The sequence below is a fragment of the Bactrocera oleae genome, chromosome X (genome assembly GCF_042242935.1).
Source record: "Bactrocera oleae isolate idBacOlea1 chromosome X, idBacOlea1, whole genome shotgun sequence".
NCBI lineage: Eukaryota > Metazoa > Arthropoda > Insecta > Diptera > Tephritidae > Bactrocera > Bactrocera oleae.
In genome coordinates this window covers 17,681,057-17,753,145 of record NC_091541.1, presented here as the reverse complement: position 1 = coordinate 17,753,145, position 72,089 = coordinate 17,681,057, and positions in this window count along the sequence as shown.

The window sequence follows — 72,089 nt, the reverse complement described above, 5'->3', positions numbered from 1 at the left end:
TTCGATTTAGACCCAAAGTCGGTTTTTTTTGTGCAAATTGTCTATTAACGACTTCAATAAGGTACCGCTTATTCTGAAAACTAAAAATTATTACTGAACTGCTCTTCCAAGGAAAAACTTGTATGTTATTACAATATTAACAGATTCATATAATCAATGCATTTCGAAAAAATTGCACTTTCCTAGATTTAGACTCAAAGTCGATTTTCTTGCAAATTGTATATTAACAACTTCAATAAGGTACCGCTTATTCTAAAAATCATAAATATTGCTGATCTGCTCTTCTAAGGAAAAATTTATATGTTATTACAATATTAACAAATTCATGTAATCAATGCATTTCGAAAAAATTGCACCTTCCTAGATTTAGACTTAAAGTCGATTTTCTTGCAAATTGTATATTAGCGACTTCAATAAGAGACCGCTTATTCTGAAAAACATAAATATTGCTGATCTGCTCTTCTAAGGAAAAATTTGTATGTTATTACAATATTAACAAATTCATGTAATCAATGCATTTCGAAAAAATTTCACTTTCCTAGATTTAGACTCAAAGTCGATTTTCTTCCAAATTGTATATTAACGACTTCGATAAGGTACCGCTTATTCTGAAAAACATAAATATTGCTGATCTGCTCTTCTAAGGAAAAATTTGTATGTTATTACAATATTAACAAATTCATGTAATCAATGCATTTCGAAAAAATTTCACTTTCCTAGATTTAGACTCAAAGTCGATTTTCTTCCAAATTGTATATTAACGACTTCAATAAGGTACCGCTTATTCTGAAAACTAAAAACTTTTACTGAACTGCTCTTCTAAGGAAAAATTTTCATGTTATTACAATATTAACGAGTTTATATAATCAATGCATTTCGAAAAAATTGCACCTTCTTAGGTTTAGACTCAAAGCCGATTTTCTTCCAAATTGTCTATTAACGACTTCAATAAGGTACCGCTTATTCTGAAAACTAAAAATTATTACTGAACTGCTCTTCCAAGGAAAAATTTGTACGTTATTACAATATTAACAAATTCATATAATCAATGCATTTCGAAAAAATTGAAATATCTTAGATTTAGACCCAAAGTCGATTTTCTTGCAAATTGTATATTAGCGACTTCAATAAGGTACCTCTAATTCTGAAAACTAAAAACTTTTACTGAACTGCTCTTCTAAGGAAAAATTTTCATGTTATTACAATATTAACGAATTTATATAATCAATGCATTTCGAAAAAATTGCAACTTCTTAGGTTTTGACTCAAAGTCGATTTTCTTCCAAATTGTCTATTAACGACTTCAATAAGGTACCGCTTATTCTGAAAACTAAAAATTATTACTGAACTGCTCTTCCAAGGAAAAATTTGTATGTTATTACAATATTAACAAATTCATATAATCAATGCATTTCGAAAAAATTGCAATTTCTTCGATTTAGACCCAAAGTCGGTTTTTTTTGTGCAAATTGTCTATTAACGACTTCAATAAGGTACCGCTTATTCTGAAAACTAAAAATTATTACTGAACTGCTCTTCCAAGGAAAAACTTGTATGTTATTACAATATTAACAGATTCATATAATCAATGCATTTCGAAAAAATTGCACTTTCCTAGATTTAGACTCAAAGTCGATTTTCTTGCAAATTGTATATTAACAACTTCAATAAGGTACCGCTTATTCTAAAAATCATAAATATTGCTGATCTGCTCTTCTAAGGAAAAATTTATATGTTATTACAATATTAACAAATTCATGTAATCAATGCATTTCGAAAAAATTGCACTTTCCTAGATTTAGAGTTAAAGTCGATTTTCTTGCAAATTGTATATTAGCGACTTCAATAAGGGACCCCTTATTCTGAAAAACATAACTATTGCTGATCTGCTCTTCTAAGGAAAAATTTGTATGTTATTACAATATTAACAAATTCATGTAATCAATGCATTTCGAAAAAATTTCACTTTCCTAGATTTAGACTCAAAGTCGATTTTCTTCCAAATTGTATATTAACGACTTCGATAAGGTACCGCTTATTCTGAAAACTAAATTGTATATTAACGACTTCAATAAGGTACCGCTTATTCTGAAAACTAAAAAATTTTACTGAACTGCTCTTCTAAGGAAAAATTTGTATGTTATTACAATATTAACAAATTCATATACTCAATGCATTTAGAAAAAATTTCACTTTCCTAGATTTAGACTCAAAGTCGATTTTCTTGCAAATTGTATATTAACAACTTCAATAAGGTACCGCTTATTCTGAAAAACATAATTTTTACTGATCTGCTCTTCTAAGGAAAAATTTGCATGTTATTACCATATTAACAAATTCATATAATTAATGCATTTCGGATAAATTGCAATTTCTTAGATTTAGACCCAAAGTCGGTTTTTTTTTTGCAAATTGGATATTAACGACTTCAATAAGGTACCGCTTATACTGCTGAAAAATATAAAATTTTACAGGTCTGCGCTAAAAAAAAATTTGCATGTTATAAAAATATTAACAAATTCATACAATCGAAGCATTTCGAAAAAATTGCACCTTCTTAGATTTAGACTCAAAGTCGATTTTCTTGCAAATTGTCTATTAACGACTTCAATAAGGTACCGCTTATTCTGAAAAACATAAATTTTACTGAACTGCGCTAACAAAAAATTTGCATGTTATAAAAATATTAACAAATTCATACAATCTAAGCATTTCGAAAAAATTGCACCTTCTTAGATTTAGACTCAAAGTCGATTTTCTTCCAAATTGTATATTAACGACTTCAATAAGGTACCGCTTTTTCTGAAAACTAAAAACTTTTACTGAACTGCTCTTCTAAGGAAAAATTTTCATGTTATTACAATATTAACGAGTTTATATAATCACTGCATTTCGAAAAAATTGCACCTTCTTAGGTTAAGACTCAAAGCCGATTTTCTTCTAAATTGTCTATTAACGACTTCAATAAGGTACCGCTTATTCTGAAAACTAAAAATTATTACTGAACTGCTCTTCCAAGGAAAAATTTGTATGTTATTACAATATTAACAAATTCATATAATCAATGGATTTCGAAAAAATTGAAATATCTTAGATTTAGACCCAAAGTCGATTTTCTTCTAAATTGTCTATTAACGACTTCAATAAGGTACCGCTTATTCTGAAAACTAAAAATTATTACTGAACTGCTCTTCCAAGGAAAAATTTGTATGTTATTACAATATTAACAAATTCATGTAATCAATGCATTTCGAAAAAATTGCACTTTCCTAGATTTAGACTCAAAGTCGATTTTCTTCCAAATTGTATATTAACGACTTCGATAAGGTACCGCTTATTCTGAAAACTAAATTGTATATTAACGACTTCAATAAGGTACCGCTTATTCTGAAAACTAAAAAATTTTACTAAACTGCTCTTCTAAGGAAAAATTTTCATGTTATTACAATATTAACGAGTTTATATAATCAATGCATTTCGAAAAAATTGCACCTTCTTAGGTTTAGACTCAAAGCCGATTTTCTTCCAAATTGTCTATAAACGACTTCAATAAGGTACCGCTTATTCTGAAAACTAAAAATTATTACTGAACTGCTCTTCCAAGGAAAAATTTTCATGTTATTACAATATTAACGAATTTATATAATCAATGCATTTCGAAAAAATTGCAATTTCTTCGATTTAGACCCAAAGTCGGTTTTTTTTGTGCAAATTGTCTATTAACGACTTCAATAAGGTACCGCTTATTCTGAAAACTAAAAATTATTACTGAACTGCTCTTCCAAGGAAAAACTTGTATGTTATTACAATATTAACAGATTCATATAATCAATGCATTTCGAAAAAATTGCACTTTCCTAGATTTAGACTCAAAGTCGATTTTCTTGCAAATTGTATATTAACAACTTCAATAAGTTACCGCTTTTTCTGAAAATCATAAATATTGCTGATCTGCTCTTCTAAGGAAAAATTTGTATGTTATTACAATATTAACAAATTCATGTAATCAATGCATTTCGAAAAAATTGCACTTTCCTAGATTTAGACTTTAAGTCGATTTTCTTGCAAACTGTCTATTAACGACTTAAATAAGGTACCGCTTATTCTGAAAAACATAAATTTTACTGAACTGCTCTTCCAAGGAAAAATTTGTATGTTATTACAATATTAACAAATTCATATAATCAATGCATTTCGAAAAAATTTCAATTTCTTAGATTTAGACCCAAAGTCGGTTTTCTTTTTTTGCAAATTGTATATTAACGACTTCAATAAGGTACCGCTTATTCTGAAAAACATAAATTTTACTGAACTGCTCTTCTAAGGAAAAAGGTGTATGTTATTTCCATATTAACAAATTCATATAATCAAAGCATTTCGGAAAAATTGCAATTTCTTAGATTTAGACCCAAAGTCGATTTTCTTCCAAATTGTCTATTAACGACTTCAATAAGGTACCGCTTATTCTGAAAACTAAAAATTATTACTGAACTGCTCTTCCAAGGAAAAATTTGTATGTTATTACAATATTAACAAATTCATGTAATCAATGCATTTCGAAAAAATTGCACTTTCCTAGATTTAGACTCAAAGCCGATTTTCTTCCAAATTGTCTATTAACGACTTCAATAAGGTACCGCTTATTCTGAAAACTAAAAATTATTACTGAACTGCTCTTCCAAGGAAAAATTTGTACGTTATTACAATATTAACAAATTCATATAATCAATGCATTTCGAAAAAATTGAAATATCTTAGATTTAGACCCAAAGTCGATTTTCTTGCAAATTGTATATTACCGACTTCAATAAGGTACCTCTAATTCTGAAAACTAAAAACTTTTACTGAACTGCTCTTCTAAGGAAAAATTTTCATGTTATTATTAACGAATTTGTATAATCAATGCATTTCGAAAAAATTGCAACTTCTTAGGTTTTGACTCAAAGTCGATTTTCTTCCAAATTGTCTATTAACGACTTCAATAAGGTACCGCTTATTCTGAAAACTAAAAATTATTACTGAACTGCTCTTCCAAGGAAAAATTTGTATGTTATTACAATATTAACAAATTCATATAATCAATGCATTTCGAAAAAATTGCAATTTCTTCGATTTAGACCCAAAGTCGGTTTTTTTTGTGCAAATTGTCTATTAACGACTTCAATAAGGTACCGCTTATTCTGAAAACTAAAAATTATTACTGAACTGCTCTTCCAAGGAAAAACTTGTATGTTATTACAATATTAACAGATTCATATAATCAATGCATTTCGAAAAAATTGCACTTTCCTAGATTTAGACTCAAAGTCGATTTTCTTGCAAATTGTATATTAACAACTTCAATAAGTTACCGCTTTTTCTGAAAATCATAAATATTGCTGATCTGCTCTTCTAAGGAAAAATTTGTATGTTATTACAATATTAACAAATTCATGTAATCAATGCATTTCGAAAAAATTGCACTTTCCTAGATTTAGACTTTAAGTCGATTTTCTTGCAAACTGTCTATTAACGACTTAAATAAGGTACCGCTTATTCTGAAAAACATAAATTTTACTGAACTGCTCTTCCAAGGAAAAATTTGTATGTTATTACAATATTAACAAATTCATATAATCAATGCATTTCGAAAAAATTTCAATTTCTTAGATTTAGACCCAAAGTCGGTTTTTTTTTTTTGCAAATTGTATATTAACGACTTCAATAAGGTACCGCTTATTCTGAAAAACATAAATTTTACTGAACTGCTCTTCTAAGGAAAAAGGTGTATGTTATTTCCATATTAACAAATTCATATAATCAAAGCATTTCGGAAAAATTGCAATTTCTTAGATTTAGACCCAAAGTCGATTTTCTTCCAAATTGTCTATTAACGACTTCAATAAGGTACCGCTTATTCTGAAAACTAAAAATTATTACTGAACTGCTCTTCCAAGGAAAAATTTGTATGTTATTACAATATTAACAAATTCATGTAATCAATGCATTTCGAAAAAATTGCACTTTCCTAGATTTAGACTCAAAGCCGATTTTCTTCCAAATTGTCTATTAACGACTTCAATAAGGTACCGCTTATTCTGAAAACTAAAAATTATTACTGAACTGCTCTTCCAAGGAAAAATTTGTACGTTATTACAATATTAACAAATTCATATAATCAATGCATTTCGAAAAAATTGAAATATCTTAGATTTAGACCCAAAGTCGATTTTCTTGCAAATTGTATATTACCGACTTCAATAAGGTACCTCTAATTCTGAAAACTAAAAACTTTTACTGAACTGCTCTTCTAAGGAAAAATTTTCATGTTATTACAATATTAACGAATTTGTATAATCAATGCATTTCGAAAAAATTGCAACTTCTTAGGTTTTGACTCAAAGTCGATTTTCTTCCAAATTGTCTATTAACGACTTCAATAAGGTACCGCTTATTCTGAAAACTAAAAATTATTACTGAACTGCTCTTCCAAGGAAAAATTTGTATGTTATTACAATATTAACAAATTCATATAATCAATGCATTTCGAAAAAATTGCAATTTCTTCGATTTAGACCCAAAGTCGGTTTTTTTTGTGCAAATTGTCTATTAACGACTTCAATAAGGTACCGCTTATTCTGAAAACTAAAAATTATTACTGAACTGCTCTTCCAAGGAAAAACTTGTATGTTATTACAATATTAACAGATTCATATAATCAATGCATTTCGAAAAAATTGCACTTTTCTAGATTTAGACTCAAAGTCGATTTTCTTGCAAATTGTATATTAACAACTTCAATAAGGTACCGCTTATTCTAAAAATCATAAATATTGCTGATCTGCTCTTCTAAGGAAAAATTTATATGTTATTACAATATTAACAAATTCATGTAATCAATGCATTTCGAAAAAATTGCACCTTCCTAGATTTAGACTTAAAGTCGATTTTCTTGCAAATTGTATATTAGCGACTTCAATAAGAGACCGCTTATTCTGAAAAACATAAATATTGCTGATCTGCTCTTCTAAGGAAAAATTTGTATGTTATTACAATATTAACAAATTCATGTAATCAATGCATTTCGAAAAAATTTCACTTTCCTAGATTTAGACTCAAAATCGATTTTCTTCCAAATTGTATATTAACGACTTCGATAAGGTACCGCTTATTCTGAAAAACATAAATATTGCTGATCTGCTCTTCTAAGGAAAAATTTGTATGTTATTACAATATTAACAAATTCATGTAATCAATGCATTTCGAAAAAATTTCACTTTCCTAGATTTAGACTCAAAGTCGATTTTCTTCCAAATTGTATATTAACGACTTCAATAAGGTACCGCTTATTCTGAAAACTAAAAATTATTACTGAACTGCTCTTCCAAGGAAAAATTTGTACGTTATTACAATATTAACAAATTCATATAATCAATGCATTTCGAAAAAATTGAAATATCTTAGATTTAGACCCAAAGTCGATTTTCTTGCAAATTGTATATTAGCGACTTCAATAAGGTACCGCTTATTCTGAAAACTAAAAATTATTACTGAACTGCTCTTCCAAGGAAAAATTTGTATGTTATTACAATATTAACAAATTCATATAATCAATGCATTTCGAAAAAATTGCAATTTCTTCGATTTAGACCCAAAGTCGGTTTTTTTTGTGCAAATTGTCTATTAACGACTTCAATAAGGTACCGCTTATTCTGAAAACTAAAAATTATTACTGAACTGCTCTTCCAAGGAAAAACTTGTATGTTATTACAATATTAACAGATTCATATAATCAATGCATTTCGAGAAAATTGCACTTTCCTAGATTTAGACTCAAAGTCGATTTTCTTGCAAATTGTATATTAACAACTTCAATAAGGTACCGCTTATTCTAAAAATCATAAATATTGCTGATCTGCTCTTCTAAGGAAAAATTTGTATGTTATTACAATATTAACAAATTCATGTAATCAATGCATTTCGAAAAAATTTCACTTTCCTAGATTTAGACTCAAAGTCGATTTTCTTCCAAATTGTATATTAACGACTTCAATAAGAGACCGCTTATTCTGAAAACTAAAAACTTTTACTGAACTGCTCTTCTAAGGAAAAATTTTCATGTTATTACAATATTAACGAGTTTATATAATCAATGCATTTCGAAAAAATTGCACCTTCTTAGGTTTAGACTCAAAGTCGATTTTCTTCCAAATTGTCTATTAACGACTTCAATAAGGTACCGCTTATTCTGAAAACTAAAAATTATTACTGAACTGCTCTTCCAAGGAAAAATTTGTATGTTATTACAATATTAACAAATTCATATAATCAATGCATTTCGAAAAAATTGCAATTTCTTCGATTTAGACCCAAAGTCGGTTTTTTTTGTGCAAATTGTCTATTAACGACTTCAATAAGGTACCGCTTATTCTGAAAACTAAAAATTATTACTGAACTGCTCTTCCAAGGAAAAACTTGTATGTTATTACAATATTAACAGATTCATATAATCAATGCATTTCGAAAAAATTGAAATATCTTAGATTTAGACCCAAAGTCGATTTTCTTGCAAATTGTATATTAGCGACTTCAATAAGTTACCTCTAATTCTGAAAACTAAAAACTTTTACTGAACTGCTCTTCTAAGGAAAAATTTTCATGTTATTACAATATTAACGAATTTATATAATCAATGCATTTCGAAAAAATTGCAACTTCTTAGGTTTTGACTCAAAGTCGATTTTCTTCCAAATTGTCTATTAACGACTTCAATAAGGTACCGCTTATTCTGAAAACTAAAAATTATTACTGAACTGCTCTTCCAAGGAAAAATTTGTATGTTATTACAATATTAACAAATTCATATAATCAATGCATTTCGAAAAAATTGCAATTTCTTCGATTTAGACCCAAAGTCGATTTTCTTGCAAATTGTATATTAGCGACTTCAATAAGGTACCTCTAATTCTGAAAACTAAAAACTTTTACTGAACTGCTCTTCTAAGGAAAAATTTTCATGTTATTACAATATTAACGAATTTATATAATCAATGCATTTCGAAAAAATTGCAACTTCTTAATTTTTGACTCAAAGTCGATTTTCTTCCAAATTGTCTATTAACGACTTCAATAAGGTACCGCTTATTCTGAAAACTAAAAATTATTACTGAACTGCTCTTCCAAGGAAAAATTTGTATGTTATTACAATATTAACAAATTCATATAATCAATGGATTTCGAAAAAATTGAAATATCTTAGATTTAGACCCAAAGTCGATTTTCTTCTAAATTGTCTATTAACGACTTCAATAAGGTACCGCTTATTCTGAAAACTAAAAATTATTACTGAACTGCTCTTCCAAGGAAAAATTTGTATGTTATTACAATATTAACAAATTCATGTAATCAATGCATTTCGAAAAAATTGCACTTTCCTAGATTTAGACTCAAAGTCGATTTTCTTCCAAATTGTATATTAACGACTTCGATAAGGTACCGCTTATTCTGAAAACTAAATTGTATATTAACGACTTCAATAAGGTACCGCTTATTCTGAAAACTAAAAAATTTTACTGAACTGCTCTTCTAAGGAAAAATTTTCATGTTATTACAATATTAACGAGTTTATATAATCAATGCATTTCGAAAAAATTGCACCTTCTTAGGTTTAGACTCAAAGCCGATTTTCTTCCAAATTGTCTATAAACGACTTCAATAAGGTACCGCTTATTCTGAAAACTAAAAATTATTACTGAACTGCTCTTCCAAGGAAAAATTTTCATGTTATTACAATATTAACGAATTTATATAATCAATGCATTTCGAAAAAATTGCAATTTCTTCGATTTAGACCCAAAGTCGGTTTTTTTTTGTGCAAATTGTCTATTAACGACTTCAATAAGGTACCGCTTATTCTGAAAACTAAAAATTATTACTGAACTGCTCTTCCAAGGAAAAACTTGTATGTTATTACAATATTAACAGATTCATATAATCAATGCATTTCGAAAAAATTGCACTTTCCTAGATTTAGACTCAAAGTCGATTTTCTTGCAAATTGTATATTAACAACTTCAATAAGTTACCGCTTTTTCTGAAAATCATAAATATTGCTGATCTGCTCTTCTAAGGAAAAATTTGTATGTTATTACAATATTAACAAATTCATGTAATCAATGCATTTCGAAAAAATTGCACTTTCCTAGATTTAGACTTTAAGTCGATTTTCTTGCAAACTGTCTATTAACGACTTAAATAAGGTACCGCTTATTCTGAAAAACATAAATTTTACTGAACTGCTCTTCCAAGGAAAAATTTGTATGTTATTACAATATTAACAAATTCATATAATCAATGCATTTCGAAAAAATTTCAATTTCTTAGATTTAGACGCAAAGTCGGTTTTTTTTTTTTGCAAATTGTATATTAACGACTTCAATAAGGTACCGCTTATTCTGAAAAACATAAATTTTACTGAACTGCTCTTCTAAGGAAAAAGGTGTATGTTATTTCCATATTAACAAATTCATATAATCAAAGCATTTCGGAAAAATTGCAATTTCTTAGATTTAGACCCAAAGTCGATTTTCTTCCAAATTGTATATTAACGACTTCAATAAGGTACCTCTAATTCTGAAAACTAAAATTTATTACTGAACTGCTCTTCCAAGGAAAAATTTTCATGTTATTACAATATTAACGAATTTATATAATCAATGCATTTCGAAAAAATTGCAACTTCTTTGGTTTTGACTCAAAGTCGATTTTCTTCCAAATTGTCTATTAACGACTTCAATAAGGTAACGCTTATTCTGAAAACTAAAAATTATTACTGAACTGCTCTTCCAAGGAAAAATTTGTATGTTATTACAATATTAACAAATTCATATAATCAATGCATTTCGAAAAAATTGCACTTGCCTAGATTTAGACTCAAAGTCGATTTTCTTGCAAATTGTATATTAACAACTTCAATAAAATACCGCTTATTCTGAAAATCATAAATATTGCTGATCTGCTCTTCTAAGGAAAAATTTGTATGTTATTACAATATTAACAAATTCATGTAATCAATGCATTTCGAAAAAATTGCACTTTCCTAGATTTAGACTCAAAGTCGATTTTCTTCCAAATTGTATTTTAACGACTTCGATAAGGTACCGCTTATTCTGAAAACTAAATTGTATATTAACGACTTCAAAAAGGTATTCTTGAAACTAAAAAATTTTACTGAACTGCTCTTCTAAGGATAAATTTGTATGTTTTTACAATATTAACAAATTCATATAATTAATGCATTTCGGATAAATTGCAATTTCTTAGATTTAGACCCAAAGTCGGTTTTTTTTTTGCAAATTGGATATTAACGACTTCAATAAGGTACCGCTTATACCGCTGAAAAATATAAAATTTTACAGGTCTGCGCTAACAAAAAATTTGCATGTTATAAAACTATTAACAAATTCATACAATCTAAGCATTTCGAAAAAATTGCACCTTCTTAGATTTAGACTCAAAGCCGATTTTCTTCCAAAATGTATATTAACGACTTCAATAAGGTACCGCTTATTCTGAAAACTAAAAACTTTTACTGAACTGCTCTTCTAATAAAAAAATTTCATGTTATTACAATATTAACGAGTTTATATAATCAATGCATTTCGAAAAAATTGCACCTTCTTAGGTTTAGACTCAAAGCCGATTTTCTTCTAAATTGTCTATTAACGACTTCAATAAGGTACCGCTTATTCTGAAAACTAAAAATTATTACTAAACTGCTCTTCCAAGGAAAAATTTGTATGTTATTACAATATTAACAAATTCATATAATCAATGCATTTCGAAAAAATTGAAATATCTTAGATTTAGACCCAAAGTCGATTTTGTTCCAAATTGTATATAACCGACTTCAATAAGGTACCTCTAATTCTGAAAACTAAAAACTTTTACTGAACTGCTCTTCTAAGGAAAAATTTTCATGTTATTACAATATTAACGAATTTATATATTCAATGCATTTCGAAAAAATTGCAACTTCTTAGGTTTAGACTCAAAGTCGATTTTCTTCCAAATTGTCTATTAACGACTTCAATAAGGTACCGCTTATTTTGAAAACTAAAAACTTTAACTGAACTGCTCTTCTAAGGAAAAATTTGTATGTTATTACAATATTAACAAATTCATATAATCAATGCATTTCGAAAAAATTGCAATTTCTTCGATTTAGACCCAAAGTCGGTTTTTTTTGTGCAAATTGTCTATTAACGACTTCAATAAGGTACCGCTTATTCTGAAAACTAAAAACTTTTACTGAACTGCTCTTCTAAGGAAAAATTTGTATCTTATTACAATATTAACAAATTCATATAATCAATGCATTTCGAAAAAATTGCAATTTCTTCGATTTAGACCCAAAGTCGGTTTTTTTTGTGCAAATTGTTTATTAACGACTTCAATAAGGTACCGCTTATTCTGAAAACTAAAAATTATTACTGAACTGCTCTTCCAAGGAAAAACTTGCATGTTATTACAATATTAACAGATTCATATAATCAATGCATTTCGAAAAAATTCCACTTTCCTAGATTTAGACTCAAAGTCGATTTTCTTGCAAATTGTATATTAACAACTTCAATAAGGTACCGCTTATTCTGAAAATCATAAATATTGCTGATCTGCTCTTCTAAGGAAAAATTTGTATGTTATTACAATATTAACAGATTCATATAATCAATGCATTTCGAAAAAATTGCACTTTCCTAGATTTAGACTCAAAGTCGATTTTCTTGCAAATTGTATATTAACAACTTCAATAAGGTACCGCTTATTCTGAAAAACATAAATATTGCTGATCTGCTCTTCTAAGGAAAAATTTTCATGTTATTACAATATTAACGAGTTTATATAATCAATGCATTTCGAAAAAATTGCACCTTCTTAGGTTTAGACTCAAAGCCGATTTTCTTCCAAATTGTCTATTAACGACTTCAATAAGGTACCGCTTATTCTGAAAACTAAAAATTATTACTGAACTGCTCTTCCAAGGAAAAATTTGTATGTTATTACAATATTAACAAATTCATATAATCAATGCATTTCGAAATAATTGAAATATCTTAGATTTAGACCAAAAGTCGATTTTCTTCCAAATTGTATATTACCTGAAGTCGGTACCGCTTATTTTGAAAACTAAAAACTTTTACTGAACTGCTCTTCTAAGGAAAAATTTTCATGTTATTACAATATTAACGAATTTATATAATCAATGCATTTCGAAAATATTGCAACTTCTTAGGTTTAGACTCAAAGTCGATTTTCTTCCAAATTGTCTATTAACGACTTCAATAAGGTACCGCTTATTCTGAAAACTAAAAATTATTACTGAACTGCTCTTCCAAGGAAAAATTTGTATGTTATTACAGTATTAACAAATTCATATAATCAATGCATTTCGAAAAAATTGCAATTTCTTCGATTTAGACCCAAAGTCGGTTTTTTTTGTGCAAATTGTCTATTAACGACTTCAATAAGGTACCGCTTATTCTGAAAACTAAAAATTATTACTGAACTGCTCTTCCAAGGAAAAACTTGTATGTTATTACAATATTAACAGATTCATATAATCAATGCATTTCGAAAAAATTCCACTTTCCTAGATTTAGACTCAAAGTCGATTTTCTTGCAAATTGTATATTAACAACTTCAATAAGGTACCGCTTATTCTGAAAATCATAAATATTGCTGATCTGCTCTTCTCAGGAAAAAATTGTATGTTATTACAATATTAACAAATTCATGTAATTAATGCATTTCGAAAAAATTGCACTTTCCTAGATTCAGACTTAAAGTCGATTTTCTTGCAAATTGTATATTAGCGACTTCAATAAGGGACCGCTTATTCTGAAAAACATAATGTTTACTGATTTGCTCTTCTGAGGAAATATTTGTATGTTGTTACCGTATTAACAAATTCATATAATCAATGCGTTTCGAAAAAATTGCAATTTCTTAGATTTAGATCCAAATTCGGTTTTTTTTTTTGCAAATTGTATATTAACGACTTCAATAAGGTACCGCTGATACCGCTGAAAAATATAAATTTTACTGATCTGCGCTAAGGAAAAATTTGCATGTTATAACAATATTAACGAATTCATACAATCTAAGCATTTCGTAAAAATTGCACTTTCTCACATAAGACTCAACTCGATTTTCTTGCTAATTGGATATTAAGGACTTTAATAAGGTACCCCTTATTCTGAAAATCATAAATTTTACTGATCTGCTCTTCTATAAAAATTTTGCTTGTTATTACAATATTAACAAATTCATATAATCAATGCATTTCGAAAAAATTGCACTTCCTTATATTTAGAACTCAAAATCGATTTTCTTGCAATTTGTTTATTAACGACTTCAATAAGGTATCGCTTATAATGAAAAACATAAATATTACTGTTCTGTGCTAAAGAAAAATCCGCACGATATAACAATATTAACAAATTCATGTAATCAATGGATTTCGAAAAAATTGCACCTTTTTAGATTTAGACTCAAAGTCGATTTTCTTCCAAATTGTATATTAACGACTTCAATAAAGTACCGCTTATTCTGAAAATTTTACTGAAATGCTCTTCTAAGGAAAAATTTGTATGTTTTTACAATATTAACAAATTCATATAATCAATGCATTTCGAAAAAATTGAAATATCTTAGATTTAGACCCAAAGTCGATTTTCTTCCAAATTGTATATTAACGACTTCAATAAGGTACCGCTTATTTTGAAAACTAAACAATTTTACTGAACTGCTCTTCTAAGGAAAAATTTTCATGTTATTACAATATTAACAAATTCATATAATCAATGCATTTCGAAAAAATTGCAATTTCTGCGATTTAGACCCAAAGTCGGTTTTTTTTGTGCAAATTGTCTATTAACGATTTCAATAAGGTACCGCTTATCCTGAAAACTAAAAATTATTACTGAACTGCTCTTCCAAGGAAAAACTTGCATGTTATTACAATATTAACAGATTCATATAATCAATGCATTTCGAAAAAATTGCACTTTCCTAAATTTAGACTCAAAGTCGATTTTCTTGCAAATTGTATATTAACAACTTCAATAAGGTACCGCTTATTCTGAAAATCATAAATATTGCTGATCTGCTCTTCTAAGGAAAAATTTGTATGTTATTACAATATTAACAAATTCATGTAATCAATGCATTTCGAAAATATTGCACTTTCCTAGATTTAGACTCAAAGTCGATTTTCTTGCAAATTGTATATTAACAACCTCAATAAGGTACCGCTTATTTTGAAAAACATAATTTTTACTGATCTGCTCTTCTAAGGAAAAATTTTCTTGTTATTACAATATTAACGAGTTTATATAATCAATGCATTTCGAAAAAATTGCACCTTCTTAGGTTTAGACTCAAAGACGATTTTCTTCCAAATTGTCTATTAACGACTTCAATAAGGTGCCGCTTATTCTGAAAACTAAAAATTATTACTGAACTGCTCTTCCAAGGAAAAATTTGTATGTTATTACAATATTAACAAATTCATATAATCAATGCATTTCGAAAAAATTTAAATATCTTAGATTTAGACCCAAAGTCGATTTTCTTCCAAATTGTATATTAAAGACTTCAATAAGGTACCTCTTATTTTGAAAACTAAAAACTTTTACTGAACTGCTCTTCTAAGGAAAAATTTTCATGTTATTACAATATTAACGAATTTATATAATCAAAGCATTTCGAAAATATTGCAACTTCTTAGGTTTAGACTCAAAGTCGATTTTCTTCCAAATTGTCTATTAACGACTTCAATAAGGTACCGCTTATTCTGAAAACTAAAAATTATTACTGAACTGCTCTTCCAAGGAAAAATTTTTATGTTATTACAATATTAACAAATTCATATAATCAATGCATTTCGAAAAAATTGCAATTTCTTCGATTTAGACCCAAAGTCGGTTTTTTTTGTGCAAATTGTCTATTAACGACTTCAATAAGGTACCGCTTATTCTGAAAACTAAAAATTATTACTGAATTGCTCTTCCAAGGAAAAACTTGTATGTTATTACAATATTAACAGATTCATATAATCAATGCATTTCGAAAAAATTCCACTTTCCTAGATTAAGACTCAAAGTCGATTTTCTTGCAAATTGTAGATTAACAACTTCAATAAGGTACCGCTTATTCTGAAAATCATAAATATTGCTGATCTGCTTTTCTCAGGAAAAATTTGTATGTTATTACAATGTTAACAAATTCATACAATCTAAGCATCTCGTAAAAATTGCACTTTCTCAGATAAGACTCAACTCGATTTTCTTGCTAATTGGATATTAAGGAATTTAATAAGGTACCCCTTATTCTGAAAATCATAAATTTTACTGATCTGCTCTTCTATAAAAATTTTGCTTGTTAATTCAATATTAACAAATTCATATAATCAATGCATCTCGAAAAAATTGCACTTTCCTAGATTTAGCCCCAAAATCGGTTTTTTTTGTGCAAATTGTCTATTAACGACTTCAATAAGGTACCGCTTATTCTGAAAACTAAAAATTATTACTGAACTGCTCTTCCAAGGAAAAATTTGTATGTTATTACAATATTAACAAATTCATATAATCAATGCATTTCGAAAAAATTGCAATTTCTTCGATTTAGACCCAAAGTCGGTTTTTTTTGTGCAAATTGTCTATTAACGACTTCAATAAGGGACCGCTTATTCTGAAAACTAAAAATTATTACTGAATTGCTCTTCCAAGGAAAAACTTGTATGTTATTACAATATTAACAGATTCATATAATCAATGCATTTCGAAAAAATTCCACTTTCCTAGATTTAGACTCAAAGTCGATTTTCTTGCAAATTCTAGATTAACAACTTCAATAAGGTACCGCTTATTCTGAAAATGATAAATATTGCTGATCTGCTCTTCTCAGGAAAAATTTGTATGTTATTACAATATTAACAAATTCATACAATCTAAGCATTTCGTAAAAATTGCACTTTCTCAGATAAGACTCAACTCGATTTTCTTGCTAATTGGATATTAAGGAATTTAATAAGGTACCCCTTATTCTGAAAATCATAAATTTTACTGATGTGCTCTTCTATAAAAATTTTGCTTGTTAATTCAATATTAACAAATTCATATAATCAATGCATCTCGAAAAAATTGCACTTTCCTAGATTTAGACCCAAAGTCGGTTTTTTTTGTGCAAATTGTCTATTAACGACTTCAATAAGGTACCGCTTATTCTGAAAACTAAAAATTATTACTGAACTGCTCTTCCAAGGAAAAATTTGTATGTTATTACAATATTAACAAATTCATATAATCAATGCATTTCGAAAAAATTGCAATTTCTTCGATTTAGACCCAAAGTCGGTTTTTTTTGTGCAAATTGTCTATTAACGACTTCAATAAGGTACCGCTTATTCTGAAAACTAAAAATTATTACTGAACTGCTCTTCCAAGGAAAAATTTGTATGTTATTACAATATTAACAAATTCATATAATCAATGCATTTCGAAAAAATTGCAATTTCTTCGATTCAGACTTAAAGTCGATTTTCTTGCAAATTGTATATTAGCGACTTCAATAAGGGTCCGCTTATTCTGAAAAACATAATGTTTACTGATTTGCTCTTCTGAGGAAATATTTGTATGTTGTTACCGTATTAGCAAATTCATATAATCAATGCGTTTCGAAAAAATTGTAATTTCTTAGATTTAGATCCAAATTCGGTTTTTTTTTTTGCAAATTGTATATTAACGACTTCAATAAGGTACCGCTTATACCGCTGAAAAATATAAATTTTACTGCGCTGAAAAATATAAATTTTACTGATCTGCGCTAAGGAAAAATTTGCATGTTATAACAATATTAACAAATTCATACAATCTAAGCATTTCGTAAAAATTGCACTTTCTCAGATAAGACTCAACTCGATTTTCTTGCTAATTGGATATTAAGGAATTCAATAAGGTACCCCTTATTCTGAAAATCATAAATTTTACTGATCTGCTCTTCTATAAAAATTTTGCTTGTTATTACAATATTAACAAATTCATATAATCAATGCATTTCGAAAAAATTGCACTTCCTTATATTTAGAACTCAAAATCGATTTTCTTGCAAATTGTTTATTAACGACTTCAATAAGGTATCGCTTATAATGAAAAACATAAATATTACTGTTCTGTGCTAAAGAAAAATCCGCACGATATAACAATATTAACAAATTCATGTAATCAATGGATTTCGAAAAAATTGCACCTTTTTAGATTTAGACTCAAAGTCGATTTTCTTCCAAATTGTATATGTTATTACAATATTAACGACTTCAATAAAGTACCGCTTATTCTGAAAATTTTACTGAAATGCTCTTCTAAGGAAAAATTTGTATGTTATTACAATATTAAAAAATTCATATAATCAATGCATCTCGAAAAAATTGCACTTTCCTAGATTTAGACTCAAAGTCGATTTTCTTGCAAATTGTATATTAACGACTTCAATAAGATATCGCTTATAATGAAAAACATAAATTTTACTTTTCTGTGCTAAAGAAAAATCTGCATGATATAACAATATTAACAAATTCATGTAATCAATGGATTTCGAAAAAATTTCACCTTCTTAGATTTAGACTCAAAGTCGATTTTCTTCCAAAATGTATATTAACGACTTCAATAAGGTACCGCTTATTCTGAAAACTAAAAAATTTTACTGAACTGCTCTTCTAAGGAAAAATTTGTATGTTATTACAATATTAACAAATTCATATAAACAATGCATTTCGAAAAAATTGCACTTTCTTAGATTTAGACTCAAAGTCGATTTTCTTCCAAATTGTATATTAACGACTTCGATAAGGTACCGCTTATTCTGAAAACTAAAAACTTTTACTGAACTGCTCTTCTAAGGAAAAATTTTCATGTTATTACAATATTAACGAGTTTATATAATCAATGCATTTCGAAAAAATTGCACCTTCTTAGGTTTAGACTCAAAGCCGATTTTCTTCCAAATTGTCTATTAACGACTTCAATAAGGTACCGCTTATTCTGAAAACTAAAAATTATTACTGAACTGCTCTTCCAAGGAAAAATTTGTATGTTATTACAATTTTAACAAATTCATATAGTTAATGCATTTAGAAAAAATTTCACTTTCCTAGATTTAGACTCAAAGTCGATTTTCTTAAAAATTGTATATTAACGACTTCAATAAGGTACCGCTTATTCTGAAAACTAAAAACTTTTACTGAACTGCTCTTCTAAGGAAAAATTTTCATGTTATTACAATATTAACGAGTTTATATAATCAATGCATTTCGAAAAAATTGCACCTTCTTAGGTTTAGACTCAAAGCCGATTTTCTTCCAAATTGTCTATTAACAACTTCAATAACGTACCGCTTATTCTGAAAACTAAAAATTATTACTCAACTGCTCTTCCAAGGAAAAATTTGTATGTTATTACAATTTTAACAAATTCATATAGTCAATGCATTTAGAAAAAATTTCACTTTCCTAGATTTAGACTCAAAGTCGATTTTCTTGCAAATTGTATATTAACAACTTCAATAAGGTACCGCTTATTCTGAAAAACATAATTTTTACTGATCTGCTCTTCTAAGGAAAAATTTTCATGTTATTACCATATTAAAAAATTCATATAATCAATGCATCTCGAAAAAATTGCACTTTCCTAGATTTAGACTCAAAGTCGATTTTCTTGCAAATTGTATATTAACGACGTCAATAAGGTATCGCTTATAATGAAAAACATAAATTTTACTGTTCTGTGCTAAAGAAAAATCCGCACGATATAACAATATTAACAAATTCCTGTAATCAATGGATTTCTAAAAAATAGAACCTTTTTAGATTTAGACTCAAAGTCGATTTTCTTCCAAATTGTATATTAACGACTTCAATAAAGTACCGCTTATTCTGAAAATTTTACTGAAATGCTCTTCTAAGGAAAAATTTGTATGTTATTACAATATTAACAAATTCATATAATCAATGCATTTCGAAAAAATTGCACTTTCCTAGATTTAGACTCAAAGTCGATTTTCTTGCAAATTGTATATTAACAACTTCAATAAGGTACCGCTTATTCTAAAAAACATAATTTTTACTGATCTGCTCTTCTAAGGAAAAATTAGCATGTTATTACCATATTAAAAAATTCATATATCAATGCATCTCGAAAAAATTGCACTTTCCTAGATTTAGACTCAAAGTCGATTTTCTTGCAAATTGTATATTAACGACTTCAATAAGGTATCGCTTATAATGAAAAACATAAATTTTACTGTTCTGTGCTAAAGAAAAATCCGCACGATATAACAATATTAACAAATTCATGTAATCAATGGATTTCGAAAAAATTGCACCTTTTTAGATTTAGACTCAAAGTCGATTTTCTTCCAAATTGTATATTAACGGCTTCAATAAAGTACCGCTTATTCTGAAAATTTTACTGAAATGCTCTTCTAAGGAAAAATTTGTATGTTATTACAATATTAACAAATTCATATAATCAATGCATTTCGAAAAAATTGCACTTTCCTAGATTTAGACTCAAAGTCGATTTTCTTGCAAATTGTATATTAACAACTTCAATAAGGTACCGCTTATTCTGAAAAACATAATTTTTACTGATCTGCTCTTCTAAGGAAAAATTTGCATGTTATTACCATATTAAAAAATTCATATAATCAATGCATCTCGAAAAAATTGCACTTTCCTAGATTTAGACTCAAAGTCGATTTTCTTGCAAATTGTATATTAACGACTTCAATAAGGTATCGCTTATAATTAAAAACATAAATTTTACTGTTCTGTGCTAAAGAAAAATCCGCACGATATAACAATATTAACAAATTCATGTAATCAATGGATTTCGAAAAAATTGCACCTTTTTAGATTTAGACTCAAAGTCGATTTTCTTCCAAATTGTATAATGAAAACCAAAAAGTATTACTGAACTGCTCTTCCAAGGAAAAATTTGTATGTTATTACAATATTAACAAATTCATATAATCAATGCATTTCGAAAAAATTGCAATTTCTTAGATTTAGACCCAAAGTCGATTTTCTTCCAAATTGTATATTAACGACTTCAATAAGGTACCGCTTATGCTGAAAACTAAAAACTTTTACTGAACTGCTCTTCTAAGGAAAAATTTTCATGTTATTACAATATTAACGAGTTTATATAATCAATGCATTTCGAAAAAATTGCACCTTCTTAGGTTTAGACTCAAAGTCGATTTTCTTCCAAATTGTCTATTAACGACTTCAATAAGGTACCGCTTATTCTGAAAACTAAAAATTATTACTCAACTGCTCTTCCAAGGAAAAATTTGTATGTTATTACAATTTTAACAAATTCATATAGTCAATGCATTTAGAAAAAATTTCACTTTCCTAGATTTAGACTCAAAGTCGATTTTCTTGCAAATTGTATATTAACGACTTCAATAAGGTATCGCTTATAATGCAAAACATAAATTTTACTTTTCTCTGCTAAAGAAAAATCTGCATGATATAACAATATTAACAAATTCATGTAATCAATGGATTTCGAAAAAATTTCACCTTCTTAGATTTAGACTCAAAGTCGATTTTCTTCCAAAATGTATATTAACGACTTCAATAAGGTACCGCTTATTCTGAAAACTAAAAAATTTTACTGAACTGCTCTTCTAAGGAAAAATTTGTATGTTATTACAATATTAACAAATTCATATAAACAATGCATTTCGAAAAAATTGCACTTTCTTAGATTTAGACTCAAAGTCGATTTTCTTCCAAATTGTATATTAACGACTTCGATAAGGTACCGCTTATTCTGAAAACTAAATTGTATATTAACGACTTCAATAAGGTACTCTGAAAACAAAAAAATTTTACTGAACTGCTCTTCTAAGGAAAAATTTTCATGTTATTACAATATTAACGAATTTATATAATCAATGCATTTCGAAAAAATTGCAACTTCTTAGGTTTAGACTCAAAGCCGCTTTTTTTCCAAATTGTCTATTAACGACTTCAATAAGGTACCACTTATTCTGAAAACTAAAAAGTATTACTGAACTGCTCTTCCAAGGAAAAATTTGTATGTTATTACAATATTAACAAATTCATATAAACAATGCATTTCGAAAAAATTGCAATTTCTTAGATTTAGACCCAAAGTCGATTTTCTTCCAAATTGTATATTAACGACTTCAATAAGGTACCGCTTATTCTGAAAACTAAAAACTTTTACTGAACTGCTCTTCTAAGGAAAAATTTTCATGTTATTACAATATTAACGAGTTTATATAATCAATGCATTTCGAAAAAATTGCACCTTCTTAGGTTTAGACTCAAAGCCGATTTTCTTCCAAATTGTCTATTAACGACTTCAATAAGGTACCGCTTATTCTGAAAACTAAAAATTATTACTGAACTGCTCTTCCAAGGAAAAATTTGTATGTTATTACAATTTTAACAAATTCATATAGTCAATGCATTTAGAAAAAATTTCACTTTCCTAGATTTAGACTCAAAGTCGATTTTCTTAAAAATTGTATATTAACGACTTCAATAAGGTACCGCTTATTCTGAAAACTAAAAACTTTTACTGAACTGCTCTTCTAAGGAAAAATTTTCATGTTATTACAATATTAACGAGTTTATATAATCAATGCATTTCGAAAAAATTGCACCTTCTTAGGTTTAGACTCAAAGCCGATTTTCTTCCAAATTGTCTATTAACAACTTCAATAAGGTACCGCATATTCTGAAAACTAAATATTATTACTCAACTGCTCTTCCAAGGAAAAATTTGTATGTTATTACAATTTTAACAAATTCATATAGTCAATGCATTTAGAAAAAATTTCACTTTCCTAGATTTAGACTCAAAGTCGATTTTCTTGCAAATTGTATATTAACAACTTCAATAAGGTACCGCTTATTCTGAAAAACATAATTTTTACTGATCTGCTCTTCTAAGGAAAAATTTTCATGTTATTACCATATTAAAAAATTCATATAATCAATGCATCTCGAAAAAATTGCACTTTCCTAGATTTAGACTCAAAGTCGATTTTCTTGCAAATTGTATATTAACGACTTCAATAAGGTATCGCTTATAATGAAAAACATAAATTTTACTGTTCTGTGCTAAAGAAAAATCCGCACGATATAACAATATTAACAAATTCATGTAATCAATGGATTTCGAAAAAATTGCACCTTTTTAGATTTAGACTCAAAGTCGATTTTCTTCCAAATTGTATATTAACGGCTTCAATAAAGTACCGCTTATTCTGAAAATTTTACTGAAATGCTCTTCTAAGGAAAAATTTGTATGTTATTACAATATTAACAAATTCATATAATCAATGCATTTCGAAAAAATTGCACTTTCCTAGATTTAGACTCAAAGTCGATTTTCTTGCAAATTGTATATTAACAACTTCAATAAGGTACCGCTTATTCTGAAAAACATAATTTTTACTGATCTGCTCTTCTAAGGAAAAATTTGCATGTTATTACCATATTAAAAAATTCATATAATCAATGCATCTCGAAAAAATTGCACTTTCCTAGATTTAGACTCAAAGTCGATTTTCTTGCAAATTGTATATTAACGACTTCAATAAGGTATCGCTTATAATTAAAAACATAAATTTTACTGTTCTGTGCTAAAGAAAAATCCGCACGATATAACAATATTAACAAATTCATGTAATCAATGGATTTTGAAAAAATTGCACCTTTTTAGATTTAGACTCAAAGTCGATTTTCTTCCAAATTGTATAATGAAAACCAAAAAGTATTACTGAACTGCTCTTCCAAGGAAAAATTTGTATGTTATTACAATATTAACAAATTCATATAATCAATGCATTTCGAAAAAATTGCAATTTCTTAGATTTAGACCCAAAGTCGATTTTCTTCCAAATTGTATATTAACGACTTCAATAAGGTACCGCTTATGCTGAAAACTAAAAACTTTTACTGAACTGCTCTTCTAAGGAAAAATTTTCATGTTATTACAATATTAACGAGTTTATATAATCAATGCATTTCGAAAAAATTGCACCTTCTTAGGTTTAGACTCAAAGCCGATTTTCTTCCAAATTGTCTATTAACGACTTCAATAAGGTACCGCTTATTCTGAAAACTAAAAATTATTACTGAACTGCTCTTCCAAGGAAAAATTTGTATGTTATTACAATTTTAACAAATTCATATAGTTAATGCATTTAGAAAAAATTTCACTTTCCTAGATTTAGACTCAAAGTCGATTTTCTTAAAAATTGTATATTAACGACTTCAATAAGGTACCGCTTATTCTGAAAACTAAAAACTTTTACTGAACTGCTCTTCTAAGGAAAAATTTTCATGTTATTACAATATTAACGAGTTTATATAATCAATGCATTTCGAAAAAATTGCACCTTCTTAGGTTTAGACTCAAAGCCGATTTTCTTCCAAATTGTCTATTAACAACTTCAATAACGTACCGCTTATTCTGAAAACTAAAAATTATTACTCAACTGCTCTTCCAAGGAAAAATTTGTATGTTATTACAATTTTAACAAATTCATATAGTCAATGCATTTAGAAAAAATTTCACTTTCCTAGATTTAGACTCAAAGTCGATTTTCTTGCAAATTGTATATTAACAACTTCAATAAGGTACCGCTTATTCTGAAAAACATAATTTTTACTGATCTGCTCTTCTAAGGAAAAATTTTCATGTTATTACCATATTAAAAAATTCATATAATCAATGCATCTCGAAAAAATTGCACTTTCCTAGATTTAGACTCAAAGTCGATTTTCTTGCAAATTGTATATTAACGACGTCAATAAGGTATCGCTTATAATGAAAAACATAAATTTTACTGTTCTGTGCTAAAGAAAAATCCGCACGATATAACAATATTAACAAATTCCTGTAATCAATGGATTTCTAAAAAATAGAACCTTTTTAGATTTAGACTCAAAGTCGATTTTCTTCCAAATTGTATATTAACGACTTCAATAAAGTACCGCTTATTCTGAAAATTTTACTGAAATGCTCTTCTAAGGAAAAATTTGTATGTTATTACAATATTAACAAATTCATATAATCAATGCATTTCGAAAAAATTGCACTTTCCTAGATTTAGACTCAAAGTCGATTTTCTTGCAAATTGTATATTAACAACTTCAATAAGGTACCGCTTATTCTAAAAAACATAATTTTTACTGATCTGCTCTTCTAAGGAAAAATTAGCATGTTATTACCATATTAAAAAATTCATATATCAATGCATCTCGAAAAAATTGCACTTTCCTAGATTTAGACTCAAAGTCGATTTTCTTGCAAATTGTATATTAACGACTTCAATAAGGTATCGCTTATAATGAAAAACATAAATTTTACTGTTCTGTGCTAAAGAAAAATCCGCACGATATAACAATATTAACAAATTCATGTAATCAATGGATTTCGAAAAAATTGCACCTTTTTAGATTTAGACTCAAAGTCGATTTTCTTCCAAATTGTATATTAACGGCTTCAATAAAGTACCGCTTATTCTGAAAATTTTACTGAAATGCTCTTCTAAGGAAAAATTTGTATGTTATTACAATATTAACAAATTCATATAATCAATCCATTTCGAAAAAATTGCACTTTCCTAGATTTAGACTCAAAGTCGATTTTCTTGCAAATTGTATATTAACAACTTCAATAAGGTACCGCTTATTCTGAAAAACATAATTTTTACTGATCTGCTCTTCTAAGGAAAAATTTGCATGTTATTACCATATTAAAAAATTCATATAATCAATGCATCTCGAAAAAATTGCACTTTCCTAGATTTAGACTCAAAGTCGATTTTCTTGCAAATTGTATATTAACGACTTCAATAAGGTATCGCTTATAATTAAAAACATAAATTTTACTGTTCTGTGCTAAAGAAAAATCCGCACGATATAACAATATTAACAAATTCATGTAATCAATGGATTTCGAAAAAATTGCACCTTTTTAGATTTAGACTCAAAGTCGATTTTCTTCCAAATTGTATAATGAAAACCAAAAAGTATTACTGAACTGCTCTTCCAAGGAAAAATTTGTATGTTATTACAATATTAACAAATTCATATAATCAATGCATTTCGAAAAAATTGCAATTTCTTAGATTTAGACCCAAAGTCGATTTTCTTCCAAATTGTATATTAACGACTTCAATAAGGTACCGCTTATGCTGAAAACTAAAAACTTTTACTGAACTGCTCTTCTAAGGAAAAATTTTCATGTTATTACAATATTAACGAGTTTATATAATCAATGCATTTCGAAAAAATTGCACCTTCTTAGGTTTAGACTCAAAGTCGATTTTCTTCCAAATTGTCTATTAACGACTTCAATAAGGTACCGCTTATTCTGAAAACTAAAAATTATTACTCAACTGCTCTTCCAAGGAAAAATTTGTATGTTATTACAATTTTAACAAATTCATATAGTCAATGCATTTAGAAAAAATTTCACTTTCCTAGATTTAGACTCAAAGTCGATTTTCTTGCAAATTGTATATTAACGACTTCAATAAGGTATCGCTTATAATGCAAAACATAAATTTTACTTTTCTCTGCTAAAGAAAAATCTGCATGATATAACAATATTAACAAATTCATGTAATCAATGGATTTCGAAAAAATTTCACCTTCTTAGATTTAGACTCAAAGTCGATTTTCTTCCAAAATGTATATTAACGACTTCAATAAGGTACCGCTTATTCTGAAAACTAAAAAATTTTACTGAACTGCTCTTCTAAGGAAAAATTTGTATGTTATTACAATATTAACAAATTCATATAAACAATGCATTTCGAAAAAATTGCACTTTCTTAGATTTAGACTCAAAGTCGATTTTCTTCCAAATTGTATATTAACGACTTCGATAAGGTACCGCTTATTCTGAAAACTAAATTGTATATTAACGACTTCAATAAGGTACTCTGAAAACAAAAAAATTTTACTGAACTGCTCTTCTAAGGAAAAATTTTCATGTTATTACAATATTAACGAATTTATATAATCAATGCATTTCGAAAAAATTGCAACTTCTTAGGTTTAGACTCAAAGCCGCTTTTTTTCCAAATTGTCTATTAACGACTTCAATAAGGTACCACTTATTCTGAAAACTAAAAAGTATTACTGAACTGCTCTTCCAAGGAAAAATTTGTATGTTATTACAATATTAACAAATTCATATAAACAATGCATTTCGAAAAAATTGCAATTTCTTAGATTTAGACCCAAAGTCGATTTTCTTCCAAATTGTATATTAACGACTTCAATAAGGTACCGCTTATTCTGAAAACTAAAAACTTTTACTGAACTGCTCTTCTAAGGAAAAATTTTCATGTTATTACAATATTAACGAGTTTATATAATCAATGCATTTCGAAAAAATTGCACCTTCTTAGGTTTAGACTCAAAGCCGATTTTCTTCCAAATTGTCTATTAACGACTTCAATAAGGTACCGCTTATTCTGAAAACTAAAAATTATTACTGAACTGCTCTTCCAAGGAAAAATTTGTATGTTATTACAATTTTAACAAATTCATATAGTCAATGCATTTAGAAAAAATTTCACTTTCCTAGATTTAGACTCAAAGTCGATTTTCTTAAAAATTGTATATTAACGACTTCAATAAGGTACCGCTTATTCTGAAAACTAAAAACTTTTACTGAACTGCTCTTCTAAGGAAAAATTTTCATGTTATTACAATATTAACGAGTTTATATAATCAATGCATTTCGAAAAAATTGCACCTTCTTAGGTTTAGACTCAAAGCCGATTTTCTTCCAAATTGTCTATTAACAACTTCAATAAGGTACCGCATATTCTGAAAACTAAATATTATTACTCAACTGCTCTTCCAAGGAAAAATTTGTATGTTATTACAATTTTAACAAATTCATATAGTCAATGCATTTAGAAAAAATTTCACTTTCCTAGATTTAGACTCAAAGTCGATTTTCTTGCAAATTGTATATTAACAACTTCAATAAGGTACCGCTTATTCTGAAAAACATAATTTTTACTGATCTGCTCTTCTAAGGAAAAATTTTCATGTTATTACCATATTAAAAAATTCATATAATCAATGCATCTCGAAAAAATTGCACTTTCCTAGATTTAGACTCAAAGTCGATTTTCTTGCAAATTGTATATTAACGACTTCAATAAGGTATCGCTTATAATGAAAAACATAAATTTTACTGTTCTGTGCTAAAGAAAAATCCGCACGATATAACAATATTAACAAATTCATGTAATCAATGGATTTCGAAAAAATTGCACCTTTTTAGATTTAGACTCAAAGTCGATTTTCTTCCAAATTGTATATTAACGGCTTCAATAAAGTACCGCTTATTCTGAAAATTTTACTGAAATGCTCTTCTAAGGAAAAATTTGTATGTTATTACAATATTAACAAATTCATATAATCAATGCATTTCGAAAAAATTGCACTTTCCTAGATTTAGACTCAAAGTCGATTTTCTTGCAAATTGTATATTAACAACTTCAATAAGGTACCGCTTATTCTGAAAAACATAATTTTTACTGATCTGCTCTTCTAAGGAAAAATTTGCATGTTATTACCATATTAAAAAATTCATATAATCAATGCATCTCGAAAAAATTGCACTTTCCTAGATTTAGACTCAAAGTCGATTTTCTTGCAAATTGTATATTAACGACTTCAATAAGGTATCGCTTATAATTAAAAACATAAATTTTACTGTTCTGTGCTAAAGAAAAATCCGCACGATATAACAATATTAACAAATTCATGTAATCAATGGATTTTGAAAAAATTGCACCTTTTTAGATTTAGACTCAAAGTCGATTTTCTTCCAAATTGTATAATGAAAACCAAAAACTATTACTGAACTGCTCTTCCAAGGAAAAATTTGTATGTTATTACAATATTAACAAATTCATATAATCAATGCATTTCGAAAAAATTGCAATTTCTTAGATTTAGACCCAAAGTCGATTTTCTTCCAAATTGTATATTAACGACTTCAATAAGGTACCGCTTATGCTGAAAACTAAAAACTTTTACTGAACTGCTCTTCTAAGGAAAAATTTTCATGTTATTACAATATTAACGAGTTTATATAATCAATGCATTTCGAAAAAATTGCACCTTCTTAGGTTTAGACTCAAAGCCGATTTTCTTCCAAATTGTCTATTAACGACTTCAATAAGGTACCGCTTATTCTGAAAACTAAAAATTATTACTGAACTGCTCTTCCAAGGAAAAATTTGTATGTTATTACAATTTTAACAAATTCATATAGTTAATGCATTTAGAAAAAATTTCACTTTCCTAGATTTAGACTCAAAGTCGATTTTCTTAAAAATTGTATATTAACGACTTCAATAAGGTACCGCTTATTCTGAAAACTAAAAACTTTTACTGAACTGCTCTTCTAAGGAAAAATTTTCATGTTATTACAATATTAACGAGTTTATATAATCAATGCATTTCGAAAAAATTGCACCTTCTTAGGTTTAGACTCAAAGCCGATTTTCTTCCAAATTGTCTATTAACGACTTCAATAAGGTACCGCTTATTCTGAAAACTAAAAATTATTACTGAACTGCTCTTCCAAGGAAAAATTTGTATGTTATTACAATATTAACAAATTCATATAATCAATGCAATTCGAAAAAATTGCAATTTCTTAGATTTAGACCCAAAGTCGATTTTCTTCCAAATTGTATATTAACGACTTCAATAAGGTGCCGCTTATTCTGAAAACTAAAAACTTTTACTGAACTGCTCTTCTAAGGAAAAATTTTCATGTTATTACAATATTAACGAGTTTATATAATCAATGCATTTCGAAAAAATTGCACCTTCTTAGGTTTAGACTCAAAGCCGATTTTCTCCCAAATTGTCTATTAACAACTTCAATAAGGTACCGCTTATTCTGAAAACTAAAAATTATTACTCAACTGCTCTTCCAAGGAAAAATTTGTATGTTATTAAAATTTTAACAAATTCATATAGTCAATGCATTTAGAAAAAATTTCACTTTCCTAGATTTAGACTCAAAGTCGATTTTCTTGCAAATTGTATATTAACAACTTCAATAAGGTACCGCTTATTCTGAAAAACATAATTTTTACTGATATGCTCTTCTAAGGAAAAATTTGCATGTTATTACCATATTAAAAAATTCATATAATCAATGCATCTCGAAAAAATTGCACTTTCCTAGATTTAGACTCAAAGTCGATTTTCTTGCAAATTGTATATTAACGACTTCAATAAGGTATCGCTTATAATGAAAAACATAAATTTTACTGTTCTGTGCTAAAGAAAAATCCGCACGATATAACAATATTAACAAATTCATGTAATCAATGGATTTCGAAAAAATTGCACCTTTTTAGATTTAGACTCAAAGTCGATTTTCTTCCAAATTGTATATTAACGACTTCAATAAAGTACCGCTTATTCTGAAAATTTTACTGAAATGCTCTTCGAAGGAAAAATTTGTATGTTATTACAATATTAAAAAATTCATATAATCAATGCATCTCGAAAAAATTTCACTTGCTTAGATTTAGACCCAAAGTCGATTTTCTTCCAAATTGTATATTAACGACTTCAATAAGGTGCCGCTTATTCTGAAAACTAAAAACTTTTACTGAACTGCTCTTCTAAGGAAAAATTTTCATGTTATTACAATATTAACGAGTTTATATAATCAATGCATTTCGAAAAAATTGCACCTTCTTAGGTTTAGACTCAAAGCCGATTTTCTCCCAAATTGTCTATTAACAACTTCAATAAGGTACCGCTTATTCTGAAAACTAAAAATTATTACTCAACTGCTCTTCCAAGGAAAAATTTGTATGTTATTAAAATTTTAACAAATTCATATAGTCAATGCATTTAGAAAAAATTTCACTTTCCTAGATTTAGACTCAAAGTCGATTTTCTTGCAAATTGTATATTAACAACTTCAATAAGGTACCGCTTATTCTGAAAAACATAATTTTTACTGATATGCTCTTCTAAGGAAAAATTTGCATGTTATTACCATATTAAAAAATTCATATAATCAATGCATCTCGAAAAAATTGCACTTTCCTAGATTTAGACTCAAAGTCGATTTTCTTGCAAATTGTATATTAACGACTTCAATAAGGTATCGCTTATAATGAAAAACATAAATTTTACTGTTCTGTGCTAAAGAAAAATCCGCACGATATAACAATATTAACAAATTCATGTAATCAATGGATTTCGAAAAAATTGCACCTTTTTAGATTTAGACTCAAAGTCGATTTTCTTCCAAATTGTATATTAACGACTTCAATAAAGTACCGCTTATTCTGAAAATTTTACTGAAATGCTCTTCTAAGGAAAAATTTGTATGCTATTACAATATTAACAAATTCATATAATCAATGCATTTCGAAAAAATTGCACTTTCCTAGATTTAGACTCAAAGTCGATTTTCTTGCAAATTGTATATTAACAACTTCAATAAGGTACCGCTTATTCTGAAAAATATAATTTTTACTGATCTGCTCTTCTAAGGAAAAATTTGCATGTTATTACCATATTAAAAAATTCATATATCAATGCATCTCGAAAAAATTGCACTTTCCTAGATTTAGACTCAAAGTCGATTTTCTTGCAAATTGTATATTAACGACTTCAATAAGGTATCGCTTATAATGAAAAACATAAATTTTACTGTTCTGTGCTAAAGAAAAATCCGCACGATATAACAATGTTAACAAATTCATGTAATCAATGGATTTCGAAAAAATTGCACCTTTTTAGATTTAGACTCAAAGTCGATTTTCTTTCAAATTGTATATTAACGACTTCAATAAAGTACCGCTTATTCTGAAAATTTTACTGAAATGCTCTTCGAAGGAAAAATTTGTATGTTATTACAATATTAAAAAATTCATATAATCAATGCATCTCGAAAAAATTTCACTTTCCTAGATTTAGACTCAAAGTCGATTTTCTTGCAAATTGTATATTAACGACTTCAATAAGGTATCGCTTATAATGAAAAACATAAATTTTACTTTTCTGTGCTAAAGAAAAATCTGCATGATATAACCATATTAAGAAATTCATGTAATCAATGGATTTCGAAAAAATTGCACCTTCTTAGATTTAGACTCAAAGACGATTTTCTTCCAAATTGTATATTAACAACTTCAATAAGGTACCGCTTATTCTGAAAACTAAAAAATTTTACTGAACTGCTCTTCTAAGGAAAAATTTGTATGTTATTACAATACTAACAAATTCATATAATCAATGCATTTCGAAAAAATTGCACTTTCCTAGATTTAGACTCAAAGTCGATTTTCTTGCAAATTGTATATTAACAACTTCAATAAGGTACCGCTTATTCTGAAAAACATAATTTTTACTGATCTGCTCTTCTAAGGAAAAATTTGCATGTTATTACCATATTAAAAAATTCATATAATCAATGCATCTCGAAAAAATTGCACTTTCCTAGATTTAGACTCAAAGTCGATTTTCTTGCAAATTGTATATTAACGACTTCAATAAGGTATCGCTTATAATGAAAAACATAAATTTTTCTTTTCTCTGCTAAAGAAAAATCTGCATGATATAACAATATTAACAAATTCATGTAATCAATGGATTTCGAAAAAATTTCACCTTCTTAGATTTAGACTCAAAGTCGATTTTCTTCCAAATTGTATATTAACGACTTCAATAAGGTACCGCTTATTCTGAAAATTTTACTGAAATGCTCTTCGAAGGAAAAATTTGTATGTTATTACAATATTAAAAAATTCATATAATCAATGCATCTCGAAAAAATTTCACTTGCTTAGATTTAGACCCAAAGTCGATTTTCTTCCAAATTGTATATTAACGACTTCAATAAGGTGCCGCTTATTCTGAAAACTAAAAACTTTTACTGAACTGCTCTTCTAAGGAAAAATTTTCATGTTATTACAATATTAACGAGTTTATATAATCAATGCATTTCGAAAAAATTGCACCTTCTTAGGTTTAGACTCAAAGCCGATTTTCTCCCAAATTGTCTATTAACAACTTCAATAAGGTACCGCTTATTCTGAAAACTAAAAATTATTACTCAACTGCTCTTCCAAGGAAAAATTTGTATGTTATTAAAATTTTAACAAATTCATATAGTCAATGCATTTAGAAAAAATTTCACTTTCCTAGATTTAGACTCAAAGTCGATTTTCTTGCAAATTGTATATTAACAACTTCAATAAGGTACCGCTTATTCTGAAAAACATAATTTTTACTGATATGCTCTTCTAAGGAAAAATTTGCATGTTATTACCATATTAAAAAATTCATATAATCAATGCATCTCGAAAAAATTGCACTTTCCTAGATTTAGACTCAAAGTCGATTTTCTTGCAAATTGTATATTAACGACTTCAATAAGGTATCGCTTATAATGAAAAACATAAATTTTACTGTTCTGTGCTAAAGAAAAATCCGCACGATATAACAATATTAACAAATTCATGTAATCAATGGATTTCGAAAAAATTGCACCTTTTTAGATTTAGACTCAAAGTCGATTTTCTTCCAAATTGTATATTAACGACTTCAATAAAGTACCGCTTATTCTGAAAATTTTACTGAAATGCTCTTCTAAGGAAAAATTTGTATGCTATTACAATATTAACAAATTCATATAATCAATGCATTTCGAAAAAATTGCACTTTCCTAGATTTAGACTCAAAGTCGATTTTCTTGCAAATTGTATATTAACAACTTCAATAAGGTACCGCTTATTCTGAAAAATATAATTTTTACTGATCTGCTCTTCTAAGGAAAAATTTGCATGTTATTACCATATTAAAAAATTCATATATCAATGCATCTCGAAAAAATTGCACTTTCCTAGATTTAGACTCAAAGTCGATTTTCTTGCAAATTGTATATTAACGACTTCAATAAGGTATCGCTTATAATGAAAAACATAAATTTTACTGTTCTGTGCTAAAGAAAAATCCGCACGATATAACAATGTTAACAAATTCATGTAATCAATGGATTTCGAAAAAATTGCACCTTTTTAGATTTAGACTCAAAGTCGATTTTCTTTCAAATTGTATATTAACGACTTCAATAAAGTACCGCTTATTCTGAAAATTTTACTGAAATGCTCTTCGAAGGAAAAATTTGTATGTTATTACAATATTAAAAAATTCATATAATCAATGCATCTCGAAAAAATTTCACTTTCCTAGATTTAGACTCAAAGTCGATTTTCTTGCAAATTGTATATTAACGACTTCAATAAGGTATCGCTTATAATGAAAAACATAAATTTTACTTTTCTGTGCTAAAGAAAAATCTGCATGATATAACCATATTAAGAAATTCATGTAATCAATGGATTTCGAAAAAATTGCACCTTCTTAGATTTAGACTCAAAGTCGATTTTCTTCCAAATTGTATATTAACAACTTCAATAAGGTACCGCTTATTCTGAAAACTAAAAAATTTTACTGAACTGCTCTTCTAAGGAAAAATTTGTATGTTATTACAATACTAACAAATTCATATAATCAATGCATTTCGAAAAAATTGCACTTTCCTAGATTTAGACTCAAAGTCGATTTTCTTGCAAATTGTATATTAACAACTTCAATAAGGTACCGCTTATTCTGAAAAACATAATTTTTACTGATCTGCTCTTCTAAGGAAAAATTTGCATGTTATTACCATATTAAAAAATTCATATAATCAATGCATCTCGAAAAAATTGCACTTTCCTAGATTTAGACTCAAAGTCGATTTTCTTGCAAATTGTATATTAACGACTTCAATAAGGTATCGCTTATAATGAAAAACATAAATTTTTCTTTTCTCTGCTAAAGAAAAATCTGCATGATATAACAATATTAACAAATTCATGTAATCAATGGATTTCGAAAAAATTTCACCTTCTTAGATTTAGACTCAAAGTCGATTTTCTTCCAAATTGTATATTAACGACTTCAATAAGGTACCGCTTATTCTGAAAACTAAAAAATTTTACTGAACTTTGTATGTTATTACAATATTAACAAATTCATATAATCAATGCATTTCGAAAAAATTGCACTTTCTTAGATTTAGACTCAAAGTCGATTTTCTTCCAAATTGTATATTAACGACTTCGATAAGGTACCGCTTATTCTGAAAACTAAATTGTATATTAACGACTTCAATAAGGTATTCTGAAAACAAAAAAATTTTACTGAACTGCTCTTCTAAGGAAAAATTTTCATGTTATTACAATATTAACGAATTTATATAATCAATGCATTTCGAAAAAATTGCAACTTCTTAGGTTTAGACTCAAAGTCGATTTTCTTCCAAATTGTATATTAACGACTTCAATAAGGTACCGCTTATTCTGAAAACTAAAAAATTTTACTGAACTTTGTATGTTATTACAATATTAACAAATTCATATAATCAATGCATTTCGAAAAAATTGCACTTTCTTAGGTTTAGACTCAAAGTCGATTTTCTTCCAAATTGTCTATTAACGAATTCAATAAGGTACCACTTATTCTGAAAACTAAAAAGTATTACTGAACTGCTCTTCCAAGGAAAAATTTATATGTTATTACAATATTAACGAATTTATATAATCAATGCATTTCGAAAAAATTGCAACTTCTTAGGTTTAGACTCAAAGTCGATTTTCTTCCAAATTGTCTATTAACGACTTCAATAAGGTACCACTTATTCTGAAAACTAAAAAGTATTACTGAACTGCTCTTCCAAGGAAAAATTTTCATGTTATTACAATATTAACGAATTTATATAATCAATGCATTTCGAAAAAATTGCAACTTCTTAGGTTTAGACTCAAAGTCGATTTTCTTCCAAATTGTCTATTAACGACTTCAATAAGGTACCACTTATTCTGAAAACTAAAAAGTAATCCTGAACTGCTCTTCCAAGGAAAAATTTATATGTTATTACAATATTAACAAATTCATATAATCAATGCATTTCGAAAAAATTGCAATTTCTTAGATTTAGACCCAAAGTCGATTTTCTTCCAAATTGTCTATTAACGACTTCAATAAGGTACCGCTTATTCTGAAAAACATAAATATTGCTGATCTGCTCTTCCAAGGAAAAATTTGTATGTTATTACAATATTAACAAATTCATATAATCAATGCAATTCGAAAAAATTGCAATTTCTTAGATCTAGACCCAAAGTCGATTTTCTTCCAAATTGTATATTAACGACTTCAATAAGGTACCGCTTATTCTGAAAACTAAAAACTTTTACTGAACTGCTCTTCTAAGGAAAAATTTTCATGTTATTACAATATTAACGAGTTTATATAATAAATGCATTTCGAAAAAATTGCACCTTCTTAGGTTTAGACTCAAAGCCGATTTTCTTCCAAATTGTCTATTAACGACTTCAATAAGGTACCGCTTATTCTGAAAACTAAAAATTATTACTGAACTGCTCTTCCAAGGAAAAATTTGTATGTTATTACAATATTAACAAATTCATATAATCAATGCAATTCGAAAAAATTGCAATTTCTTAGATTTAGACCCAAAGTCGATTTTCTTCCAAATTGTATATTAACGACTTCAATAAGGTACCGCTTATTCTGAAAACTAAAAACTTTTACTGAACTGCTCTTCTAAGGAAAAATTTTCATGTTATTACAATATTAACGAGTTTATATAATCAATGCATTTCGAAAAAATTGCACCTTCTTAGGTTTAGACTCAAAGCCGATTTTCTTCCAAATTGTCTATTAACGACTTCAATAAGGTACCGTTTATTCTGAAAACTAAAAATTATTACTCAACTGCTCTTCCAAGGAAAAATTTGTATGTTATTACAATTTTAACAAATTCATATAGTCAATGCATTTAGAAAAAATTTCACTTTCCTAGATTTAGACTCAAAGTCAATTTTTTTAAAAATTGTATATTAACGACTTCAATAAGGTACCGCTTATTCTGAAAACTAAAAACTTTTACTGAACTGCTCTTCTAAGGAAAAATTTTCATGTTATTACAATATTAACGAATTTATATAATCAATGCATTTCGAAAAAATTGCAACTTCTTAGGTTTAGACTCAAAGTCGATTTTCTTCCAAATTGTCTATTAACGACTTCAATAAGGTACCGCTTATTCTGAAAACTAAAAAGTATTACTGAACTGCTCTTCCAAGGAAAAATTTGTATGTTATTACAATATTAACAAATTCATATAATCAATGCATTTCGAAAAAATTGCAATTTCTTCGATTTAGACCCAAAGTCGGTTTTTTTTTGTGCAAATTGTCTATTAACGACTTCAATAAGGTACCGCTTATTCTGAGAACTAAAAATTATTACTGAACTGCTCTTCCAAGGAAAAACTTGTATGTTATTACAATATTAACAGATTCATATAATCAATGTATTTCGAAAAAATTGCACTTTCCTAGATTTAGACTCAAAGTCGATTTTCTTGCAAATTGTATATTAACAACTTCAATAAGGTACCGCTTATTCTGAAAATCATAAATTTTACTGATCTGCTCTTCTAAGGAAAATTTTGCTTGTTATTACAATATTAACAAATTCATATAATCAATGCATTTCGAAAAAATTGCACTTCCTTATATTTAGAACTCAAAATCGATTTTCTTGCAAACTGTATATTAACAACTTCAATAAGGTACCGCTTATTCTGAAAATCATAAATATTGGTGATCTGCTCTTCTAAGGAAAAATTTGTATGTTATTACAATATTAACAAATTCATGTAATCAATGGATTTCGAAAAAATTGCACCTTCTAAGGAAAAATGTGTATGTTATTACAATATTAAAAAATTCATATAATCAATGCATTTAGAAAAAATTTCACTTTCCTAGACTTAGACTCAAAGCCACCACTTCAATAAGGTACCGCTTATTCAGAAAACTAAAAAATTTAAATGAACTGCTCTTCTAAGGTAAACTTTGCATGTTATTACAATATTAACGAGTTCATATAATCAATGCATTTCGAAAAAATTGCACCTTCTTAGATTTAGACTCAAAGTCGATTTTCTTCCAAATTGTCTATCGACTTCAATAAGGTACCGCTTATTCTGAAAACTAAAAATTATTACTGAACTGCTCTTCTAAGAAAAAATTTGTATGTTATTACAAAATTAACAAATTCATATTATCAATTAATTTCGAAAAAATTGCACTTCCTTATATTTAGAACTCAAAATCGATTTTCTTGCAAATTGTATATTAACGGTTTCAATAAGGTACCGCTTATTCTGAAAACTAAAAATTATTACTCAACTGCTCTTCCAAGGAAAAATTTGTATGTTATTACAATTTTAACAAATTCATATAGTCAATGCATTTAGAAAAAATTTCACTTTCCTAGATTTAGACTCAAAGTCGATTTTCTTAAAAATTGTATATTAACAACTTCAATAAGGTACCGCTTATTCTGAAAACTAAAAACTTTTACTGAACTGCTCTTCTAAGGAAAAATTTTCATGTTATTACAATATTAACGAGTTTATATAATCAATGCATTTCGAAAAAATTGCACCTTCTTAGGTTTAGACTCAAAGCCGATTTTCTTCCAAATTGTCTATTAACGACTTCAATAAGGTACCGCTTATTCTGAAAACTAAAAATTATTACTGAACTGCTCTCCTAAGGAAAAATTTGTATGTTATTACAATATTAACAAATTCATATAATCAATGCAATTCGAAAAAATTGCAATTTCTTAGATTTAGACCCAAAGTCGATTTTCTTCCAAATTGTATATTAACGACTTCAATAAGGTACCGCTTATTATGAAAACTAAAAACTTTTACTGAACTGCTTTTCTAAGGAAAAATTTTCATGTTATTGCAATATTAACGAGTTTATATAATCAATGCATTTCGAAAAAATTGCACCTTCTTAGGTTTAGACTCAAAGCCGATTTTCTTCCAAATTGTCTATTAACGACTTCAATAAGGTACCGCTTATTCTGAAAACTAAAAATTATTACTCAACTGCTCTTCCAAGGAAAAATTTGTATGTTATTACAATTTTAACAAATTCATATAGTCAATGCATTTAGAAAAAATTTCACTTTCCTAGATTTAGACTCAAAGTCGATTTTCTTAAAAATTGTATATTAACGACTTCAATAAGGTACCGCTTATTCTGAAAACTAAAAACTTTTACTGAACTGCTCTTCTAAGGAAAATTTTTCATGTTATTACAATATTAACGAATTTATATAATCAATGCATTTCGAAAAAACTGAAACTTCTTAGGTTTAGACTCAAAGTCGATTTTCTTCCAAATTGTCTATTAACGACTTCAATAAGGTACCGCTTATTCTGAAAACTAAAAAGTATTACTGAACTGCTCTTCCAAGGACAAATTTGTATGTTATTACAATATTAACAAATTCATATAATCAATGCATTTCGAAAAAATTGCAATTTCTTCGATATAGACCCAAAGTCGGTTTTTTTTTGTGCAAATTGTCTATTAACGACTTCAATAAGGTACCGCTTATTCTGAAAACTAAAAATTATTACTGAACTGCTCTCCTAAGGAAAAATTTGTATGTTATTACAATATTAACAAATTCATATAATCAATGCAATTCGAAAAAATTGCAATTTCTTAGATTTAGACCCAAAGTCGATTTTCTTCCAAATTGTCTATTAACGACTTCAAAAAGGTACCGTTTATTCTGAAAACTAAAAAGTATTACTGAACTGCTCTTCCAAGGACAAATTTGTATGTTATTACAATATTAACAAATTCATATAATCAATGCATTTCGAAAAAATTGCAATTTCTTCGATATAGACCCAAAGTCGGTTTTTTTTTGTGCAAATTGTCTATTAACGACTTCAATAAGGTACCGCTTATTCTGAAAACTAAAAATTATTACTGAACTGCTCTCCTAAGGAAAAATTTGTATGTTATTACAATATTAACAAATTCATATAATCAATGCAATTCGAAAAAATTGCAATTTCTTAGATTTAGACCCAAAGTCGATTTTCTTCCAAATTGTCTATTAACGACTTCAAAAAGGTACCGTTTATTCTGAAAACTAAAAATTATTACTCAACTGCTCTTCCAAGGAAAAATTTGTATGTTATTACAATTTTAACAAATTCATATAGTCAATGCATTTAGAAAAAATTTCACTTTCCTAGATTTAGACTCAAAGTCAATTTTTTTAAAAATTGTATATTAACGACTTCAATAAGGTACCGCTTATTCTGAAAACTAAAAACTTTTACTGAACTGCTCTTCTAAGGAAAAATTTTCATGTTATTACAATATTAACGAATTTATATAATCAATGCATTTCGAAAAAATTGCAACTTCTTAGGTTTAGACTCAAAGTCGATTTTCTTCCAAATTGTCTATTAACGACTTCAATAAGGTACCGCTTATTCTGAAAACTAAAAAGTATTACTGAACTGCTCTTCCAAGGAAAAATTTGTATGTTATTACAATATTAACAAATTCATATAATCAATGCATTTCGAAAAAATTGCAATTTCTTCGATTTAGACCCAAAGTCGGTTTTTTTTTGTGCAAATTGTCTATTAACGACTTCAATAAGGTACCGCTTATTCTGAAAACTAAAAATTATTACTGAACTGCTCTTCCAAGGAAAAACTTGTATGTTATTACAATATTAACAGATTCATATAATCAATGTATTTCGAAAAAATTGCACTTTCCTAGATTTAGACTCAAAGTCGATTTTCTTGCAAATTGTATATTAACAACTTCAATAAGGTACCGCTTATTCTGAAAATCATAAATTTTACTGATCTGCTCTTCTAAGGAAAATTTTGCTTGTTATTACAATATTAACAAATTCATATAATCAATGCATTTCGAAAAAATTGCACTTCCTTATATTTAGAACTCAAAATCGATTTTCTTGCAAACTGTATATTAACAACTTCAATAAGGTACCGCTTATTCTGAAAATCATAAATATTGGTGATCTGCTCTTCTAAGGAAAAATTTGTATGTTATTACAATATTAACAAATTCATGTAATCAATGGATTTCGAAAAAATTGCACCTTCTAAGGAAAAATGTGTATGTTATTACAATATTAAAAAATTCATATAATCAATGCATTTAGAAAAAATTTCACTTTCCTAGACTTAGACTCAAAGCCACCACTTCAATAAGGTACCGCTTATTCAGAAAACTAAAAAATTTAAATGAACTGCTCTTCTAAGGTAAACTTTGCATGTTATTACAATATTAATGAGTTCATATAATCAATGCATTTCGAAAAAATTGCACCTTCTTAGATTTAGACTCAAAGTCGATTTTCTTCCAAATTGTCTATCGACTTCAATAAGGTACCGCTTATTCTGAAAACTAAAAATTATTACTGAACTGCTCTTCTAAGAAAAAATTTGTATGTTATTACAAAATTAACAAATTCATATTATCAATTAACTTCGAAAAAATTGCACTTCCTTATATTTAGAACTCAAAATCGATTTTCTTGCAAATTGTATATTAACGGTTTCAATAAGGTACCGCTTATTCTGAAAACTAAAAATTATTACTCAACTGCTCTTCCAAGGAAAAATTTGTATGTTATTACAATTTTAACAAATTCATATAGTCAATGCATTTAGAAAAAATTTCACTTTCCTAGATTTAGACTCAAAGTCGATTTTCTTAAAAATTGTATATTAACAACTTCAATAAGGTACCGCTTATTCTGAAAACTAAAAACTTTTACTGAACTGCTCTTCTAAGGAAAAATTTTCATGTTATTACAATATTAACGAATTTATATAATCAATGCATTTCGAAAAAATTGCAACTTCTTAGGTTTAGACTCAAAGTCGATTTTCTTCCAAATTGTCTATTAACGACTTCAATAAGGTACCGCTTATTCTGAAAACTAAAAAGTATTACTGAACTGCTCTTCCAAGGAAAAATTTGTATGTTATTACAATATTAACAAATTCATATAATCAATGCATTTCGAAAAAATTGCAATTTCTTCGATTTAGACCCAAAGTCGGTTTTTTTTTGTGCAAATTGTCTATTAACGACTTCAATAAGGTACCGCTTATTCTGAAAACTAAAAATTATTACTGAACTGCTCTTCCAAGGAAAAACTTGTATGTTATTACAATATTAACAGATTCATATAATCAATGTATTTCGAAAAAATTGCACTTTCCTAGATTTAGACTCAAAGTCGATTTTCTTGCAAATTGTATATTAACAACTTCAATAAGGTACCGCTTATTCTGAAAATCATAAATTTTACTGATCTGCTCTTCTAAGGAAAATTTTGCTTGTTATTACAATATTAACAAATTCATATAATCAATGCATTTCGAAAAAATTGCACTTCCTTATATTTAGAACTCAAAATCGATTTTCTTGCAAACTGTATATTAACAACTTCAATAAGGTACCGCTTATTCTGAAAATCATAAATATTGGTGATCTGCTCTTCTAAGGAAAAATTTGTATGTTATTACAATATTAACAAATTCATGTAATCAATGGATTTCGAAAAAATTGCACCTTCTAAGGAAAAATGTGTATGTTATTACAATATTAAAAAATTCATATAATCAATGCATTTAGAAAAAATTTCACTTTCCTAGACTTAGACTCAAAGCCACCACTTCAATAAGGTACCGCTTATTCAGAAAACTAAAAAATTTAAATGAACTGCTCTTCTAAGGTAAACTTTGCATGTTATTACAATATTAATGAGTTCATATAATCAATGCATTTCGAAAAAATTGCACCTTCTTAGATTTAGACTCAAAGTCGATTTTCTTCCAAATTGTCTATCGACTTCAATAAGGTACCGCTTATTCTGAAAACTAAAAATTATTACTGAACTGCTCTTCTAAGAAAAAATTTGTATGTTATTACAAAATTAACAAATTCATATTATCAATTAATTTCGAAAAAATTGCACTTCCTTATATTTAGAACTCAAAATCGATTTTCTTGCAAATTGTATATTAACGGTTTCAATAAGGTACCGCTTATTCTGAAAACTAAAAATTATTACTCAACTGCTCTTCCAAGGAAAAATTTGTATGTTATTACAATTTTAACAAATTCATATAGTCAATGCATTTAGAAAAAATTTCACTTTCCTAGATTTAGACTCAAAGTCGATTTTCTTAAAAATTGTATATTAACAACTTCAATAAGGTACCGCTTATTCTGAAAACTAAAAACTTTTACTGAACTGCTCTTCTAAGGAAAAATTTTCATGTTATTACAATATTAACGAGTTTATATAATCAATGCATTTCGAAAAAATTGCACCTTCTTAGGTTTAGACTCAAAGCCGATTTTCTTCCAAATTGTCTATTAACGACTTCAATAAGGTACCGCTTATTCTGAAAACTAAAAATTATTACTGAACTGCTCTCCTAAGGAAAAATTTGTATGTTATTACAATATTAACAAATTCATATAATCAATGCAATTCGAAAAAATTGCAATTTCTTAGATTTAGACCCAAAGTCGATTTTCTTCCAAATTGTATATTAACGACTTCAATAAGGTACCGCTTATTATGAAAACTAAAAACTTTTACTGAACTGCTCTTCTAAGGAAAAATTTTCATGTTATTGCAATATTAACGAGTTTATATAATCAATGCATTTCGAAAAAATTGCACCTTCTTAGGTTTAGACTCAAAGCCGATTTTCTTCCAAATTGTCTATTAACGACTTCAATAAGGTACCGCTTATTCTGAAAACTAAAAATTATTACTCAACTGCTCTTCCAAGGAAAAATTTGTATGTTATTACAATTTTAACAAATTCATATAGTCAATGCATTTAGAAAAAATTTCACTTTCCTAGATTTAGACTCAAAGTCGATTTTCTTAAAAATTGTATATTAACGACTTCAATAAGGTACCGCTTATTCTGAAAACTAAAAACTTTTACTGAACTGCTCTTCTAAGGAAAATTTTTCATGTTATTACAATATTAACGAATTTATATAATCAATGCATTTCGAAAAAACTGAAACTTCTTAGGTTTAGACTCAAAGTCGATTTTCTTCCAAATTGTCTATTAACGACTTCAATAAGGTACCGCTTATTCTGAAAACTAAAAAGTATTACTGAACTGCTCTTCCAAGGAAAAATTTGTATGTTATTACAATATTAACAAATTCATATAATCAATGCATTTCGAAAAAATTGCAATTTCTTCGATTTAGACCCAAAGTCGGTTTTTTTTTGTGCAAATTGTCTATTAACGACTTCAATAAGGTACCGCTTATTCTGAAAACTAAAAATTATTACTGAACTGCTCTTCCAAGGAAAAACTTGTATGTTATTACAATATTAACAGATTCATATAATCAATGTATTTCGAAAAAATTGCACTTTCCTAGATTTAGACTCAAAGTCGATTTTCTTGCAAATTGTATATTAACAACTTCAATAAGGTACCGCTTATTCTGAAAATCATAAATATTGCTGATCTGCTCTTCTAAGGAAAAATTTGTATGTTATTACAATATTAACAAATTCATGTAATCAATGCATTTCGAAATAATTGCACTTTCCTAGATTTAGACTTAAAGTCGATTTTATTGCAAATTGTATATTAGCGACTTCAATAAGGGACCGCTTATTCTGAAAAACATAATGTTTACTGAACTGCTCTTCTGAGGAAATATTTGTATGTTGTTACCGTATTAACAATATCATATAATCAATGCGTTTCGAAAAAATTGCAATTTCTTAGAATTAGATCCAAATTCGGTTTTTTTTTTTTGCAAATTGTATATTAACGACTTCAATAAGGTACCGCTTATAGCGCTGAAAAATATAAATTTTACTGATCTGCGGTAAGGAAAAATTTGCATGTTATAACAATATTAGCAAATTCATACAATCTAAGCATTTCGTAAAAATTGCACTTTCTCAGATAAGACTCAACTCGATTTTCTTGCTAATTGGATTTTAAGGAATTTAATAAGGTACCGCTTATTCTGAAAATCATAAATTTTACTGATCTGCTCTTCTAAGGAAAATTTTGCTTGTTATTACAATATTAACAAATTCATATAATCAATGCATTTCGAAAAAATTGCACTTCCTTATATTTAGAACTAAAAATCGATTTTCTTGCAAATTGTATATTAACAACTTCAATAAGGTACCGCTTATTCTGAAAATCATAATTATTGGTGATCTGCTCTTCTAAGGAAAAATTTGTATGTTATTACAATATTAACAAATTCATGTAATCAATGGATTTCGAAAAAATTGCACCTTCTAAGGAAAAATTTGTATGTTATTACAATATTAAAAAATTCATATAATCAATGCATTTAGAAAAAATTTCACTTTCCTAGATTTAGACTCAAAGCCACCACTTCAATAAGGTACCGCTTATTCAGAAAACTAAAAAATTTAACTGAACTGCTCTTCTAAGGTAAACTTTGCATGTAATTACAATATTAACGAGTTCATATAATCAATGCATTTCGAAAAAATTGCACCTTCTTAGATTTAGACTCAAAGTCGATTTTCTTCCAAATTGTCTATCGACTTCAATAAGGTACCGCTTATTCTGAAAACTAAAAATTATTACTGAACTGCTCTTCTAAGAAAAAATTTGTATGTTATTACAATATTAACAAATTCATATTATCAATTAATTTCGAAAAAATTGCACTTCCTTATATTTAGATCTCAAAATCGATTTTCTTGCAAATTGTATATTAACGGTTTCAATAAGGTACCGCTTATTCTGAAAACTAAAAAGTATTACTGAACTGCTCTTCCAAGGAAAAATTTGTATGTTATTACAATATTAACAAATTCATATAATCAATGCATTTCGAAAAAATTGCAATTTCTTCGATTTAGACCCAAAGTCGGTTTTTTTTTGTGCAAATTGTCTATTAACGACTTCAATAAGGTACCGTTTATTCTGAAAACTAAAAAGTATTACTGAACTGCTCTTCCAAGGAAAAATTTGTATGTTATTACAATATTAACAAATTCATGTAATCAATGCATTTCGAAATAATTGCACTTTCCTAGATTTAGACTTAAAGTCGATTTTATTGCAAATTGTATATTAGCGACTTCAATAAGGGACCGCTTATTCTGAAAAACATAATGTTTACTGAACTGCTCTTCTGAGGAAATATTTGTATGTTGTTACCGTATTAACAAATTCATATAATCAATGCGTTTCGAAAAAATTGCAATTTCTTAGAATTAGATCCAAATTCGGCTTTTTTTTTTTTGCAAATTGTATATTAACGACTTCAATAAGGTACCACTTATACCGCTGAAAAATATAAATTTTACTGATCTGCGCTAAGGAAAAATTTGCATGTTATAACAATTTTAGCAAATTCATACAATCTAAGCATTTCGTAAAAATTGCACTTTCTCAGATAAGACTCAACTCGATTTTCTTGCTAATTGGATTTTAAGGAATTTAATAAGGTACCGCTTATTCTGAAAATCATAAATTTTACTGATCTGCTCTTCTAAGGAAAATTTTGCTTGTTATTACAATATTAACAAATTCATATAATCAATGCATTTCGAAAAAATTGCACTTCCTTATATTTAGAACTCAAAATCGATTTTCTTGCAAATTGTATATTAACAACTTCAATAAGGTACCGCTTATTCTGAAAATCATAATTATTGGTGATCTGCTCTTCTAAGGAAAAATTTGTATATTATTACAATATTAACAAATTCATGTAATCAATGGATTTCGAAAAAATTGCACCTTCTAAGGAAAAATTTGTATGTTATTACAATATTAAAAAATTCATATAATCAATGCATTTAGAAAAAATTTCACTTTCCTAGATTTAGACTCAAAGCCACCACTTCAATAAGGTACCGCTTATTCAGAAAACTAAAAAATTTAACTCAACTGCTCTTCTAAGGTAAACTTTGCATGTTATTACAATATTAACGAGTTCATATAATCAATGCATTTCGAAAAAATTGCACCTTCTTAGATTTAGACTCAAAGTCGATTTTCTTCCAAATTGTCTATCGACTTCAATAAGGTACCGCTTATTCTGAAAACTAAAAATTATTACTGAACTGCTCTTCTAAGAAAAAATTTGTATGTTATTACAATATTAACAAATTCATATTATCAATTAATTTCGAAAAAATTGCACTTCCTTATATTTAGAACTCAAAATCGATTTTCTTGCAAATTGTATATTAACGGTTTCAATAAGGTACCGCTTATTCTGAAAACTAAAAAGTATTACTGAACTGCTCTTTCAAGGAAAAATTTGTATGTTATTACAATATTAACAAATTCATATAATCAATGCATTTCGAAAAAATTGCAATTTCTTCGATTTAGATCCAAAGTCGGTTTTTTTTTGTGCAAATTGTCTATTAACGACTTCAATAAGGTACCGCTTATTCTGAAAACTAAAAAGTATTACTGAACTGCTCTTCCAAGGAAAAATTTGTATGTTATTACAATATTAACAAATTCATGTAATCAATGCATTTCGAAATAATTGCACTTTCCTAGATTTAGACTTAAAGTCGATTTTATTGCAAATTGTATATTAGCGACTTCAATAAGGGACCGCTTATTCTGAAAAACATAATGTTTACTGAACTGCTCTTCTGAGGAAATATTTGTATGTTGTTACCGTATTAACAAATTCATATAATCAATGCGTTTCGAAAAAATTGCAATTTCTTAGAATTAGATCCAAATTCGGCTTTTTTTTTTTTGCAAATTGTATATTAACGACTTCAATAAGGTACCACTTATACCGCTGAAAAATATAAATTTTACTGATCTGCGCTAAGGAAAAATTTGCATGTTATAACAATTTTAGCAAATTCATACAATCTAAGCATTTCGTAAAAATTGCACTTTCTCAGATAAGACTCAACTCGATTTTCTTGCTAATTGGATTTTAAGGAATTTAATAAGGTACCGCTTATTCTGAAAATCATAAATTTTACTGATCTGCTCTTCTAAGGAAAATTTTGCTTGTTATTACAATATTAACAAATTCATATAATCAATGCATTTCGAAAAAATTGCACTTCCTTATATTTAGAACTCAAAATCGATTTTCTTGCAAATTGTATATTAACAACTTCAATAAGGTACCGCTTATTCTGAAAATCATAATTATTGGTGATCTGCTCTTCTAAGGAAAAATTTGTATATTATTACAATATTAACAAATTCATGTAATCAATGGATTTCGAAAAAATTGCACCTTCTAAGGAAAAATTTGTATGTTATTACAATATTAAAAAATTCATATAATCAATGCATTTAGAAAAAATTTCACTTTCCTAGATTTAGACTCAAAGCCACCACTTCAATAAGGTACCGCTTATTCAGAAAACTAAAAAATTTAACTCAACTGCTCTTCTAAGGTAAACTTTGCATGTTATTACAATATTAACGAGTTCATATAATCAATGCATTTCGAAAAAATTGCACCTTCTTAGATTTAGACTCAAAGTCGATTTTCTTCCAAATTGTCTATCGACTTCAATAAGGTACCGCTTATTCTGAAAACTAAAAATTATTACTGAACTGCTCTTCTAAGAAAAAATTTGTATGTTATTACAATATTAACAAATTCATATTATCAATTAATTTCGAAAAAATTGCACTTCCTTATATTTAGAACTCAAAATCGATTTTCTTGCAAATTGTATATTAACGGTTTCAATAAGGTACCGCTTATTCTGAAAACTAAAAAGTATTACTGAACTGCTCTTTCAAGGAAAAATTTGTATGTTATTACAATATTAACAAATTCATATAATCAATGCATTTCGAAAAAATTGCAATTTCTTCGATTTAGATCCAAAGTCGGTTTTTTTTTTGTGCAAATTGTCTATTAACGACTTCAATAAGGTACCGCTTATTCTGAAAACTAAAAAGTATTACTGAACTGCTCTTCCAAGGAAAAATTTGTATGTTATTACAATATTAACAAATTCATATAATCAATGCATTTCGAAAAAATTGCAATTTCTTCGATTTAGACCCAAAGTCGGTTTTTTTTTGTGCAAATTGTCTATTAACGACTTCAATAAGGTACCGCTTATTCTGAAAACTAAAAAGTATTACTGAACTGCTCTTCCAAGGAAAAATTTGTATGTTATTACAATATTAACAAATTCATGTAATCAATGCATTTCGAAATAATTGCACTTTCCTAGATTTAGACTTAAAGTCGATTTTATTGCAAATTGTATATTAGCGACTTCAATAAGGGACCGCTTATTCTGAAAAACATAATGTTTACTGAACTGCTCTTCTGAGGAAATATTTGTATGTTGTTACCGTATTCGGTTTTTTTTTTTTTGCAAATTGTATATTAACGACTTCAGTAAGGTACCGCTTATACCGCTGAAAAATATAAATTTTACTGATCTGCGCTAAGGAAAAATTTGCATGTTATAACAATATTAGCAAATTCATACAATCTAAGCATTTCGTAAAAATTGCACTTTCTCAGATTAGACTAAACTCGATTTTTTTGCTAATTGGATATTAAGGAATTTAATAAGGTACCGCTTATTCTGAAAATCATAAATTTTACTGATCTGCTCTTCTAAGGAAAATTTTGCTTGTTATTACAATATTAACAAATTCATATAATCAATGCATTTCGAAAAAATTGCACTTCCTTATATTTAGAACTCAAAATCGATTTTCTTGCAAATTGTATATTAACAACTTCAATAAGGTACCGCTTATTCTGAAAATCATAAATATTGGTGATCTGCTCTTCTAAGGAAAAATTTGTATGTTATTACAATATTAACAAATTCATGTAATCAATGGATTTCGAAAAAATTGCACCTTCTAAGGAAAAATTTGTATGTTATTACAATATTAAAAAATTCATATAATCAATGCATTTAGAAAAAATTTCACTTTCCTAGATTTAGACTCAAAGCCACCACTTCAATAAGGTACCGCTTATTCAGAAAACTAAAAAATTTAACTCAACTGCTCTTCTAAGGTAAACTTTGCATGTTATTACAATATTAACGAGTTCATATAATCAATGCATTTCGAAAAAATTGCACCTTCTTAGATTTAGACTCAAAGTCGATTTTCTTCCAAATTGTCTATCGACTTCAATAAGGTACCGCTTATTCTGAAAACTAAAAATTATTACTGAACTGCTCTTCTAAGAAAAAATTTGTATTATATTACAATATTAACAAATTCATAATATCAATTAATTTCGAAAAAATTGCACCGCTTATTCTGAAAATCATAAATTTTACTGATCTGCTCTTCTAAGGAAAATTTTGCTTGTTATTGCAATATTAACAAATTCATATAATCAATGCATTTCGAAAAAATTGCACTTCCTTATATTTAGAACTCAAAATCGATTTTCTTGCAAACTGTATATTAACAACTTCAATAAGGTACCGCTTATTCTGAAAATCATAAATATTGGTGATCTGCTCTTCTAAGGAAAAATTTGCTTGTTATTACAATATTAACAAATTCATATAATCAATGTATTTCGAAAAAATTGCACTTTCCTAGATTTAGACTCAAAGTCGATTTTATTGCAAATTGTATATTAGCGACTTCAATAAGGGACCGCTTATTCTGAAAACTAAAAACTTTTACTGAACTGCTCTTCTAAGGAAAAATTTTCATGTTATTACAATATTAACGAGTTTATATAATCAATGCATTTCGAAAAAATTGCACCTTCTTAGGTTTAGACTCAAAGCCGATTTTCTTCCAAATTGTCTATTAACGACTTCAATAAGGTACCGCTTATTCTGAAAACTAAAAATTATTACTCAACTGCTCTTCCAAGGAAAAATTTGTATGTTATTACAATTTTAACAAATTCATATAGTCAATGCATTTAGAAAAAATTTCACTTTCCTAGATTTAGACTCAAAGTCGATTTTCTTAAAAATTGTATATTAACGACTTCAATAAGGTACCGCTTATTCTGAAAACTAAAAATTATTACTGAACTGCTCTTCCAAGGAAAAATTTGTATGTTATTACAATATTAACAAATTCATATAATCAATGGATTTCGAAAAAATTGCACCTTCTAAGGAAAAATTTGTATGTTATTACAATATTAAAAAATTCATATAATCAATGCATTTAGAAAAAATTTCACTTTCCTAGATTTAGACTCAAAGCCACCACTTCAATAAGGTACCGCTTATTCAGAAAACTAAAAAATTTAACTGAACTGCTCTTCTAAGGTAAACTTTGCATGTTATTATAATATTAACGAGTTCATATAATCAATGCATTTCGAAAAAATTGCACCTTCTTAGATTTAGACTCAAAGTCGATTTTCTTCCAAATTGTCTATCGACTTCAATAAGGTACCGCTTATTCAGAAAACTAAAAAATTTAACTCAACTGCTCTTCTAAGGTAAACTTTGCATGTTATTACAATATTAACGAGTTCATATAATCAATGCATTTCGAAAAAATTGCACCTTCTTAGGTTTAGACTCAAAGCCGATTTTCTTCCAAATTGTCTATTAACGACTTCAATAAGGTACCGCTTATTCTGAAAACTAAAAATTATTACTGAACTGCTCTTCCAAGGAAAAATTTGTATGTTATTACAATATTAACAAATTCATATAATCAATGCAATTCGAAAAAATTGCACCTTCTTAGATTTAGACTCAAAGTCGATTTTCTTCCAAATTGTATATTAACGACTTCAATAAGGTACCGCTTATTCTGAAAACTAAAAACTTTTACTGAACTGCTCTTCTAAGGAAAAATTTTCATGTTATTACAATATTAACGAGTTTATATAATCAATGCATTTCGAAAAAATTGCAACTTCTTAGGTTTAGAACTCAAAATCGATTTTCTTGCAAATTGTATATTAACAACTTCAATAAGGTACCGCTTATTCTGAAAATCATAAATATTGGTGATCTGCTCTTCTAAGGAAAAATTTGTATGTTATTACAATATTAACAAATTCATGTAATCAATGGATTTCGAAAAAATTGCACCTTCTAAGGAAAAATTTGTATGTTATTACAATATTAAAAAATTCATATAATCAATGCATTTAGAAAAAATTTCACTTTCCTAGATTTAGACTCAAAGCCACCACTTCAATAAGGTACCGCTTATTCAGAAAACTAAAAAATTTAACTGAACTGCTCTTCTAAGGTAAACTTTGCATGTTATTATAATATTAACGAGTTCATATAATCAATGCATTTCGAAAAAATTGCACCTTCTTAGATTTAGACTCAAAGTCGATTTTCTTCCAAATTGTCTATCGACTTCAATAAGGTACCGCTTATTCAGAAAACTAAAAAATTTAACTCAACTGCTCTTCTAAGGAAAAATTTTCATGTTATTACAATATTAACGAGTTTATATAATCAATGCATTTCGAAAAAATTGCACCTTCTTAGGTTTAGACTCAAAGCCGATTTTCTTCCAAATTGTCTATTAACGACTTCAATAAGGTACCGCTTATTCTGAAAACTAAAAATTATTACTCAACTGCTCTTCCAAGGAAAAATTTGTATGTTATTACAATTTTAACAAATTCATATAGTCAATGCATTTAGAAAAAATTTCACTTTCCTAGATTTAGACTCAAAGTCGATTTTCTTAAAAATTGTATATTAACGACTTCAATAAGGTACCGCTTATTCTGAAAACTAAAAATTATTACTGAACTGCTCTTCCAAGGAAAAATTTGTATGTTATTACAATATTAACAAATTCATATAATCAATGGATTTCGAAAAAATTGCACCTTCTAAGGAAAAATTTGTATGTTATTACAATATTAAAAAATTCATATAATCAATGCATTTAGAAAAAATTTCACTTTCCTAGATTTAGACTCAAAGCCACCACTTCAATAAGGTACCGCTTATTCAGAAAACTAAAAAATTTAACTGAACTGCTCTTCTAAGGAAAAATTTTCATGTTATTACAATATTAACGAGTTTATATAATCAATGCATTTCGAAAAAATTGCACCTTCTTAGGTTTAGACTCAAAGCCGATTTTCTTCCAAATTGTCTATTAACGACTTCAATAAGGTACCGCTTATTCTGAAAACTAAAAATTATTACTCAACTGCTCTTCCAAGGAAAAATTTGTATGTTATTACAATATTAACAAATTCATATAATCAATGCAATTCGAAAAAATTGCAATTTCTTAGATTTAGACCCAAAGTCGATTTTCTTCCAAATTGTATATTAACGACTTCAATAAGGTACCGCTTATTCTGAAAACTAAAAACTTTTACTGAACTGCTCTTCTAAGGAAAAATTTTCATGTTATTACAATATTAACGAGTTTATATAATCAATGCATTTCGAAAAAATTGCACCTTCTTAGGTTTAGACTCAAAGCCGGTTTTCTTCCAAATTGTATATTAACGACTTCAATAAGGTACCGCTTATTCTGAAAACTAAAAATTATTACTCAACTGCTCTTCCAAGGAAAAATTTGTATGTTATTACAATATTAACAAATTCATATAATCAATGCATTTAGAAAAAATTTCACTTTCCTAGATTTAGACTCAAAGCCACCACTTCAATAAGGTACCGCTTATTCAGAAAACTAAAAAATTTAACTGAACTGCTCTTCTAAGGTAAACTTTGCATGTTATTATAATATTAACGAGTTCATATAATCAATGCATTTCGAAAAAATTGCACCTTCTTAGATTTAGACTCAAAGTCGATTTTCTTCCAAATTGTCTATCGACTTCAATAAGGTACCGCTTATTCAGAAAACTAAAAAATTTAACTCAACTGCTCTTCTAAGGTAAACTTTGCATGTTATTACAATATTAACGAGTTCATATAATCAATGCATTTCGAAAAAATTGCACCTTCTTAGGTTTAGACTCAAAGCCGATTTTCTTCCAAATTGTCTATTAACGACTTCAATAAGGTACCGCTTATTCTGAAAACTAAAAATTATTACTCAACTGCTCTTCCAAGGAAAAATTTGTATGTTATTACAATATTAACAAATTCATATAATCAATGCAATTCGAAAAAATTGCAATTTCTTAGATTTAGACCCAAAGTCGATTTTCTTCCAAATTGTATATTAACGACTTCAATAAGGTACCGCTTATTCTGAAAACTAAAAACTTTTACTGAACTGCTCTTCTAAGGAAAAATTTTCATGTTATTACAATATTAACGAGTTTATATAATCAATGCATTTCGAAAAAATTGCACCTTCTTAGGTTTAGACTCAAAGCCGATTTTCTTCCAAATTGTCTATTAACGACTTCAATAAGGTACCGCTTATTCTGAAAACTAAAAATTATTACTCAACTGCTCTTCCAAGGAAAAATTTGTATGTTATTACAATATTAACAAATTCATATAATCAATGCATTTAGAAAAAATTTCACTTTCCTAGATTTAGACTCAAAGCCACCACTTCAATAAGGTACCGCTTATTCAGAAAACTAAAAAATTTAACTGAACTGCTCTTCTAAGGAAAAATTTTCATGTTATTACAATATTAACGAGTTTATATAATCAATGCATTTCGAAAAAATTGCACCTTCTTAGGTTTAGACTCAAAGCCGATTTTCTTCCAAATTGTCTATTAACGACTTCAATAAGGTACCGCTTATTCTGAAAACTAAAAATTATTACTCAACTGCTCTTCCAAGGAAAAATTTGTATGTTATTACAATATTAACAAATTCATATAATCAATGCAATTCGAAAAAATTGCAATTTCTTAGATTTAGACCCAAAGTCGATTTTCTTCCAAATTGTATATTAACGACTTCAATAAGGTACCGCTTATTCTGAAAACTAAAAACTTTTACTGAACTGCTCTTCTAAGGAAAAATTTTCATGTTATTACAATATTAACGAGTTTATATAATCAATGCATTTCGAAAAAATTGCACCTTCTTAGGTTTAGACTCAAAGCCGATTTTCTTCCAAATTGTCTATTAACGACTTCAATAAGGTACCGCTTATTCTGAAAACTAAAAATTATTACTCAACTGCTCTTCCAAGGAAAAATTTGTATGTTATTACAATATTAACAAATTCATATAATCAATGCATTTAGAAAAAATTTCACTTTCCTAGATTTAGACTCAAAGCCACCACTTCAATAAGGTACCGCTTATTCAGAAAACTAAAAAATTTAACTGAACTGCTCTTCTAAGGTAAACTTTGCATGTTATTATAATATTAACGAGTTCATATAATCAATGCATTTCGAAAAAATTGCACCTTCTTAGATTTAGACTCAAAGTCGATTTTCTTCCAAATTGTCTATCGACTTCAATAAGGTACCGCTTATTCAGAAAACTAAAAAATTTAACTCAACTGCTCTTCTAAGGAAAAATTTTCATGTTATTACAATATTAACGAGTTTATATAATCAATGCATTTCGAAAAAATTGCACCTTCTTAGGTTTAGACTCAAAGCCGATTTTCTTCCAAATTGTATATTAACGACTTCAATAAGGTACCGCTTATTCTGAAAACTAAAAACTTTTACTGAACTGCTCTTCTAAGGAAAAATTTTCATGTTATTACAATATTAACGAGTTTATATAATCAATGCATTTCGAAAAAATTGCACCTTCTTAGGTTTAGACTCAAAGCCGATTTTCTTCCAAATTGTCTATTAACGACTTCAATAAGGTACCGCTTATTCTGAAAACTAAAAATTATTACTCAACTGCTCTTCCAAGGAAAAATTTGTATGTTATTACAATTTTAACAAATTCATATAGTCAATGCATTTAGAAAAAATTTCACTTTCCTAGATTTAGACTCAAAGTCGATTTTCTTAAAAATTGTATATTAACGACTTCAATAAGGTACCGCTTATTCTGAAAACTAAAAATTATTACTGAACTGCTCTTCCAAGGAAAAATTTGTATGTTATTACAATATTAACAAATTCATATAATCAATGGATTTCGAAAAAATTGCACCTTCTAAGGAAAAATTTGTATGTTATTACAATATTAAAAAATTCATATAATCAATGCATTTAGAAAAAATTTCACTTTCCTAGATTTAGACTCAAAGCCACCACTTCAATAAGGTACCGCTTATTCAGAAAACTAAAAAATTTAACTGAACTGCTCTTCTAAGGTAAACTTTGCATGTTATTATAATATTAACGAGTTCATATAATCAATGCATTTCGAAAAAATTGCACCTTCTTAGATTTAGACTCAAAGTCGATTTTCTTCCAAATTGTCTATCGACTTCAATAAGGTACCGCTTATTCAGAAAACTAAAAAATTTAACTCAACTGCTCTTCTAAGGTAAACTTTGCATGTTATTACAATATTAACGAGTTCATATAATCAATGCATTTCGAAAAAATTGCACCTTCTTAGGTTTAGACTCAAAGCCGATTTTCTTCCAAATTGTCTATTAACGACTTCAATAAGGTACCGCTTATTCTGAAAACTAAAAATTATTACTGAACTGCTCTTCCAAGGAAAAATTTGTATGTTATTACAATATTAAAAAATTCATATAATCAATGCATTTAGAAAAAATTTCACTTTCCTAGATTTAGACTCAAAGCCACCACTTCAATAAGGTACCGCTTATTCAGAAAACTAAAAAATTTAACTGAACTGCTCTTCTAAGGTAAACTTTGCATGTTATTATAATATTAACGAGTTCATATAATCAATGCATTTCGAAAAAATTGCACCTTCTTAGATTTAGACTCAAAGTCGATTTTCTTCCAAATTGTCTATCGACTTCAATAAGGTACCGCTTATTCAGAAAACTAAAAAATTTAACTGAACTGCTCTTCTAAGGTAAACTTTGCATGTTATTATAATATTAACGAGTTCATATAATCAATGCATTTCGAAAAAATTGCACCTTCTTAGATTTAGACTCAAAGTCGATTTTCTTCCAAATTGTCTATCGACTTCAATAAGGTACCGCTTATTCTGAAAACTAAAAATTATTACTGAACTGCTCTTCTAAGAAAAAATTTGTATGTTATTACAATATTAACAAATTCATATTATCAATTAATTTCGAAAAAATTGCACTTCCTTATATTTAGAACTCAAAATCGATTTTCTTGCAAACTGTATATTAACAACTTCAATAAGGTACCGCTTATTCTGAAAATCATAAATATTGGTGATCTGCTCTTCTGAGGAAAAATTTGTAGGTTATTACAATATTAACAAATTCATATAATCAATGCAATTCGAAAAAATTGCAATTTCTTAGATCTAGACCCAAAGTCGATTTTCTTCCAAATTGTATATTAACGACTTCAATAAGGTACCGCTTATTCTGAAAACTAAAAACTTTTACTGAACTGCTCTTCTAAGGAAAAATTTTCATGTTATTACAATATTAACGAGTTTATATAATCAATGCATTTCGAAAAAATTGCACCTTCTTAGGTTTAGACTCAAAGCCGGTTTTCTTCCAAATTGTATATTAACGACTTCAATAAGGTACCGCTTATTCTGAAAACTAAAAATTATTACTCAACTGCTCTTCCAAGGAAATATTTGTATGTTATTACAATTTTAACAAATTCATATAGTCAATGCATTTAGAAAAAATTTCACTTTCCTAGATTTAGACTCAAAGTCGATTTTCTTAAAAATTGTATATTAACGACTTCAATAAGGTACCGCTTATTCTGAAAACTAAAAACTTTTACTGAACTGCTCTTCTAAGGAAAAATTTTCATGTTATTACAATATTAACGAGTTTATATAATCAATGCATTTCGAAAAAATTGCACCTTCTTAGGTTTAGACTCAAAGCCGATTTTCTTCCAAATTGTCTATTAACGACTTCAATAAGGTACCGCTTATTCTGAAAACTAAAAATTATTACTGAACTGCTCTTCCAAGGAAAAATTTGTATGTTATTACAATATTAACAAATTCATATAATCAATGCAATTCGAAAAAATTGCAATTTCTTAGATTTAGACCCAAAGTCGATTTTCTTCCAAATTGTATATTAACGACTTCGATAAGGTACCGCTCATTCTGAAAACTAAAAACTTTTACTGAACTGCTCTTCTAAGGAAAAATTTTCATGTTATTACAATATTAACGAGTTTATATAATCAATGCATTTCGAAAAAATTGCACCTTCTTAGGTTTAGACTCAAAGCCGATTTTCTTCCAAATTGTCTATTAACGACTTCAATAAGGTACCGTTTATTCTGAAAACTAAAAACTATTACTCAACTGCTCTTCCAAGGAAAAATTTGTATGTTATTACAATTTTAACAAATTCATATAGTCAATGCATTTAGAAAAAATTTCACTTTCCTGGATTTAGACTCAAAGTCAATTTTTTTAAAAATTGTATATTAACGACTTCAATAAGGTACCGCTTATTCTGAAAACTAAAAACTTTTACTGAACTGCTCTTCTAAGGAAAAATTTTCATGTTATTACAATATAAACGAATTTATATAATCAATGCATTTCGAAAAAATTGCAACTTCTTAGGTTTAGACTCAAAGTCGATTTTCTTCCAAATTGTCTATTAACGACTTCAATAAGGTACCGCTTATTCTGAAAACTAAAAAGTATTACTGAACTGCTCTTCCAAGGAAAAATTTGTATGTTATTACAATATTAACAAATTCATAAAATCAATGCATTTCGAAAAAATTGCAATTTCTTCGATTTAGACCCAAAGTCGGTTTTTTTTTGTGCAAATTGTCTATTAACGACTTCAATAAGGTACCGCTTATTCTGAAAACTAAAAATTATTACTGAACTGCTCTTCCAAGGAAAAACTTGTATGTTATTACAATATTAACAGATTCATATAATCAATGTATTTCGAAAAAATTGCACTTTCCTAGATTTAGACTCAAAGTCGATTTTCTTGCAAATTGTATATTAACAACTTCAATAAGGTACCGCTTATTCTGAAAATCATAAATTTTACTGATCTGCTCTTCTAAGAAAAATTTTGCTTGTTATTACAATATTAACAAATTCATATAATCAATGCATTTCGAAAAAATTGCACTTCATTATATTTAGAACTCAAAATCGATTTTCTTGCAAACTGTATATTAACAACTTCAATAAGGTACCGCTTATTCTGAAAATCATAAATATTGGTGATCTGCTCTTCTAAGGAAAAATTTGTATGTTATTACAATATTAACAAATTCATGTAATCAATGGATTTCGAAAAAATTGCACCTTCTAAGGAAAAATTTGTATGTTATTACAATATTAAAAAATTCATATAATCAATGCATTTAGAAAAAATTTCACTTTCCTAGACTTAGACTCAAAGCCACCACTTCAATAAGGTACCGCTTATTCAGAAAACTAAAAAATTTAAATGAACTGCTCTTCTAAGGTAAACTTTGCATTTTATTACAATATTAACGAGTTCATATAATCAATGCATTTCGAAAAAATTGCACCTTCTTAGATTTAGACTCAAAGTCGATTTTCTTCCAAATTGTCTATCGACTTCAATAAGGTACCGCTTATTCTGAAAACTAAAAATTATTACTGAACTGCTCTTCTAAGAAAAAATTTGTATGTTATTACAAAATTAACAAATTCATATTATCAATTAATTTCGAAAAAATTGCACTTCCTTATATTTAGAACTCAAAATCGATTTTCTTGCAAATTGTATATTAACGGTTTCAATAAGGTACCGCTTATTCTGAAAACTAAAAATTATTACTCAACTGCTCTTCCAAGGAAAAATTTGTATGTTATTACAATTTCAACAAATTCATATAGTCAATGCATTTAGAAAAAATTTCACTTTCCTAGATTTAGACTCAAAGTCGATTTTCTTAAAAATTGTATATTAACGAGTTCAATAAGGTACCGCTTATTCTGAAAACTAAAAACTTTTACTGAACTGCTCTTTTAAGGAAAAATTTTCATGTTATTACAATATTAACGAGTTTATATAATCAATGCATTTCGAAAAAATTTCACCTTCTTAGGTTTAGACTCAAAGCCGATTTTCTTCCAAATTGTCTATTAACGACTTCAATAAGGTACCGCTTATTCTGAAAACTAAAAATTATTACTGAACTGCTCTTCCAAGGAAAAATTTGTATGTTATTACAATATTAACAAATTCATATAATCAATGCAATTCGAAAAAATTGCAATTTCTTAGATTTAGACCCAAAGTCGATTTTCTTCCAAATTGTATATTAACGACTTCAATAAGGTACCGCTTATTATGAAAACTAAAAACTTTTACTGAACTGCTCTTCTAAGGAATAATTTTAATGTTATTGCAATATTAACGAGTTTATATAATCAATGCATTTCGAAAAAATTGCACCTTCTTAGGTTTAGACTCAAAGCCGATTTTCTTCCAAATTGTCTATTAACGACTTCAATAAGGTACCGCTTATTCTGAAAACTAAAAATTATTACTCAACTGCTCTTCCAAGGAAAAATTTGTATGTTATTACAATTTTAACAAATTCATATAGTCAATGCATTTAGAAAAAATTTCACTTTCCTAGATTTAGACTCAAAGTCGATTTTCTTAAAAATTGTATATTAACGACTTCAATAAGGTACCGCTTATTCTGAAAACTAAAAACTTTTACTGAACTGCTCTTCTAAGGAAAAATTTTCATGTTATTACAATATTAACGAATTCATATAATCAATGCATTTCGAAAAAATTGCAATTTCTTCGATTTAGACCCAAAGTCGGTTTTTTTTTGTGCAAATTGTCTATTAACGACTTCAATAAGGTACCGCTTATTCTGAAAACTAAAAATTATTACTGAACTGCTCTTCCAAGGAAAAACTTGTATGTTATTACAATATTAACAGATTCATATAATCAATGTATTTCGAAAAAATTGCACTTTCCTAGATTTAGACTCAAAGTCGATTTTCTTGCAAATTGTATATTAACAACTTCAATAAGGTACCGCTTATTCTGAAAATCATAAATATTGCTGATCTGCTCTTCTAAGGAAAAATTTGTATGTTATTACAATATTAACAAATTCATGTAATCAATGCATTTCGAAATAATTGCACTTTCCTAGATTTAGACTTAAAGTCGATTTTATTGCAAATTGTATATTAGCGACTTCAATAAGGGACCGCTTATTCTGAAAAACATAATGTTTACTGAACTGCTCTTCTGAGGAAATATTTGTATGTTGTTACCGTATTAACAAATTCATATAATCAATGCGTTTCGAAAAAATTGCAATTTCTTAGAATTAGATCCAAATTCGGTTTTTTTTTTTGCAAATTGTATATTAACGACTTCAATAAGGTACCGCTTATACCGCTGAAAAATATAAATTTTACTGATCTGCGCTAAGGAAAAATTTGTAGGTTATAACAATATTAGCAAATTCATACAATCTAAGCATTTCGTAAAAATTGCACTTTCTCAGATAAGACTCAACTCGATTTTCTTGCTAATTGGATTTTAAGGAATTTAATAAGGTACCGCTTATTCTGAAAATCATAAATTTTACTGATCTGCTCTACTAAGGAAAATTTTGCTTGTTATTACAATATTAACAAATTCATATAATCAATGCATTTCGAAAAAATTGCACTTCCTTATATTTAGAACTCAAAATCGATTTTCTTGCAAATTGTATATTAACAACTTCAACAAGGTACCGCTTATTCTGAAAATCATAAATATTGGTGATCTGCTCTTCTAAGTTTGTATGTTATTACAATATTAACAAATTCATGTAATCAATGGATTTCGAAAAAATTGCTCCTTCTAAGGAAAAATTTGTATGTTATTACAATATTAAAAAATTCATATAATCAATGCATTTAGAAAAAATTTCACTTTCCTAGATTTAGACTCAAAGCCACCACTTCAATAAGGTACCGCTTATTCAGAAAACTAAAAAATTTAACTGAACTGCTCTTCAAAGGTAAACTTTGCATGTTATTACAATATTAACGAGTTCATATAATCAATGCATTTCGAAAAAATTGCACCTTCTTAGATTTAGACTCAAAGTCGATTTTCTTCCAAATTGTCTATCGACTTCAATAAGGTACCGCTTATTCTGAAAACTAAAAATTATTACTGAACTGCTCTTCTAAGAAAAAATTTGTATGTTATTACAATATTAACAAATTCATATTATCAATTAATTTCGAAAAAATTGCACTTCCTTATATTTAGAACTCAAAATCGATTTTCTTGCAAATTGTATATTAACGGTTTAAATAAGGTACCGCTTATTCTGAAAACTAAAAAGTATTACTGAACTGCTCTTCCAAGGAAAAATTTGTATGTTATTACAATATTAACAAATTCATATAATCAATGCATTTCGAAAAAATTGCAATTTCTTCGATTTAGATCCAAAGTCGGTTTTTTTTTTTGTGAAAATTGTCTATTGACGACTTCAATAAGGTACCGCTTATTCTGAAAACTAAAAAGTATTACTGAACTGCTCTTCCAAGGAAAAATTTGTATGTTATTACAATATTAACAAATTCATATAATCAATGCATTTCAAAAAAATTGCAATTTCTTCGATTTAGACCCAAAATCGGTTTTTTTTTGTGCAAATTGTCTATTAACGACTTCAATAAGGTACCGCTTATTCTGAAAACTAAAAAGTATTACTGAACTGCTCTTCCAAGGAAAAATTTGTATGTTATTACAATATTAACAAATTCATGTAATCAATGCATTTCGAAATAATTGCACTTTCCTAGATTTAGACTTAAAGTCGATTTTATTGCAAATTGTATATTAGCGACTTCAGTAAGGGACCGCTTATTCTGAAAAACATAATGTTTACTGAACTGCTCTTCTGAGGAAATATTTGTATGTTGTTACCGTATTAACAAATTCATATAATCAATGCGTTTCGAAAAAATTGCAATTTCTTAGAATTAGATCCAAATTCGGTTTTTTTTTTTTGCAAATTGTATATTAACGACTTCAGTAAGGTACCGCTTATACCGCTGAAAAATATAAATTTTACTGATCTGCGCTAAGGAAAAATTTGGATGTTATAACAATATTAGCAAATTCATACAATCTAAGCATTTCGTAAAAATTGCACTTTCTCAGATAAGACTCAACTCGATTTTCTTGCTAATTGGATATTAAGGAATTTAATAAGGTACCGCTTATTCTGAAAATCATAAATTTTACTGATCTGCTCTTCTAAGGAAAATTTTGCTTGTTATTACAATATTAACAAATTCATATAATCAATGCATTTCGAAAAAATTGCACTTCCTTATATTTAGAACTCAAAATCGATTTTCTTGCAAATTGTATATTAACAACTTCAATAAGGTACCGCTTATTCTGAAAATCATAAATATTGGTGATCTGCTCTTCTAAGGAAAAATTTGTATGTTATTACAATATTAACAAATTCATGTAATCAATGGATTTCGAAAAAATTGCACCTTCTAAGGAAAAATTTGTATGTTATTACAATATTAAAAAATTCATATAATCAATGCATTTAGAAAAAATTTCACTTTCCTAGATTTAGACTCAAAGCCACCACTTCAATAAGGTACCGCTTATTCAGAAAACTAAAAAATTTAACTCAACTGCTCTTCTAAGGTAAACTTTGCATGTTATTACAATATTAACGAGTTCATATAATCAATGCATTTCGAAAAAATTGCACCTTCTTAGATTTAGACTCAAAGTCGATTTTCTTCCAAATTGTCTATCGACTTCAATAAGGTACCGCTTATTCTGAAAACTAAAAATTATTACTGAACTGCTCTTCTAAGAAAAAATTTGTATGTTATTACAATATTAACAAATTCATAATATCAATTAATTTCGAAAAAATTGCACTTCCTTATATTTAGAACTCAAAATCGATTTTCTTGCAAATTGTATATTAACGGTTTCAATAAGGTACCGCTTATTCTGAAAACTAAAAAGTATTACTGAACTGCTCTTCCAAGGAAAAATTTGTATGTTATTACAATATTAACAAATTCATATAATCAATGCATTTCGAAAAAATTGCAATTTCTTCGATTTAGATCCAAAGTCGGTTTTTTTTTGTGCAAATTGTCTATTAACGACTTCAATAAGGTACCGCTTATTCTGAAAACTAAAAAGTATTACTGAACTGCTCTTCCAAGGAAAAATTTGTATGTTATTACAATATTAACAAATTCATATAATCAATGCATTTCGAAAAAATTGCAATTTCTTCGATTTAGACCCAAAGTCGGTTTTTTTTTGTGCAAATTGTCTATTAACGACTTCAATAAGGTACCGCTTATTCTGAAAACTAAAAAGTATTACTGAACTGCTCTTTCAAGGAAAAATTTGTATGTTATTACAATATTAACAAATTCATGTAATCAATGCATTTCGAAATAATTGCACTTTCCTAGATTTAGACTTAAAGTCGATTTTATTGCAAATTGTATATTAGCGACTTCAATAAGGGACCGCTTATTCTGAAAAACAAAATGTTTACTGAACTGCTCTTCTGAGGAAATATTTGTATGTTGTTACCGAATTAACAAATTCATATAATCAATGCGTTTCGAAAAAATTGCAATTTCTTAGAATTAGATCCAAATTCGGTTTTTTTTTTTGCAAATTGTATATTAACGACTTCAATAAGGTACCGCTTATACCGCTGAAAAATATAAATTTTACTGATCTGCGCTAAGGAAAAATTTGCATGTTATAACAATATTAGCAAACTCATACAATCTAAGCATTTCGTAAAAATTGCACTTTCTCAGATAAGACTCAACTCGATTTTCTTGCTAATTGGATATTAAGGAATTTAATAAGGTACCGCTTATTCTGAAAATCATAAATTTTACTGATCTGCTCTTCTAAGGAAAATTTTGCTTGTTATTACAATATTAACAAATTCATATAATCAATGCATTTCGAAAAAATTGCAATTTCTTCGATTTAGATCCAAAGTCGGTTTTTTTTTGTGCAAATTGTCTATTAACGACTTCAATAAGGTACCGCTTATTCTGAAAACTAAAAAGTATTACTGAACTGCTCTTCCAAGGAAAAATTTGTATGTTATTACAATATTAACAAATTCATATAATCAATGCATTTCGAAAAAATTGCAATTTCTTCGATTTAGACCCAAAGTCGGTTTTTTTTTGTGCAAATTGTCTATTAACGACTTCAATAAGGTACCGCTTATTCTGAAAACTAAAAAGTATTACTGAACTGCTCTTCCAGGGAAAAATTTGTATGTTATTACAATATTAACAAATTCATGTAATCAATGCATTTCGAAATAATTGCACTTTCCTAGATTTAGACTTAAAGTCGATTTTATTGCAAATTGTATATTAGCGACTTCAATAAGGGACCGCTTATTCTGAAAAACAAAATGTTTACTGAACTGCTCTTCTGAGGAAATATTTGTATGTTGTTACCGTATTAACAAATTCATATAATCAATGCGTTTCGAAAAAATTGCAATTTCTTAGAATTAGATCCAAATTCGGTTTTTTTTTTTTGCAAATTGTATATTAACGACTTCAATAAGGTACCGCTTATACCGCTGAAAAATATAAATTTTACTGATCTGCGCTAAGGAAAAATTTGCATGTTATAACAATATTAGCAAATTCATACAATCTAAGCATTTCGTAAAAATTGCACTTTCTCAGATAAGACTCAACTCGATTTTCTTGCTAATTGGATATTAAGGAATTTAATAAGGTACCGCTTATTCTGAAAATCATCAATTTTACTGATCTGCTCTTCTAAGGAAAATTTTGCTTGTTATTACAATATTAACAAATTCATATAATCAATGCATTTCGAAAAAATTGCACTTCCTTATATTTAGAACTCAAAATCGATTTTCTTGCAAATTGTATATTAACAACTTCAATAAGGTACCGCTTATTCTGAAAATCATAAATATTGGTGATCTGCTCTTCTAAGGAAAAATTTGTATGTTATTACAATATTAACAAATTCATGTAATCAATGGATTTCGAAAAAATTGCACCTTCTAAGGAAAAATTTGTATGTTATTACAATATTAAAAAATTCATATAATCAATGCATTTAGAAAAAATTTCACTTTCCTAGATTTAGACTCAAAGCCACCACTTCAATAAGGTACCGCTTATTCAGAAAACTAAAAAATTTAACTCAACTGCTCTTCTAAGGTAAACTTTGCATGTTATTACAATATTAACGAGTTCATATAATCAATGCATTTCGAAAAAATTGCACCTTCTTAGATTTAGACTCAAAGTCGATTTTCTTCCAAATTGTCTATTAACGACTTCAATAAGGTACCGCTTATTCTGAAAACTAAAAATTATTACTGAACTGCTCTTCTAAGAAAAACTTTGTATGTTATTACAATATTAACAAATTCATATTATCAATTAATTTCGAAAAAATTGCACTTCCTTATATTTTGAACTCAAAATCGATTTTCTTGCAAATTGTATATTAACGGTTTCAATAAGGTACCGCTTATTCTGAAAACTAAAAATTTTTACAGAACTGCTTTTTTAAGGAAAAATTTGTGTGTTATTACAATATTAACAAATTCATATAATCAATGTATTTAGAAAAAATTGCACTTTCCTAGATTTAGACTCAAAGTCGATTTTCTTGCAAATTGTACAATATATTAACGACTTTATAAAGGTACCGCTTATCTGAAAACTAAAAAATATTACTGAACTGCTCTTCTGAGGAAAAATTTGCATGTTATTACAATATTAACGATTTCATATAATCAATGCATTTCGAAAAAATTGCACACTCCTAGATTTAGACTCAAAGTCGATTTTCATGCAAATTGTTTATTAACGACTTTAATAAGGAACCGCTTTTTCTGTAAAACATAAATATTACTGATCTGCTCTTCTAAGGAAAATTTTACATGTTATTACAATATTAACAAATTAATATAATCAATGCATTTTGAAAAAATTGCACTTCCTTAGATTAAGACTTAATTTCGAGTTTCTAGCAGATTCGTTATTAACGACTTCAATAAGGTACCGCTTATTCTGAAAACTAAAATGTACTACTGAGCTGCTCTTCCAAGGAAAAATTTGTATGTTATTACAATATTTACGAATTCATATAATCGAAGCATTTCGAAAAAATTGCACTTTCCTAGATTTAGACTCAAAGTCGATTTTTATGCAAATTGTTATTAGCGACTTTAATAAGGTACCGCTTATTCTGAAAACTAAAAACTTTTACTGAACTGCTCTTCTAATTAAAAATTTTCATGTTATTACAATATTAACGAATTTATATAATCAATTCATTTCGAAAAAATTGCAACTTCTTAGGTTTAGACTCAAAGTCGATTTTCTTCCAAATTGTCTATTAACGACTTCAATAAGGTACCGCTTATTCTGAAAACTAAAAAGTACTACTGAGCTGCTCTTCCAAGGAAAAATTTGTATGTTATTACAATATTAACAAATTCATATAATCAATGCATTTCGAAAAAATTGCAATTTCTTCGATTTAGGCCAAAAGTCGGTTTTTTTGTGCAAATTGTCTATTAACGACTTTAATAACGTACCGCTTATTCTGAAAACTAAAAATTATTACTGAACTGCTCTTCCAAGGAAAAACTTGTATGTTATTACAATATTAACAGATTCATATAATCAATGTATTTCGAAAAAATTGCACTTTCCTAGATTTAGACTCAAAGTCGATTTTCTTGCAAATTGTATATTAACAACTTCAATAAGGTACCGCTTATTCTGAAAATCATAAATATTGGTGATCTGCTCTTCTAAGGAACAATTTGTATGTTATTACAATATTAACAAATTCATGTAATCAATGCATTTCGAAATAATTGCACTTTCCTAGATTTAGACTTAAAGTCGATTTTCTTGCAAATTGTATATTAGCGACTTCAATAAGGGACCGCTTATTCTGAAAAACATAATGTTTACTGAACTGCTCTTCTGAGGAAATATTTGTATGTTGTTACCGTATTAACAAATTCATATAATCAATGCGTTTCGAAAAAATTGCAATTTCTTAGAATTAGATCCAAATTCGGTTTTTTTTTTTTGCAAATTGTATATTAACGACTTCAATAAGGTACCGCTTATACCGCTGAAAAATATAAATTTTACTGATCTGCGCTAAGGAAAAATTTGCATGTTATAACAATATTAGCAAATTCATACAATCTAAGCATTTCGTAAAAATTGCACTTTCTCAGATAAGACTCAACTCGATTTTCTTGCTAATTGGATATTAAGGAATTTAATAAGGTACCGCTTATTCTGAAAATCATCAATTTTACTGATCTGCTCTTCTAAGGAAAATTTTGCTTGTTATTACAATATTAACAAATTCATATAATCAATGCATTTCGAAAAAATTGCACTTCCTTATATTTAGAACTCAAAATCGATTTTCTTGCAAATTGTATATTAACAACTTCAATAAGGTACCGCTTATTCTGAAAATCATAAATATTGGTGATCTGCTCTTCTAAGGAAAAATTTGTATGTTATTACAATATTAACAAATTCATGTAATCAATGGATTTCGAAAAAATTGCACCTTCTAAGGAAAAATTTGTATGTTATTACAATATTAAAAAATTCATATAATCAATGCATTTAGAAAAAATTTCACTTTCCTAGATTTAGACTCAAAGCCACCACTTCAATAAGGTACCGCTTATTCAGAAAACTAAAAAATTTAACTCAACTGCTCTTCTAAGGTAAACTTTGCATGTTATTACAATATTAACGAGTTCATATAATCAATGCATTTCGAAAAAATTGCACCTTCTTAGATTTAGACTCAAAGTCGATTTTCTTCCAAATTGTCTATTAACGACTTCAATAAGGTACCGCTTATTCTGAAAACTAAAAATTATTACTGAACTGCTCTTCTAAGAAAAACTTTGTATGTTATTACAATATTAACAAATTCATATTATCAATTAATTTCGAAAAAATTGCACTTCCTTATATTTTGAACTCAAAATCGATTTTCTTGCAAATTGTATATTAACGGTTTCAATAAGGTACCGCTTATTCTGAAAACTAAAAATTTTTACAGAACTGCTTTTTTAAGGAAAAATTTGTGTGTTATTACAATATTAACAAATTCATATAATCAATGTATTTAGAAAAAATTGCACTTTCCTAGATTTAGACTCAAAGTCGATTTTCTTGCAAATTGTACAATATATTAACGACTTTATAAAGGTACCGCTTATCTGAAAACTAAAAAATATTACTGAACTGCTCTTCTGAGGAAAAATTTGCATGTTATTACAATATTAACGATTTCATATAATCAATGCATTTCGAAAAAATTGCACACTCCTAGATTTAGACTCAAAGTCGATTTTCATGCAAATTGTTTATTAACGACTTTAATAAGGAACCGCTTTTTCTGTAAAACATAAATATTACTGATCTGCTCTTCTAAGGAAAATTTTACATGTTATTACAATATTAACAAATTAATATAATCAATGCATTTTGAAAAAATTGCACTTCCTTAGATTAAGACTTAATTTCGAGTTTCTAGCAGATTCGTTATTAACGACTTCAATAAGGTACCGCTTATCCTGAAAACTAAAATGTACTACTGAGCTGCTCTTCCAAGGAAAAATTTGTATGTTATTACAATATTTACGAATTCATATAATCGAAGCATTTCGAAAAAATTGCACTTTCCTAGATTTAGACTCAAAGTCGATTTTTATGCAAATTGTTATTAGCGACTTTAATAAGGTACCGCTTATTCTGAAAACTAAAAACTTTTACTGAACTGCTCTTCTAATTAAAAATTTTCATGTTATTACAATATTAACGAATTTATATAATCAATTCATTTCGAAAAAATTGCAACTTCTTAGGTTTAGACTCAAAGTCGATTTTCTTCCAAATTGTCTATTAACGACTTCAATAAGGTACCGCTTATTCTGAAAACTAAAAAGTACTACTGAGCTGCTCTTCCAAGGAAAAATTTGTATGTTATTACAATATTAACAAATTCATATAATCAATGCATTTCGAAAAAATTGCAATTTCTTCGATTTAGGCCAAAAGTCGGTTTTTTTTGTGCAAATTGTCTATTAACGACTTTAATAACGTACCGCTTATTCTGAAAACTAAAAATTATTACTGAACTGCTCTTCCAAGGAAAAACTTGTATGTTATTACAATATTAACAGATTCATATAATCAATGTATTTCGAAAAAATTGCACTTTCCTAGATTTAGACTCAAAGTCGATTTTCTTGCAAATTGTATATTAACAACTTCAATAAGGTACCGCTTATTCTGAAAATCATAAATATTGGTGATCTGCTCTTCTAAGGAACAATTTGTATGTTATTACAATATTAACAAATTCATGTAATCAATGCATTTCGAAATAATTGCACTTTCCTAGATTTAGACTTAAAGTCGATTTTCTTGCAAATTGTATATTAGCGACTTCAATAAGGGACCGCTTATTCTGAAAAACATAATGTTTACTGAACTGCTCTTCTGAGGAAATATTTGTATGTTGTTACCGTATTAACAAATTCATATAATCAATGCGTTTCGAAAAAATTGCAATTTCTTAGAATTAGATCCAAATTCGGTTTTTTTTTTTTGCAAATTGTATATTAACGACTTCAATAAGGTACCGCTTATTCTGAAAACTAAAAAGTACTACTGAGCTGCTCTTCCAAGGAAAAATTTGTATGTTATTACAATATTAACAAATTCATATAATCAATGCATTTCGAAAAAATTGCAATTTCTTCGATTTAGGCCAAAAGTCGGTTTTTTTTGTGCAAATTGTCTATTAACGACTTTAATAACGTACCGCTTATTCTGAAAACTAAAAATTATTACTGAACTGCTCTTCCAAGGAAAAATTTGCATGTTATAACAATATTAGCAAATTCATACAATCTAAGCATTTCGTAAAAATTGCACTTTCTCAGATAAGACTCAACTCGATTTTCTTGCTAATTGGATATTAAGGAATTTAATAAGGTACCGCTTATCCTGAAAATCATAAATTTTACTGATCTGCTCTTCTAAGGAAAATTTTGCTTGTTCTTACAATATTAACAAATTCATATAATCAATGCATTTCGAAAAAATTGCACTTCCTTATATTTAGAACTCAAAATCGATTTTCTTGCAAATTGTATATAATATTAACGACTTCAATAAGGTATCGCTTATAATGAAAAACATAAATTTTACTGTTCTGTGCTAAAGAAAAATCTGCACGATATAACAATATTAACAAATTCATGTAATCAATGGATTTCGAAAAAATTGCACCTTCTAAGGAAAAATTTGTATGTTATTACAGTATTAAAAAATTCATATAATCAATGCATTTAGAAAAAATTTCACTTTCCTAGATTTAGACTCAAAGCCACCTCTTCAATAAGGTACCGCTTATTCAGAAAACTAAAAAATTTAACTGAACTGCTCTTCTAAGCTAAACTTTGCATGTTATTACAATATTAACGAGTTCATATAATCAATGCATTTCGAAAAAATTGCACTTCCTTATATTTAGAACTCAAAATCGATTTTCTTGCAAATTGTATATTAACGGTTTCAATAAGGTACCGCTTATTCTGAAAATCATAAATATTGGTGATCTGCTCTTCTAAGGAAAAATTTGTATGTTATTACAATATTAACAAATTCATGTAATCAATGGATTTCGAAAAAATTGCACCTTCTAAGGAAAAATTTGTATGTTATTACAATATTAAAAAATTCATATAATCAATGCATTTAGAAAAAATTTCACTTTCCTAGATTTAGACTCAAAGCCACCACTTCAATAAGGTACCGCTTATTCAGAAAACTAAAAAATTTAACTCAACTGCTCTTCTAAGGTAAACTTTGCATGTTATTACAAT